Source organism: Halichoerus grypus, chromosome X, assembly GCF_964656455.1.
Source record: "Halichoerus grypus chromosome X, mHalGry1.hap1.1, whole genome shotgun sequence".
In the NCBI taxonomy this organism is placed as follows: Eukaryota; Metazoa; Chordata; class Mammalia; order Carnivora; family Phocidae; genus Halichoerus; species Halichoerus grypus.
In genome coordinates, this window is record NC_135727.1 from 48,651,668 (window position 1) to 48,723,756 (window position 72,089).

Below are 72,089 nucleotides of genomic sequence, written 5' to 3' on the forward strand. Positions count from 1 at the left end.
GATACATCTCCAGGAATGCATCCATTTCTTCCAGATTATCTAATTTGCGGGCCTATAGTTGCTCACAATATGTTCTTATAATTGTTTGTATTTCTTTGGTGTTGGTTGTGATCTCTCCTCTTTCATTCATGATTTTGTTGATTTGGGTCATTTCTCTTTTCTTTTTGATAAGTCTGGCCAAGGGTTTATCAATCTTGTTAATTCATTCAAAGAACCAGCTCCTAGTTTTGTTGATCCGTTCTACTGGTCTTTTGGTTTCTATTTCATTGATTTTTGCTCTGATCTTTATTATTTCTCTTCTCCTGCTGGGTTTACGCTTTATTTGTTGTTCTTTCTCCAGCTGCTTTAGGTGTAGGGTTATGTTGTGTATTTGAGATCTTTCTTGTTTCTTGAGAAAGGCTTTATTGCTATATACTTTCCTCTTAGGACCACCTTTGCTGCATCCTAAAGATTTGAACAGTTTCATTTACATTTGTTTCCATGAATTTTTTTTAATTCTTTTTTAATTTCCTGGTTGACCCATTCATTCTTTAGTAGGATGCTCTTTAGCCTCCATGTTCTTTCCAACTTTCCTCTTGTGATTGAGTTCAAGTTTCAAAGTATTGTGGTCTGAAAATATGCAGGGAATGATCCCAAACTTTTGGTACTGGTTAAGACCTGATTCATGACCCAAGATGTGATCTATTCTGGAGAATGTTCCATGGGCACTAGAGAAGAATGTGTATTCTGTTGCTTTGGGATGGAATGTTCTGAATATATCTGTGAAGTCCATTTTGTCCAGTATGTCATTTAAAGCCTTTATTTCCTTACTGATCTTTTGCTTAGATGATCTGTCCATTTCAGTGAGGGGGGTGTTAAAGTCCCCTACTATTATTGTATTGTTGTCAATGTGTTTCTTTGCTTTTTTTATTAATTGGCTTATGTAATTGGCTGCTCCCATGTTAGGGGCATAGATTTTTACAATTGTTAGATCTTCTTGTTGGATAGATCCTTTAAGTATGATGTAGTGTCCTTCCTCATCTCTTAATATAGTCTTTGGTTTAAAATCTAATTTGTCTGATATAAGGATTGCCACCCCAGCTATCTTTTGATGTCCATTAGCATGGTAAATAGTTTTCCACTCCCTCACTTTCAATCTGGAGGTGTCTTTGGGTCTAAAATGAGTCTCTTGCAGACAGCATATCGATGGGTCTTGTTTTTTATTCAATCTGATACCCTGTGTCTTTTGATTGGGGCATTTAGCCCATTTACATTCAAGGTAACTATTGAAAGATATGAATTTAGTGCCATTGTATTGCCTGTAAGGTGACTGTTACTGTATATTGTCTGTGTTCCTTTCTGGACTATGTTACTTTTAGGCTCTCTCTTTGCTTAGAGGACCCCTTTAAATATTTCTTGTAGGGCTGGTTTCGTGTTTGCAAATTCCTTTAGTTTTTGTTTGTCCTGGAAGCTTTTTATCTCTCCTTCTATTTTCAATGACAGCCTAGCTGGATATAGTATTCTTGACTACATATTTTTCTCGCTTAGTGCTCTGAATATATCATGCCATCCTCTCTGGCCTGCCAGGTCTCTGTGGATATGTCTGCTGCCAATCTAATGTTTCTACCATTGTAAGTTACAGACCTCTTGTCCTGAGCTGCTTTCAGGATTTTCTCTTTGTCTCTGAGACTTGTAAGTTTTATTATTAGATGTTGGGTGTTGACCTATTTTTATTGATTTTGAGGGTTATTCTCTGTGCCTCCTGGATTTTGATGTCTGTTTCCTTCCCCCAATTAAGGAAAGTCTCTGCTATAATTTGTTCCAATATACCTTCTGCCCCTCTCTCTCTTTCTTCTTCTTCTGGGATCCCAATTACTCTAATATTGTTTCATCTTATGCTATCACTTATCTTTTGAATTTTGCCCTCATGATCCAGTAGTTGTTTATCTCTTTTTTTCTTAGCTTCTTTATTCTCCATCATTTGGTCTTCCGTATCACTTATTCTCTCTTCTGCCTCATTTATCCTACCTGTTAGAGCCTCCATTTTTGATTTCACCTCATTAATAGCCTTTTTTATTTCGACTTGGTTAGATTTTAGTTCTTTTATTTCTCCAGAAAGGGAATCTCTAGTATCTCCTATGCTTTTTCAAGCCCAGCTAGTATCTTTATAATTGTCATTCTGAACTCCAGCTCCTACATTTATTAATGTCCGTATTGATTAGTTCCCTGGCAGTCAGTGCTGCCTCTTGTGATTTTTTTTTTTTTTTTTTGAGGTCAGTTTTTCCATCTTGTCATTTTATCCAGAGAAAAATAAATGAATGAGACAACAAAATGCTAAAAGGTAACGACCCCAGAAAAATATACACTAAACAAATCAGAAGGGCCCCCAAACTGGGAATGGGAGAAAAAAAAGAAAAAGAATATGATATGGCTGGTGAATGGAACAGAGCCACACACTAGATTTTGGGTGTATTTTGGTCTGTTAGAAGAAACTGCCACCCAAAATTTTTTAAAAAGTCATATATTTATATATATATATATACATGTATACATGTATACACAAAAATATGGGTAATATGAAGAAGGGATAGAATATGACTGTAAAGATGAAAATTAAAAACAATTTTAAAAAAGGAAGCGATAAGAAGTTGGTTGAAAAAAGAAAGAAGAAAACTTAAAAAAAATGAGAGAATGTGATCAGGTGGGAGACTAGAACAATGCCATACACTAGAGATTTAGGGTATATTTTGGTCTGTTAGAAGAAACTGTATCCCAAAATTTTAAAGAGAGAACAACTTATATATATATACAAAAAATAAGGTTAACTACAATGAAGGGATAAAATATGACTCTAAAAGTAAAAATTAAAAACGATTTTTAAAAAAGGAATTTATAAGATAAGAAAAAGGGAAAAAGAAAAATTCAAAAAAATAGAAAAAGAAAATTTTAAAAATTAACTTTGAAAGACTAAAAAATCATGGGGAAATCAGCCATGAATTCCATATGCTGTATTCCCTGAGTGCTGGAATTCTGCAGTTCTAATTGATTGGTAAACTTGGTCTTGGCTGGCTGTTCTTACTGATCTGGGGGAAGGGCCTGTTGCAGTGATTCTCTAATGTCTTTGCCTAAGGTGGAATTGCACTGCCCTTGCCAGGTGCCAGGCTATGTAATCTGCTCGGGTTTGCTCTTGGTAGCTTTTGTTCCCTGCAAGCTTTCAGTACAGATTTGGAGGATGAGAATGAAAATGGTGGCCTCCCAATCTCCAGCCCTGGAGGACCCAAGAACTCGCAGCCCCACTCCTCAGTGAGGCCCCAGAGAAAAGCAATCAATCACTCCTGTCTCCCCAGTCTCTGGCCACACTCTGTGCTCACCCAGCCTTGACCAAGCATTTCTATCTCTGGCACATGACCCCATTTGCAGTTTCCAAACCCAGTGGATTCCTGCAGTGTGCTCCAACGCTGCTCCTCCTGGGGGAAGAAGGGGAGTCTCCCTGGATCTGCTGCTTGTTGGGTCCCTGCTGGAAGAACAGTGGCCCGCCTGTGCCACAGATCACGGTTTATGGCAACCCTGAGCTGAGAGCCCACTCCTCAGCCCCGTCTTTGCAGCCGGCTTCCCCGCTCTGATACCTGGGAGCTCTGCCACACTCAGGCACCCCCAGTCTTTCTGTGACCCTCAGGCTCCTCAGACCACACTGTCCCAGCCAGGGTTTCACGCTCTGCTTATCCATTGGAGTGAAGTCCTTCAGCAGAGCAGACTTCTAAAAGTTCTGATTTTGTGCTCCGCTGCTCTATCACTTGCCAGTAGCAGTTGATGGAGGCCCCTTCCCTGCAGTCTATCTTCCCGAATATCGCCTCAGATTCACTTCTCTGCATGTCCTACCTTCCAGAAAGTGGTCGCTTTTCTGTTCAGAGAGTTGCTGCTATTCTTTTCTTTGATCTCCTGTTGAGTTCATAGGTGTTCAGAATGGTTTGATCCCTATCTAGTTGAATTCCTGGGACCAGACGAAATTTAGGTCTCCTACTCCTCTGCCATCTTGCTCCTCTACCTTTGTTGTCATTTTAAATACTTAATATATTTTTGTATTAAATGTACTTAATACATTTTGTATTAAATTAAATGCTGAAAAACAGCACTAGACCAAGTTCAATTGTTTTTTACAAGACCACAAGTATTGTAATACTAGATCTAAACTGATTACAAAGAGAGGTAAATTACTGGATATCTTAATTCAAAGAGAGATGATCTATTTATTGGATGTACTTGCTTTTATGTTTTATTTAGTCCCAATTTTTATATTTTTTCCCAAATTTCAATGGAATCTCTTTCCCTAACCATGAGTGGATGAGATTTGGGGTTGGGACAGTTTGTAGAAAAAAAAAATCCAAATAAGGTGCCATTTGGAAGTTGGTCTCTAATGCCAGGTCAAACAAAATGGTGAAAGTCCCTTTCCCTTAGGTTTTCATAACCGTGGAGATGGCCATGGTTACTGGAATGACCCAGGAATTACTGTGGCAGGGTTTCTCTTCTTGTTGTCATTTTTGCTTTCTTTTATTCAGTATGTCCTCCATCTCCTTATAGATGCCCATGGAAGCAGGTAGGATTGGCAGTTCAAGAAGACAACAACAAATGTAAACTCTCTGAAGATTGTAGAGCACACGTGTCACTCTGTTTAATGTTATCATTATAATATTCAAGACAAGCCTACGTCTTTACTTTGTAAAAATTAACTATTTTGCTAGTTTTAGATCTCATGTACATAATTAGTTTTATCATTTTAATAGTAGAAATATGAATGTTGAACCTAAGGTACTTTCCACAAGAAATAGCTGAAGTGTTTCAGAGATACTTTGCATCTGCATGTGTGTTTTGTACTAGTCTGGACATGAGATAGGTTATTAAGACTGAAAGTAATTATGGAGCCAAGATTATGTTGTTTGATAAGCAGAGACAGCACTGTTTATTACAGGTAGGTAGAAATTTGAGGGCAATGTGATTTGTTTAAAGAAAATTAAGTAAGAGATTCAATGGACTTTATATTGGTGAAGTGCTATTTTTTTATAACTGAAAAAATTTGTGTAAAATAAAGAAGAGTAATAAGAAAACCATAAGTAGAAGTTTACCTTTCCAAGATCTAGTGATACTGGGAAGGAGGAGAAAAAAAATGTGTGAAAGACAAGAAAATGCACTGGGTGTGCATGTGGCAGAAACATTCTCAAGGATTTCTGCCAGGGAGTCAAGGGAGACAAAGCTACAAAATAGTAAGATTGCATTTCCTTCAAATCTGCATATTCTGCAGCCCTTAAACCATTACCTGCAGCTGAGGAGCTCCAATAAAAGTGATTTAAAAACTCATTCTGGCTGCCTCCAGATGCCAGCCCCCTGAGGTTGCCACCACACATTAAGAGAACTGAACCATCAAGCTCAAATTAAATAATGTGCCTGATTCAGCTTTTCTTCTATAGGCAGCCCCTTCTGTCTGTTCCTGATGAAGTGTTGCTAATGGCTGGAATTGTTTTAATATTTCTTACTAGTTTTTGACATCTATTTCTTTTTTCATTATCCTTGATTTACTTTGGTTTCTGCTTTAAATTTATATATTTATTTTCCTATATGGTTGTCCTGTTGTTCAACACTTAGAAGTCCTACTGAAATAATACTGAAATCTGGATTCATTGGATTCTATTTTAGCATGCCATCTGATGAACATTCTGTTTAAAAAGAAGAAAAAGAAGAAAGAAGAAAGAAGAAGAAGAAGAAGAAAGAAGAAGAAGAAGAAAGAAGAAGAAGAAGAAGAAGAAGAAGAAGAAGAAGAAGAAGAAGAAGAAGAAGAAAAGAAGAAGAAGAAGAAGAAGAAGAAGAAGAAAAGAAGAAGAAGAAAAGAAGAAGAAGAAAAGAAGAAGAAGGAGGAGGAGAAGGAGGAGGAGAAGGAGGAGGAGGAGGAGGAGGAGGAGGAGGAGGAGGAGGAGGAGGAGGAGGAGGAGGAGGAGGAGGAGAAGGAGAAGGAGAAGGAGAAGGAGAAGGAGAAGGAGAAGGAGAAGACCATGATACCAGTGACCTTTTGCCTTGGAAGAAGGAAATGTGCTTTGCATATTTTTTTTAAAAATTAATTTTATTTTTATTTTTTATTGAGGTATAATTGGCATACAACATTATATTAGTTTCAGGTATACAGTGCAATGATTTGATATTTGTATATACTGTGAATTAATCACCAAAATAAGTCTAGTTGATATCCATCATCATATATACTAACACAATTATTTTTCTTGTGATGAGATTTTAAGATCTATTCTCTTAGCAACTTTCAAATATGCAGCATGGTATTATTAACTATAGTTGCCATGCTGTACATTACATCCCTATGACTTATTTATTATAAAACTAGAAGTTGATAACTTTTGATTCCCTTCACCTGTTTTACCCACCTCATCACCCACCTCTGGCAACCACCAATCTATTCTCTGTATCTGAGAGTTTAGGCTAGTTTGTTTGTTTGTTAGATTCTAAATATGAGATCATATGGTATTTGTCTTTCTCTGTCTGATGTATTTCACTTAGTATAACATCCTCAAAGTTCATCCATATTGTTGCAAATGGTAAGGTTTCATTCTTTTTTAGGTCTGAATAATATTTCATAGTATATATATACCACATTTTCTTTATCAATTCATCCATTGATGGACATTTAGGTTGTTTCCATATTTTGGTTATTGTAAATAATGCTGCAATGAATATGGAGTGAATATAATTTTCTGAGTTAGTGTTTTCATTTTCTTTAGATAAGTACCCAAAAAAGGAACTGTTGAATCATATGGTAGTTCTATTTTTAATTTTTTGAGAAACTTTCATAACATTTTCCATAGTGGTTGCATCAATTTATATTCCCATCAACAGTACACAAGGATTCCCTTTGCTCCACATCCTTGCCAACATTTGTTGTTTCTTTTCTTTTTGATAATAGCCATTCTAACAGGTGTGAGGTGATATCTCATTGTGGTTTCGATTTGCATTTCCCTGATGATTAATAATATTAAGCATTTTTTCATGTACCTGTTTGCCATCTCTTTGCCTTCTTTGGGAGAAAAAAAAGTATCTATTCAAATAACCTGCCCATTTTTAAATCAGATTGAGAGGATTTTTTGTTTGTTTGTTTGTTTGTTTGTTTTTGGAATTAAGTTGCATGAATCTTCATATATTTTGAATATTAACTCCTTATAAGATATATTATTTGCATTTTCCCCACTCAGTAAGTTGCCTTTTCATTTTGTTGATGGTTTCTTCCACTGTGTAGAAGCTCTTCAGTTTGGTGTAGTCCCATTTGTTTATCATGGTGGACTAATGTCAAGGAGCTTACTGCCAATGTTTTCTTCTAGCAGTTTTATGGCTTCAGGTCTTATATTTAAGTCTTTAATCCATTTTTAGTTCATTTTTGTGTGTGGTGAAAGATAGTGGTTCACATTCATTCTTTTGCATGTGGCTGTCCAATTTTCCCAATACCATTTATTGAAGAGACTGTCTTTTTCCATTGTATATTTTTTCCTGCTTTGTTGAAGATTAATTAGCCATATAGTTGTGGGGTTATTTCTAGGTTTTCTACTCTGTTCATTGATCTATGTGTTTTTATTCCACTACCGTACTGTTTCTTTTTTTTTTTTTTTAAAGATTTTTTATTTATTTATTTGAGAGAGAGAGAATGAGAGAGAGCAAGCACACGAGAGGGGGGAGGGTCAGAGGGAGAAGCAGACTCCCTGCTGAGCAGCCAGGGAGCCCGATGCGGGACTCGATCCAGGGACTCCAGGATCATGACCTGAGCCGAAGGCAGTCGCTTAACCAACTGAGCCACCCAGGCGCCCTACCGTACTGTTTCGATTACTATACTTTTATAATGTAGTTTTAAGTCAGGGAGCATGATTCCTCCAGCTTTGTTCTTCTTTCTCAAAATTGCTTCAGTTATTCACTGTCATTTTTGGTTTCATACAAATTTTAGAATTGCTTGTTCTATTTCTGCAAAAAATGCCATTGTAATTTTAATAGGCCTTACATTGAATCTGTAGATGACTTTGGGTAGTATTTCAACCATATTCATTCTTTTAATCCATGAATACAAAATATTTTTTTAAAAAATTCATTTAGTCTTCTTCAATTCCTTTCATCAACGTCTTATAGTTTTTGGAGTGCAGGTTTTTCAACTCCTTAGTTAAATTTATTTTGGGGAATAAAATACCCAGGAATTTATTCTTCTTGATGCAATTGTAAATGGGACTGATTTCTTAAATTCTCTTTCTGCTATTTCATTATTAGTATACAGAAACACAACATATTTCTATATATTTATTTTGTTTCCTGCAACTTCATTGAATTCATTAGTTCTAACAGTTTTTTTTTTTTTTAATCTTTAGGGTTTTCTATATATAATATTATGTTATCTACAAATAGTGACAGTTTTACTTCTTCCTTGCCAATTTGGATGTGTTTTATTTTTTTTCCTTGCCAAATTGTTCTGGATAAGACTTCCAGTACTATGTTGAATAAAAGAAGTGAGAATGGACATCCTTGTCTTGTTCTGATATAAGGAAAAAATTTTCAACTTTTCACTATTGTGGATGGTGGACTTGTTATATGAGGCTTTTATTATGTTGAAGTACATTCTCTCTATACTGACTTTGTTGAGTATTTTTATCATAAGTGGATTTGAATTTTGTCAAATGCTTTTTCTAAATCTATTGAAATGATCATATGATTTTAATCTTGTATTTTGATAGGGTGGTGCATGACATTGATTAATTTACAGATATTGAAGGATCCTGGCACTCATGGTATAAATCACACTTGATCATGCTTTATGATCCTTTTAATATATTGTTGAATTTGTTTTGCTAATATTTTGTTGAGGATTGTTCAACCTATATTCATCAGTGATATTGACCTGTAATTTTCTGTTCTTGTGGGTGTCTTTGTTAGCATATTGAGGGAATGCTGGTCTTGTGAAATGAGTTTGGGAGTGTTTCCTCCTCTTCTATTTTTGAAAGATTTTGAGAAGGATTCATATTAATTCTTTTTTGAATGTTTGGTAGAATTCACCAGTGAAGTCATCTGGTCCTGGACTTTTGTTTGTTGGAAGGCTTATGGATAATTTCTTGACTAGTAAGAATCTAATGCCAGTAAAGGGGGATTAATTCTGGGAGTTGGCATTTATTTTTCTTTTTAAAATATTTAAATGGGTCATTTATATGCATACAGCTACAAATTATACTTGTGTTGCACAACATTTTTCTGGTGTTCTTCACCAATCCATTATCACTAGAGAATTAACTGGGAGTTGTGAGGGGGGAACTTGTCAAGTTGTGTTGCAATTATTTGTTTAAATCTCTGCCCTCACACCTTGAATTCTGGGAGATCAGGGATATCTCTTATTTATTTTCATATTCTCACACTGCCTGTTCTGTCAAAGGTGCTCACTTAATACATGCTGGATGAATAAATAAGTGGTTCTGGTAAAATATTCCTTTTTGTAAACTTGGTTCTATATCACACAGAGTTTCACATTCTGCGTTTGACCATACCTCCTCATACTTCCCATCAGACTAGCCAGGTCTTTGTGTCTTGGCTGATACTAATCTGATATCTATAGAGATGTTTCTGGGTTTGTTTTTTTTTTTTTCTTTTAATCCATAATTGCTTACATTTCAGCTTTTGCAATGTATCACAAACATATCAACTACATTTCTTAAATCTAGATATTTTTGGTTTCTGTTGGCTACTGCACAAATCCATATAATAAGGAAAGCCAGGTTCACAGTTTCCTTCCAATATGAATTTTCTCTGCCAATCCTCTTTAAAAAAAAATGTCTATGTATCTGTGATGGGATTCAAATCTATAATGCCCCATGATTTTAGGCAGAAAAACAAAAACATGATTCTTCTGGTTGAGTAGTACCTAAAAGCCCTATTATTTAAAAGTCCCTTTCTTGGGGCACCTAGGTGTCTCAGTCTGTTAAGCATCTGCTTTCAGATCAGGTCATGATCCCAGGGTCCTGGGATCCAGCCCTGCATAGAGATCCCTGCTCAGCAGGGAGCCTGCTTGTCCCTCTCCCTCTGCCCTTCCCACTCTCTCCCCCACCCTGCTTGTGTGCTCTCTTTCTCAAATAAATAATAAATAAAATCTTTTTTTTTTTTTTTAATGTCCCTTTCTTTTGGGGCACCTGGGTGGCTCAGTCAATTGAGCTCCAACTCTTGGTTTTGGCTCAGGTCATGATCTCAGGGTCGCGAGATCAAGCCCCATGTCTGGCTCTGTGCTCAGCAGGGAGTCTGCTAGATATTCTCTCTCTCTTCCTCTACCCCTACCCACCTCTCTCTCAAATAAATTAATTCATTTTTAAAAAGTCCCTTTCTCAGTGAGTGCTGTCTCTTCCTATCATATATATTCCACAGTTACTTCATATATGCCTTTCACTCCTGCTTTCCTGGTTCTTTTCTGTTTCATTTACCCTTATATGTGGGCTGCAGTAGCATCCTTTATATGTACTGTTTTTGAGAGATTGAGTATACTCCCTTATGAGGTTTGGAACAAGTCAACTTTTATATTGTAAAAGCCAAGAATAAAGAAAACTAAACCAAATGTTATATAGTCCCCATGATACTCTTGGACAATATATAGTCCAGCATTTTAAGAAATAGTGGTCATTCTCTTTCCCAAAATGTTTTTCTTACCAAAACAAAAAAAGTTGCCTTTTATTTTCCTTCATGGTTTTTCCTTCCTTCCGTTAAGCTTCTTTGGTGACAAGATGCTTATGGGTTTAGGGTAGCCATTTTTTTCCTCTAGGTATATGGCTTTTTTTTAAATATCTTTCAAGGATATTGTAAGAACCCAGTTTCCTAAAGCTACTTTTTATGAGTCTAATTGAATACTTCTTAGTGTGTACAGAATGATTAACTTCTATTATACTTAGAAAGTAGAGCTGCATTATTCTGAAAAACTATGCCTTGATAAATTTCATACATCTCTGTTTTCTAATGTATTTCATATTTTGTTTAAAAAAATGATTCAAATAGCAGAGAAACCAATGAACTAGTTCTACATTCAAGTTTATATTGTGCCTCTTAAATGATCCTGGATGCAAATGCCAAGTTGAAATATCTTTGATGATTTGCTTCTTGGTGGTTCTGGACACAAGAGCAAAGGATGGTACAGTGAAGCCAAATCCAAGCCCTTGGGTTGTCTTCCCTCCCCTCAGTATTCCTCTTTGCCAGGTTGGCAGTTCATCTGTGCTAATCAAATTTATCATGGGTTGACAGGTGGCAAGTGGGTAATAGTAATATTTAGTGCAATTTCTATGAAATTGTATGGTATTATTTTAATAAGTGAATTAGCAAAACTTTTGCAGTTCTCACCTTTTATTATTTAAAGCAGCACTCATCTTGATTGTCCATGCTGGTCTCAGGAGATACATCATTTAGAATTCAAGCATATTATTAACATAAGATGTCATACAAAAATTACACAATTTCTTACCTTTCAAATCCAGTAAGGGCTTATTGCAATAGTATTTTATGTTTCTATTCAATGCATAGCAGATACCTAAATCTTTCCTAAATATTGAATTAATATTCTTCTGTGAATGCTACATTGCCTGTCTATATTTCCAGGGTATACTTATATTGTATATTTACAAGTAAATTACTTTAATTCTCTATGAATAGTATTTAGATTTTTCTGAACATTTAACATAACACAGAACGGTGTGTAAGTGAAAAAAATATGTTTCCTCCATTTAAGATAAACTATGATAAAGATGAAAAGGTCCTCATGTGGTTGAGCATTGTCAATAATGAACTTTAAGTGTTCCTACAAACATATAAATAAGGCCAGCTTTTTGAAATACAGGCCAATGGGGCGCCTGGGTGGCTCAGTCATTGGGCGTCTGCCCTCAGCTCAGGTCATGATCCCGGGGTCCTGGGATCGAGTCCCGCATCGGGCTCCCTGCTCGGCAGGAAGCCTGCTTCTCCCTCTCCCACTCCCCCTTTGTGTTCCTGCTCTCGCTGTCTCTCACTCTGTCAAATAAATAAATAAAATCTTTAAAAAAAAAAAAAAAAGAAATACAGGCCAATGAAGGCTGGTAGAATATCATTGTTATTCAAATGATATGAAAAGAAAATATGGGAACACAGAATAAAGGTTTGGGTCATATATGCACTCAAAATGTTATCTTTTAGCTTGTTTTCCAAGAGTGTGTTTAGGCATAAAATTTAATTGATCTATATGCTCTTTGATGAATAATCACTTCCAGGAAACCATTGCAAAAAGCAGTATGTACAATGTGGTGTATCTTCAATTTTTAAATTAAAACTGGGAATTTATGGAGTAACTAACACTTTGATATGAAAGGAACCCAGAAAAATGATTCTGGACCATCCGGATAGATATAGAGGGAATTTTCTGCTTTTTTGGTTATGCATTGCCCAACTCTTCACTGTGTAATGTACTAATTAACACAGTATCTCATTTTCTATTCAGAATCAAAGGCTGGGAATTCCTTTTCTTGCCACATGACAGCCAGGTTCTGGGTATATAATCTAGGCTGAGATAAATGGATGCTAACATCCCAGACTATGAATCCAAAGTGAATAACACAAGATTTAAATGATGATTGTAATTAATTGAGATAAATTCCTACCATGTCTAGCAGTAGTAGTGGTAGTTTTTAGAGGAGATGGAGGCCTACAAGTATTGGTGGCTCTGTCCTGGTCAGATTGTTCTAGCTAAAAGATTATTATTTTTGTTCTTCATTTCTTATCTCTCCAAACCTCATTTGGTTCCTTCTAGTCTTAGAAGTCTGTTTTTCTAGCCAATATAATAGTATCCAATATAAACTTCCAATGAATTTCTTTTTATTTCTTAAGATAGCTAGAGACTATAAGAATAATGACAGACACTATATAATGCTACCCAATGTCCCTGCACTAATGATATTTAAAAGACTCAAGATCACATTTTCTGGAGATTGCAGGAACCCATTGTACTTAATTTAACACTTAAGAGGAGATTGGTACATTTGGCATAAAAAAAGGGATTTGTAAAATTTACCAAACACAATATTATTGTTTACATTTCAAGAATGATTCTTTTTTTTTTTTAAAGATAAACTGTAGAAAGTGTTTAGTAATGTGTAATAGATGTAGTTTGATTTAGAGGGCATGAGCTTTATAAACACGTAGATTTGGGTGTTAATTTTTGCCCTACTATTTGCCACCTGCATGCCCTAGGTAAGTTACTTAAGTTTTCTTACCTGTAAAAGGAAAGCCATGAGAAATGTGAGAATTATGTGATATATTAAGTATTACATAGTAACAAACACAGACCCTAGAACATAATTTCAATTTAATTAATAATTATTATTGTTTGAACTTGGGAAGATGGCAGAGTAGGAGGACCCTAAGTTCACTCTGTACCATGTCTAGAACTAGATATAACTCACATCTGAGTAAGTAGACTGGAGAGCAATCTGAAGACTTGCAGAACAAACTCCACAGTTAAATGTAGAGAAGAAGCCACATGGGAGAGATTAAGAAGGGTGCAAACAGTGGTTGGGAGCTGCTCAGAAGGGAGGGAGCTGCAGGCAAAGACAAGGGGAAGAACCAGGGAGCCAACACAGGGAAGATGAATCCCCATAATGTCTGGCTTTGAAAACCAGAGGGGTTGAATTCTGTGTTTGTATAACCAGGAGGACTTGGAGCCTGAAGCTTTAAAAGTCGGCTGAATCAGCACTGGGCAAGCCAGGAGGGCCAACAATAGCTGGGTCCCACCCTTAAACAGATAGCTCATGGAGAGGAAACATAGAAGCAACAGTTTGCACAATGCCTGGGGTAAACAAGAAAAAGATCTATTTATACTGATTTTGGAGTATGTTGAGGGACTACTCTGGGAATGAAGAAGCTGGCAAGTGCCATTTTCCTCCCCCCCCAACCTTGGCATAAACAGAGATACTTGTTTCCTAACCTGCTAGCAGTGTGCCTCCACCCCCAGGTTCTTCTGAGGACTCACCCACATCAAGCCTGCTGGTCTCAGCCCTGGGCTCAGTGTAAATTTTGGTAGATCCTGCAAACACACTTGTGTACCCTGTGCATTTGCCCTGCACACAGACACTGATCCTCTGTGCACCACACCCCTGGCCACCCCCACCTCCTCCATGTGCTGCACACCCACCAGCCGCAGTGCTTCAGGGGATTCAGCCTAGGACTAGCAGCTCAGCTCAAATTTTGCTAACATCACTGCCCCACCCCCACAGAGCCAGCCTGCCTGGGTCCCACTAACACCACAGGAGGAAAGCATAGCCCACAACAGGCAGAGTCAGTGCAGATGTCTGGACATAAAGAAAAAAGTGACTCAGACACAAAAACAGATTGCAAGCAACACACATAGGAGACTCCCTTGAAGTGCCAGATGGCTTTCCAGGGGAAGTTCTGTAATAGAACTTGAAGTGCCAGATTCTGGTGAAGAGGTAAAGAGAGACACTGCACTGCAGGACATTATAGGACCTCTTGTTCATAAAACTACTTTCAAGTACAGAGGACATATCTGACTTTCATAACACACAGAAACATACATAGAATAGTAGGCAAAATGGAGAGACAGAGGAATATGTCCTAAATGAAAGAACAGTGAAAGATCACAGCAGAAGGTCTAAGCAAAAGAGAAATAAGTAATATGCCTGATAGAGAATTCAAAGTAATGATCCTAAAGATACTCACTGAACTTCAGAAAAGGAAGGAGGACATCAGTTAGACCATTGACAAAGAGATAAAATATAACATATCAGAGATGAGAAACCCAATAAGTGAAATTAAACATACAATACATGGAAAAACAGTAAGCTACAGGAATCAGAAGAACATATCAGTGACCTGGAGGATAGAGTAATGGAAAGCAACAAGCTGAACAGATGAGAGATAAGCAAATGCTGCATAATGAGAAAACACTTAGAGAACTCAGCAACACCCTCAAGCATAATAGTGTTCTTATTGTAGGGATCCCAGAAAAAGAGAGAGAAAGGGATGCAGAATACGTGTTTGAAGAAATAAGAGCTGTAAAGTTCCTGAATATGGGGAGGGAAACAGAGATCCATTTTCAGGAGGCACAGAGATCTCAAACAAATTCAACTGAAGGAAGTCCACACCAAGACACATAGTAATTAAAATGGAAAAAAAAAATCATGATAAGGAAGAATCTTAAAGGTTGCAAGAGAAAAGAAGACAGTTACATACAAAGGAAACTCCATAAAGCAAAGCTGATTTTTCAGCAGAAGATTTTCATGCCAGAAGAAAGTGGCACAATATATTCAAAACGTTGAAAGGGAAAAATCTGCAGCCAAAAATACTCAATCCAGGAAGGCTATCATTCAGAAGAGAAGGAGAGATAAAGAGTTTCCCAGACAAATAAGAGTTAAAAAAAAAAATCATCACCACTAAACCAGCCTCACAAAAAATGTTAAGGGGGACTCTGTGAGTGGAAAGCAAATGCCATAAGTAAGAAAAACAAAAAACAAAAAAACCAGGAAGCACAAAAGTGAAAAAAAACAAAAACAAAAACATATGTATACCTGTAAAAATCAGTCAAGAGAAGCACAATATAAAAAGATATAAGATATGATACCAAATATCTGAAACATAGAGGAGAGAGGACTAAATAATGAGTTTAAAATTAAGTGACTATCAATTTAATATAGACTGCTATATGCCAAAGATGTTATATATAAACCAAATGGTAACTCCAAAAAAAAAACCAAACAGTAATAAGTATGCAAAAAATAAAGAGTAAGGAATCCAAGTATATCACTACAGAAAACCAGCAAACCATAAAAGAGAGAGAAGAAAAGATCAGAAGAAAACTACAAAAACAACCACAAAACAAGTAAAATGACAATAAATACATATCTATCAATAATTAGTTTGAATATAAATGGACTAAATGCTCCAATCAAAAGACATAGGGTGACAGAGTGGATTGGAAAAAAAAAAAAATCCATCTATACGCTGCCTACAAAAGACTCATTTCAGACCTAAAGACACTTACAGACTGAAAGTGAAGGGATGGAACATTTATCATGTAAATTGATGTCAGAAGAAAGCTGGGGTAGCAACATTTATATTGGACAAAATAGACGTTAAAACAAAGTCTGTAAAAGGAGACAAAGAAGGACACTATATAACAATAAAGGGGACAATCCAACAAGAAAATATAACAAATGTAAATATTCATTCACCCAAAATGGAAGCCCACAAATACACAAAACAGTAAATAACAAACATAAAGGAACTAATTAATAGTAGGGGACATAAACACCCAACTTACATTGGTGGACAGATCATCCAAACAGAAAATCAACAAGGAAACACACTGGATGATTTAACAATATATTCAGAACATTCAGAACATTCCATCCTAAAACACATTCTTTTCAAGTGCACATGGAACATTCTACAGAATAGATCACATTTTAGATGTCAAAACAAGTCTCAATAAATTTAAAAAGATCAAAGCCATATTCTGCATCTTTTTTGACCTCAATGTTATGAAACTAGAAATCAACAACAGGAAAAATCTGGAAAGACCACAAATACATGGACATTAAATAACATGCTATTAAACAATGAATGGATCACCCAAGAAATCAAAGAAGAACTAAAAAATTACATATAGAGAGGGGCACCTGAGTGGCTCAATAGGTTAAGTGGCCTACTCTTGATCTCAGGGCCCTGGGATCAAGTCCCGCATCAGGCTCCACACTCAGTAGGGAGTCTTCTTCAGGATGGTCTCTCTCCGTCAGCCCCCAACTCTAAGAGGTAAATAACTCTTTAATAAATTACATATAGAGAAATAAAAATGAAAACACTGTAGTCCAAAATCTGTGGGATGCAGCTTTAAGGGAGCTTGGGAAGGTGGCAGTGAGACCCTTAATAAAGATAAGGAATAGACTGCCTTTTCTCCATTGGACATTCTTTCCTGCTTTGTCAAAGGTTAGTTGACCATAGAGTTGAGGGTCCGTTTCTGGGCTCTCTATTCTGTTCCATTGATCTATGTGTCTGTTTTTGTGCCAGTACCATACTGTCTTGATGATGACAGCTTTGTAATAGAGCTTGAAGTCCGAAATTCTGATGCTGCCAGCTTTGCTTTTCTTTTTCAACATTCCTCTGGCTATTCAGGGTCTTTTCTGGTTCCATACAAATTTTAGGATTATTTGTTCCATTTCTTTGAAAAAAGTGGATGGTATTTTGATGGGGATTGCATTGAATGTGTAGATTGCTCTAGGTAGCATTGACATCTTCACAATATTTGTTCTTCCAATCCATGAGCATGGAACGTTTTTCCATTTCTTTGTGTCTTCCTCAATTTCTCTCATGAGTATTTTATAGTTTTCTGAGTACAGATTCTTTGCCCCTTGGGTTAGATTTATCCCTAGGTATCTTACGGTTTTGGGTGCAATTGTAAATGGGATCGACTCCTTAATTTCTCTTTCTTCTGTCTTGTTGTTGGTGTATAGGAATGCCACTGATTTCTGTGCATTGATTTTATATCCTGCCACTTGACTGAATTCCTGTATGAGTTCTAGCAGTTTTGGGGTGGAGTCTTTTGGGTTTTCCACATAAAGTATCATATCATCTGCAAAGAGTGAGAGTTTGACTTCTTCTTTGCAGATTTGGATGCCTTTGATTTCTTTTTGTTGTCTGATTGCTGTGGCTAGGACTTCTAATACTATGTTGAATAGCAGTGGTGATAGTGGACATCCCTGCCGTGTTCCTGACCTTAGGGGAAAAGCTTTCAGTTTTTCCCCATTGCGAATGATATTTGCTGTGGGTTTTTCATAGATGGCTTTTATGATATTGAGGTATGTACCCTCTGTCCCTATACTTTGAAGAGTTTTGATCAAGAAAGGATGCTGCACTTTGTCAAATGCTTTTTCTGCATCTATTGAGAGGATCATATGGTTCTTGTTCTTTCTTTTATTAATGTATTGTATCACATTGATTGATTTGCAGATGTTGAACCAACCTTGCAGCCCAGGGATAAATCCCACTTGGTCGTGGTGAATAATCCTTTTAATGTACTGTTGGACCCTATTGGTTAGTATTTTGGTGAGAATTTTTGCATCCATGTTCATCAGGGATATTGGTCTGTAATTCTCCTTTTTGATGGGGTCTTTGGTTTGGGGATCAAGGTAATGGTGGCCTCATAAAACGAGTTTGGAAGTTTTCCTTCCATTTCTATTTTTTGGAACAGTTTCAGAAGAACAGGTATTAATTGTTTCCCCTGGAAAGCCATCTGGCCCTGGGCTCTTGTTTGTTGGGAGATTTTTGATTACTGCTTCAATTTCCTTGCTGGTTGTTGGTCTGTTCAGGTTTTCTATTTCTTCCTGGTTCAGTTTTGGCAGTTGATACATCTTTAGGAAAGCATCCATTTCTTCCAGATTATCTAATTTGCTGGCCTATAGTTGCTCATAATATGTTCTTATAATTGTTTGTCTTTCTTTGGTGTTGGTTGTGATCTCTCCTCTTTCATTCATGATTTTGTTGATTTGGGTCATTTCTCTTTTCTTTTTGATAAGTCTGGCCAGGGGTTTATCAATCTTGTTAATTCTTTCAAAGAACCAGCTCCTAGTTTCGTTGATCTGTTCTACTGTTCTCTTGGTTTCTCTTTCATTGATTTCTGCTCTGATCTTTATTATTTCTCTTCTCCTGCTGGGTTTAGGCTTTATTTGCTCTTCTTTCTCCAGCTCCTTTAGGTGTAGGGTTAGGTTGTGTATTTGAGACCTTTCTCGTTTCTTGAGAAAGGCTTGTATTGCTATATACTTTCCCCTTAGGATTGCCTTTGCTGTATCCCAAAGATTTTGAACAGTTGTGTTTTCATTTTCATTGGTTTCCATGATTTTTTAAAATTCTTCTTTAATTTCCTGGTTGACCCATTCATTCTTTAGTAGGATGCTCTTTAGCCTCCATGTATTTGTGTTCTTTCTGACTTTCCTCTTGTGATTGAGTTCTAGTTTCAAAGCATTGTGGTCTGAAAATATGCAGGGAATGATGCAATCTTTTGGTACTGGTTGAGACCGGATTTGTGACCTAGGATGTGATCTATTCTGGAGAATGTTCCATGGGCACTAGAGAAGAATGTGTATTCTGTTGCTTTGGGATGGAATGTTCTGAATATGTCTGTGAAGTGCATTTGGTCCAGTGTGTCATTTAAAGTCTTTATTTCCTTGTTGATCTTTTGCTTAGATGATCTGTCCATTTCAGTGAGGGGGGTGTTAAAGTCCCCCACTATTATTGTATTGTTGTCGATGTGTTTCTTTGCTTTTGTTAATAATTGCCTTATATAATTGGCTGCTCCCATGTTAGGGGCATAGATATTTACAATTGTTAGATCTTCTTGTTGGATAGACACTTTAAGTAGGATATAGTGTCCTTCCTCATCTCTTATTACAGTCTTTGGCTTAAAATCTAATTTGTCTGATATAAAGATTGCCACCCCAGCTTCAACAAATGGTGTTGGGAAAATTGGACAGCCACATGCAGAAGAATGAAACCATTGGACCATTTCCATACACCACACACAAAAATAGATTCAAAATGGTTGAAAGACCTAAATGTGAGACAGGAGTCCATCAAAATCCTAAAGGAGAACACAGGCAGCAACCTCTTCGACCTCAACCTCAGCAACTTCTTCCTAGAAACATCGCCAAAGGCAAGGGAAGCAAGAGCAAAAATGAACTATTGGGACCGCATCAAGATAAAGAGCTTTTGCACAGCAAAAGAAACATTCAACAAAACCAAAAGACAACCGACAGAATGGGAGAAGATATTTGCAAATGACATATCAGATAAAGGGCTAGTATCCAAAATCTATAAAGAACTTCTTAAACTCAACACCCAAAGAACAAATGATCCAATCAAGAAATGGGCAGAAGACATGAACAGACATTTTTCCAAAGAAGACATCCAAATGGCCAACAGACACATGAAAAAGTGCTCAACATTGCTCAGCATCAGGGAAATCCAAATCAAAACCTCAATGAGATACCACCTCACACCAGTCAGAATGGCTAAAATTAACAATTCAGGAAATGACAGATGTTGGTGGGGATGTGGAGAAATGGGAACCCTCCTACACTGTTGTTGGGAATACAAGCTGATGCAGCCACTCTGGGAAACAGTTTGGAGGTTCCTCAAAAAGTTAAAAATAGAGCCACCAGACAATCCAGTAATTGCACTACTGGGTATTTACACCAATGATATAAATGTAGGGATCTGAAGGGGTACATGCACCCTGATATTTATAGCAGCAATGTCCACAATAGCCAAACTGTGGAAAGAGCCAAGATGTGCAACGACAGATGAATGGATGAAGAAGATGTGGTATATATATACAATGGAATATTATGCAGCCATCAAAAGGAATGAAATCTTGCCATTTGCAATGACATGGATGGAACTGGAGGGTGTTATGCTGAGCAAAATATGTCAATCAGAGAAAGATATGTATCATATGACCTCACTGATATGAGGGATTCTTAATCTCAGAAAACAAACTGAGAGTTGCTGGAGTGGTGGGGGGTGGAAGGGATGGGGTGGCTGGGTGATAGACACTGGGGAGGGTATGTGCTATGGTGAGTGCTGTGAATTGTGCAAGACTATTGAATCACAGACCTGTACCTCTGACACAAATAATAGATTATATGTTAAAAAAAAAAAAAAGAAGAAGAAGAAGATAGGAGGAGGGGAAGAATGGGGCGGGAGAATCGGAGGTGGAGATGAGCCATGAGAGACGATGGACTCTGAAAAACAAACTGAGGGTTCTAGAGGGGAGGGGGGTGGGAGGATGGGTTAGCCTGGTGATGGGTATTAAAGAGGGCACGTTCTGCATGGAGCACTGGGTGTTATGCACAAACAATGAATCATGGAACACTACATCAAAAACTAATGATATAATGTATGGTGATTAACATAACATAGTAATAAAAAAAAGATAAGGGATAACATAGCAGAGATAAAAAGCTCAATAAATGAAATGAGAAACATGCTAGATGGAATGAACAGCATGATGGAAGAAGCAGAGGAATGAATTAGTGACCTACAATACAGAGTAATGGAAAATAATCAAGCTGAACAAAAGAGAGAAAAAATAATTAGAATAGGCTTAAGGAAGTCAGTGACTCCATCAATATAATACGATTTGTATTATATGTATCCAAGAAGAAGAAGATTAAAGGGGGAAGAAAATTTATTTGAAGTAAGAATAGCTGAAAACATCCCTAATCTGGGGAAGGCAACAGATATCCAGATATAGTAGGCATAGAAAACTCCAATCAAAATCAAAAAAAGGATTTGTATTTCCATGATGCCAAGTGATGTTGAGCATTTCTTCATGTCTGTTGGCCATTGGTATGTTTTCTTTGGACAAATATCTGTTCATGTCTTCTGCCCATTTCTTGACTGGATTATTTGTTCTTTGGGTGTTGAGTTTGAGAAGTTCCTTATTAATCTTAGATATTAGCCCTTTATCTGATAAGACTTTTGCAAATATCTTCTCCCATTCTGTTGGTTGTCTTTTGATTTTTTTTTTTTTTTTACTGTTTCCTTTGCTGTGCAAAAGCTTTTTATCTTGATGAAGTCCCAAAAGTTCATTTTTGCTTTTGTTTCCCTTGTCTTTGGAGATGTGTCTAGCAAGAAGTTGCTGTGGCCGAGGTCAAAGATGTCACTGCCTGTGTTCTTCTCTAGTATTTTGATAGATTCCTGTTTCATATTGAGATCTTTCATCCATTTTGAGTTTATCTTTGTGTATGGTGTAAGAAAAAGGTCCAGTTTCATTCTTTTACATGTGGCTGTCCAATTTTCCCAACACCATTTGTTGAAGACACTATTTTCTGTTGGACATTCTTTCTTGCTTTGTCGAAGATTAGTTGACCATAGAGTTGAGGGTCCATTTCTGGAGTCTCTGTATTATTCCATTGATGTATGTGTCTGGTTTTTGTGCCAGTACCATACAGTCTTGAAGATTACAGCTTTGTAATAGAGTTTGAAGTCTGGAATTGTGATGCCACCAGCTTTGGATTTCTGGTTCAATATTCCTCTGGCTATTTGGGGTCTTTTCTGGTTCCATACAAATTTTATGATTATTTGTTCCAGCTCTGTGAAAAAAGTTGATATTTTGATAGGGGTTAAGTTGAGTGGGTAGATTTCTTTGGGTAGCATAGACATTTTAACAATATTTTTCTTCCAATCCATAAGCATGGAGTGTTTTTCCATTTCTTTGTATATTCCTAAATTTCTTTCATAAGTGTTCCATAGTTTTTAGAGTACCTACCCTTTAACCTCTTTGGTTAGGTTTATTCCTAGGTATCTTATGGTTTTGATGCAATTGTAAATGTGATCAACTCCTTAATTTTTCTTTCTTCTGTCTCATACACTTATGAAATAGGGTGAAGTAGGTGATGGAGTTGTATAGAAATGCAACTGATTTCTGTGCATTGATTTTATATCTTAACACACTGTTGAATTCCTGTATGACTTCTAGCAATTTTGGGGTGGAATGAGATACCACCTCACACCAGTCAGAATGGCTAAAATTAACAAGTCAGGAGACAACAAATGTTGGTGAGGATGTGGAGAAAGGGGAACCCTTTTACACTATTTGTGGGAATGCAAGCTGGTACAGCCACTCTGGAAAATAGTATGGAGGTTCCTTAAGAAGCTAAAAATAGAGTTACCCTATGATCCAGTAATTGTGCTACTAGGTATTTGCTCCAAAGATAAAAATGTAGTGATCTAAAGGGGCACCTGCACCCCAATGTTTATAACAGCAATGTCCACGATAACCAAACTGTGGAAACTGTCCAGATGTCCATTGACAGATGAATGGATAAAGAAGATGTGATACACACACACACACAAAATGGAATATTAGCCATCAAAAAGGATAAATCTTACCATTTGCCTCAACAGGGTTGGAACTAGAGGGTATTATGCTGAGCAAAATAATCAGAGAAAGACAATTATCATATGATTTTACTCATGTGGAATTTAAGAAACAAAACAGAGGATCATAGGGGAAGGGAGGGAAAACTGAATGGCTGAATGGTAAGAAATCAGAGGGAGACAAAGTACGAGAGACTCTTAACTATAGGAAACAAACTGGGGGTAGCTGGAGGGTAGGTGGGTGGGTGGATGTGGTAAATGGGTGATGGGCATTAAGGCAGGCACTTGATGTGATGAGCACTGGGTTTTATAAGCAACTGATGAATGAACTTTACATCTGAAGCTAATGATGTACTATATGTTGGCTAATTGAATTTTAAAAAAATCAACAAAAAGAGACCACACTAAGACATACTGTAATTAAAATGAAAAAATATAGTGGTAAAGAAAAAAATTTAAAAGCCACAGATTAATTTTGTAAGTCATTAATTACAAGGGAAAACCCATAAGGATTGCAGGAGATTTTTTAACAGAAACTTTGCAAGCCAGAGGGACTGGCATGATATATTCAAAGTTCTGAATGGGAAATAATCTGCTGCCAAGAATACTCTATCCAGCAAGGCTATCATTCATAATAGAAGGAGAGATAAAGAGTTTCCCAGAGAAACAAAAACTTAAAGGAGTTTGTGACCTCTAAACCAGCCCTGCAAGAAACATTAAAGGGGATTCTTGGAATGGAATAGGGAGACCGAATGTGACAGTATAAAAGTAGGAAACACAAAAGCATTAAAAATGAATATTTTTGTAAAAAACAAGTCAAGGAACTAACAAAAAAGAGATATAAAATAGTATAACATACACCTGAAATGGGAAAAGAGGAGAAAATAATGGGTTCAACCTTAAAATCCATCAACTTTACATAGACAGCTATATGCTGAAGAACTTTTACATAGTGGTAACATTTCTTCAAAGAAGACATCCAGATGGCCAACAGACACATAAAAAATGCTCAACATCACTCATCATCAAGGAAATGCAAATCAAAACTACAGTGTGATATCACTTCACACCTGTCAGAATGGCTAAAATCAACAATACAAGAAACAACAGATGTTGTCCAGGATGCAGGGAGAGGAGAACCCTCTTGCACTGTTGGTGGAAATGCAAACTGGTGTGTGCCACTGAGGAAAACAATATAGAGGATCCTCAAAAAGTTAAAAGTAGAACTACCGTATGATCCTGTAGTTGCACTACTGGGTATATAATAAAGAAAAAAAAATACAAAAATACAAAAATACTAACCCAAAGGGATACATGCACCCCTATGTTTATTATCTACAATAGCCAAATTATGGAAGCAGCTGAAGGTCAATCAGTAGGTGAATTGATAAAGACTATGTGGCATTTATTTATTTATTTATTATTTATTTATTTATTTCAACCATAAAAGAGAATGAAATCTTGTCATTTGCAACAAAATGGATAGAGCTAGAGAGTATAATGCTAAGTGAAATAGGTCAGTCAGAGAAAGACAAATACCATATGATTTCACTCATATGTGGAATTTAAGAAATAAAACAAATGAGGAAAGAAAAAAATGAGAGGGACAAACCAATAGAGAACAAACTGATGGCCATCAGAGAAGAAGGGTGTTATGTGAATGGGTGAAATAGGTGGTGGAGATTAAGGAGTGCTCTTGTGATGAGCACTGGGTGATGTATGGAATTTCTGAATCACTATATTGTACACCTGAAACTAATATAACACTGTATGTTAATTATACTGGAATTAAAATTAAAAAAAAATATTATTATTATGGCTCAACATTTACTGAGTGCTTTCTATGAGTCAGGAACTGTGATGATCTATATATGTTATAAATGCAAATAATCTTCAAAACTATGAATCAAGTACTGTTTTTATTCCCATTTTATAGATGAGAAGGAAAGTGAAGCACAGAGAAATTACAAAACATTCTGAAAGTCACACAACAGTTCCATCCCTTCTAATTTTTCAGCTTAAATTTATGTCTTTTTCCTCTTCCATTCATTCTTTTTATTTGATACTTCAAGTTTCAATTCTTGGTTGCTTTATCCTCTGTGAGCTGCAAGGTCATTGGTCAAAAACTTATAAATAATTCCAACATAATTTGTGAGTAGACCCAAGGACAAGTTATTCAGCTCTCACAGTCCTTTTCAAGGACAAGCCAAGACATCCATATAACTCCCCTCACTGGAGAAATCACTCTATAAATCTGAGATATAATTTTTATTTTTGGAACACCCAAATTATCTTTTGATACATCATTTGAATGCCACTTGCAAAATAAATTACCCTCAGGTTATGAGAAAGTAAATTGACCTGAGCTGCAGCAACTTTTTAGTAGTCATGTCTCCAGAGGCAAGGGAAACAAAAGCAAAAATGAACTATTGGGACTTCCTCAAGATAAAAAGCTTCTGCACAGCAGAAGAAACAACAAAACAAAACCTATGCAATGGGAGAAGATATTTGCAAATGACATATCAGATAAAGGGCTAGTATCCAAAATCTATAAAGAACTTATCAAACTCAACACCCAAGAACCAAAAAATCCAGTCAAGAAATGGGCAGAAAACATGAACAGATAGTTCTCCAAAGAAGACATACAAATGGCTAACACACATGAACAAATGCTCAACATCATTCATCATCAGGGAAAAAAACACAAAACCACAATGAGACACCATCTCACACCAGTCAGAATGGCTAAAATTATCAACTCAGGAAACAACAGATGTTGGCAAGGATGCAGAGAAAGGAGAACCCTCTTAGCTACATTGCTGGTAGGAATGCAAACTGGTGCAGCCACCCTGGAAAACAGTATGGAGGTTCCTCAAAATGTTAAAATTAGAACTACCATACAATCCAGCAATTACACTATTAGGCATTTACCCAAAGAATATAAAAATACTAATTCTAAAGGATACATGCACCCCAATGTTTATAGCAGTGTTGTCTACAATAGCCAATATATAGAAAGAGCTTAAATATCCCTCAACTGATGAATGGATAAAGAAGTGCTATTATATATATCATGAATCAGTGTTGCTTCTTGGGTGTAAGCCCATTCTGAAATCCACAGCACCTGTTGTTGCTGCTGTTCTCTATTTTAGCTTCTCCTTTTGTAATGGGTATGGGGAGCTTTGATTGACAAGCATTTCTGTTTATTTATTTTTTAAAAAATGCTGTCAGATAAGGATGAAATGAAGCTCTTCATTTCCAGTGATGCACTGAGATCTCATTAGGCCACACAATCTGATAGGAGGCTGATTATAACTGTACACACAACTGAAGCTAGAAATTGGGTTAGGCAAATATGATCAGCCAGTGACACATTTTCCTAACCCTTCAGTCATTTTATAAGTCCTCTTTGGGAAATATTTTTAAATGTTTCAGACAAATGCATAATGTTTGAATAACAAAATTGTACATTTCTCAATTACATTTTTATTTTTAAATTTATTTGCCATTATCATATTTCCACCACCTACTAAGTGTTTTACATAGTACATGGGGAATCTGTCCAATATTTGGTTTTAAATAGCAAGTCTTTTAAATAAAAGTCCATTTAAGATATATACATCTTATGTGCACAAATCAGCTCCTTCAATTTCAACTCTAATTGGTCATCTTATGAAAAATGGACAAATAAAAAGTAGCTTTTGCTAAGACTTGAAAGTTTGTAAAGATAAATATCTAACTGAAAAGCCACATGCTTAAAATTTTACTATCAATCAAAAGAGTATATTAAACTTTGGATCTCGTGAAATATATTCTTTGTTTTCCCTTTACCAGAAACCCTTTAGGATGAACACATGATGGTACATGTACAAATGGGAAATATTATCCCCACTATAGGAAACAATGACATACTTTCAACATGTTTTTAGGGAAAAGGCACTGTTTTTAATATCCTTATGATTTCCAGGTAGTAATGGTATATATATAAGAGTAAGGGAATAGAAACCACTGTTCTTTTCCTCTTCAATGCTTTTGGAAAGGGAATAAAGGGCCTTTTAATCTTGAAATATTTGTATGTCCCATAATCATAAATTATTACTTTTCATTATCATTTACTCACTTTTCTAGACGTTTGGATCTTTCCTGGTCTATATATACTTGCCATTGTGCAGCTAGATTCTACCAAATGTTATGAGGCTGTTAACTGTTATCTAATCCTTTCAGAGAATTTCTTTTTATGTGCCTCCTCTTTTAGGGAGCTGGTACAGAAAAGGCAAATGATTTTATAAAACTCTCTAGTCTTATATATCACTCACTTATAAATGCTACTATTTATCTTAAAACACAACATACAATGCATATTTACATGTGTGCAAGTCCACACTATATGTTTCAGTATGCTATATATAAAATTTCTCATTGCATACATGTATCAAGAGCAACTTCAGGGGCAACTGGGTTGGCTCAGTTGGTTAAGCGTTGGACTTCAGCTTAGGTCATGATCTCAGGGTCCTGGGATGAAACCCCGTGTCAGGCTCCACACTCAGCAAAGTCTGCTTCTCCCTCTCCCTCTCTCTCTGCCCCTCCCCTGCTCATGCTCTCTCTGTCTCTCTCTTAAATAAATAATCTTTTTAAAAAAAGAGTAACTTCAGTGCTAAAATAATATTACTTCAAAAATTCTCCAAGCTTATCCTTCCATCATCCATCTCTTGTAGTGCTGAAAATTTTCCAGAGTCTCCTCTGTTTTAAACATTCTTAATCCCTCCATTCGCATGTCCATGTCAGAAAAAGCAAGAAGAGAATATTGAGTTACTGGCATAATATGAACCTGCTAATAGGACCAACTAGTGTCACTTTGTAAATTCAAAATCACAGTGCATAGGGCACTAAAAGCTCAATAATGAGGACTCACATTATTAAAAACAAAGTATTTTACCCTAAGAGCTTTTGCTGTGACTTGTTGTGATGGAGTAGACAGCATATCAGCAATAGTTCTGAATTCTAGTACCAACAGACTAAAAATGAAGACATAACAAGAACAGTACAGAGACAGCACAACAGTGAAATCTTAAAGCACAAAACATATTTTCCTTAAATTTCAAAGTGCCTGCCTAAGAACCTACATAGAGGAGTTTTTTCTTTTTTTTTTTTTAATGTTAATCAGTTAACATACAAACCACTGTAAGCAATAAAGACTCTGATTTGTTTATTGCTACTAATTTTCCACTAGGATCATTTGGAAATTTTGTCTCTGACTCCACTAAAGCAATCCTACAAGGGAGAAGCAATTCAAAGCCAGGGAGCTCATTCTATGAAGGATTGCCATCAGATTTTACCAGTCAACATTTCTGGGCTTCAGTTTACTTCTCTGGAAAATGAGACAAGAGGATTGGATGACAAAATCTTTATATCCCTTTTATCTCTAGCAGTCTATGATCTTAAGAGGGCCTCAATGCTACCTTCAAGTTTTACATCCTTTTATTTTTATAATAAATATAAATAATAATTAAATGTAAAAAAAAAAAAAATGTTCCCCTACAGTCCTTAAAATCATTTTGTTGCAAACCTGGCAGGAGAGAGCTTCACACTCTAACCTGAGTTTCTTAAAATTTCATTTATTTTGAGATGATGCTATGTGTCTTACTCCATGTAGATAGAAGCTTCTCTAATAGAAACTTCAGAGCTTCTTTACTTTTATGTTGCTGAAGCACCAACTTACTGAAGGACCTCATCATATTAGCAATGATGAGACTGATGAACATAAGGGAATATGAGAAAAAACTTCTTCCCACTTCATACAACTTGGGTTAAAGGCCAGGAAGGAAAGAGTCTTTGAAATAGTAGGCATTAGCAGTTGAAAGGGAAATCACTTTATTTCTTGAGGTTGTCAGAAATAAATCGTAAGGGAAGGTAAACTCATTTCTATGGTCTGAGAAATGTACATGTGCATGTGTAAGTCTGCACTGTTTTTTGAGAGGCATCTTTCAGCATCATTGGCAGAAATTGGTAGCCTACAAAATATGTTATCTTCAACCTCCATTACTTTTTTTTCTACAATTCAATCTCCTTAGTATGACTTAAAAGATGTTGGATAATCATCCCTCATCTTCTATCTAGCCTTATTTTGTATAATCCTTCTTTCCTTTCACCCTTCTTTCCTTGCTCCTCCCACTTCTTGTAGTCTATGTTGCTGCCAGGCTGAATTTCTTTTTACTTATTCTCACTTGGTGCCGTCTCCAGGCCATTGCACATCCTTAAAACACTTTTCTCAATTTTTCTTCTGGCTGATTCTTCTTTTTGTTCTCAGCATAAGTGTCAACTTTTCTCCTGACTTTCTCAAACTTTCTCTTAAAACCAGCTGCCATTCTGAGGTGGATAACTTTTGTCTACTGCATTTTCATATCTCCCAATTATTTTGCTTTAGCAATTGTCCATCTTCCCTGTCTATTGTGTTAAGCCACATTAACATCCAGTCCCATGGATTTAAATACTATTCATATAACAATGACTCCCAAATGTATATATCCTGTCCTGCCCTCTTAAAATCCCAGACTCTTATATCTAATGCATCATTTGGAGATGCTAATAACTGAAAATTAGCATGTCTAAAATCAAACTTTTGATTTTTCATTCCCCTCAAACTTACTTTTCTCTCATTCTTTCCTGTCTTAATGACAAATGCATTTCTTCTAGTTTCTCAAGACAAAAACCTTGGAGTCATTCATATTGACTCGAAGTCATCTTGACTTCTTTGTCTTAAAGTTGTAACCAATTTATCAGCAAATCTTATTGGCTCTAATTTCATTATATATACAGAAACTGATTGCATCTCACTACCTCCATTGTCACTACATGTCTCAAGCCACCACCTCTGTCACAGGAAATAATGTAACATTTTCCTAACTCATTTTCCTGCTTCCACTCTTTGCCCATTTCAGAAAATCCTCAATGCAGCAACTAGGTGATAATGTTAAAACTTAATTCATATTATGCTACTTTCCTTTCTTCCAATTAGTATTGAGGGGGAAACCTGATGCCCTAAAAATGCTCAAAAAGACCTTCCATCTCTAATTTCATGTTCTCTACATGCCCCCTCCTTTACTGCCATTCCAGAAATACTGACTGATATTCTGACTTGTTACTATTCCTCAGTTTTGCCAGACAGTCTCCCTTCAGGGCCTTTTCATGTACTGTTTCATTTACCTCAAGGTAGTCTTCCTCCAACAGCTACATGGCTCACATATTAACATCTTTTAAGTCTCTGCTCTAATGACTCCTTATGAATGTGAATAGGAAATGTAAAAAATTATATGCCAACAAATTGGGCAATGTTGAAGAAATGAATAAATTCCTAGAAAAGTATAAACTACCCAAAATGAAACAATAAGAAATAGAAAACTTGAAGAGAATTGATAAAGAGCAAAGAAGTTGAATCAGTAACCAAAAATCTCCCAACAAAAAAAAAGTCCATGGCCAGATGGCTTCACAGGGGAATTCTACTAAACATCTAAAAAGAGTTAATACCTCTTCTTCTCAAACTGTTACAAAAAATACAAATTGAAAGAAAACTTCCAAATTCATTCTACAAGGCCAGCATTACCTTGATTCCTAAACCAGAAAAAGACCCCACTAAAAAGAAGAGTTATACACCAAGATCACTGATGAAAATGGATGCAAAAGTTCTCAACAAATTAAATATGAGCAAACTGAACCCAATAGTACATTAAAAGAATCATTCACCAAAATCAAGTAGGATTTATTACTGGGCTGCAAAGGTGGCTTAATATTCACAAATCAATCAAAGTGAATCACTGCATTAATAAAAGAAAATATAAGAACCATATGATCCTCTCATTGGATGCAGAAAAAGCATTTGACAAAGTACAGCATTTATTCTCAACAAAGTAGGAATAGAGGGGACATATCTCAACATCATCAACACCATATACAAAAGACCCACAGCTAATATCATCATCAATTGGGAAAAACTGAGAGCTTTTCCTCTATGGTCAGGAACAAGACAGGGATGTCCACTCACTACTGTTATTTTACATAGTACTAGAAGACCTAGCCTCAGCAATCAGACAACAAAAATAAATAAAAGACATTCAAACCAGCAAGAAAGAAGACAAACTTTCACTATTCACAGATGACATGATACTCTATGTAGAAAACCCAAAGGAGTCCACCAAAAAATTGCTAGAACTGATAAATTAATTCAGTAAAGTTGAAGGATACAAAAGGAACATAGAGAAATCTGTTGCATTTCTATACACCAATAATGAAGCAGCAGGAAGAGAAATCAAGGAATCAAGCTCATTTATAGTTACACCAAAAACCAGAAGATACCTAGGAAAAACCTAACCAAAGAGGTAAAAGATCTGTACCCTGAAAAATATAGAATAGTTATGAAAGAAATTGATGATGGCACAAAGAAATGAAAAGACATTTAATGCTCATGGATTGAAAGAACAAATATTGTTAAAATATCTATTTTGTCTACATTGTCTAAAATGTACAAAGCAATCTGCACATTTAATGCAATCCCAATCAAAATACTACCAGGATTTTTCACAGAGCTAGTACAAACAATCCTAAAATCTGTATGGAACCACAAAAAACCCCAAATAGCCAAAACAACTTTGAAAAAGAAAAGCAAAGCTGGGGGCATCACAATTTCCAACTTCAAGTTATATTACAAAGCTGTAGTCATCAAGATGTTATGGTACTGGCACAAAGAGAGAAACATAGATCAATGGAACAGAATAGAATACTCAGAAATGGACCCACAACTCTATGGTCAACTGATCTTTAACAAATCAGGGAAGACTGTTCAATGGAAAAAAGACAGTCTCTTCAACAAATGGTATTGGAAAAACTGGACAAAAACATGCAGAATATGAAACCAGACCACTTCCTTACACCATACACAAAAATAAATTCAAAATGGAAGAAAGACCTAAATGTGAGACAGGAAACCATCAAAATCCTAGGGGAGAACAGAGGCAGCAACCTCTTTGACTTTGGTCATAGCAACTTCTTAGTAGACATGTCTCTGGAGTCAAGGGAACCAAATGCAAAAATGAACTATTTGGACTACATGAAGAGAAAAAGCTTCTGAACGGTGAGGGAAACAACAAACAAAACTGAAAGGCAACATATGGAATGGGAGAAGATATTTGAAAATGACATATCTGATAAAGGGTTAGTATCCAAAATCTATAAAGAAATTACCAAACTCAACACCCAAAAACAAATAATCCAGTTAAGAAATGGGCAAAAGACATGAATGGACATGTTTCCAAAAAAGACATACACAGGGCCAACAAATACATGAAAAGATGCTCAAACTCACTCATCATCAGGGAAATACAAATCAAAACTATGACGAGATATCACCTGATACCTATCAGAATGGCTAAAATTAACAATACAGGAAACAACAGATGTTGAAAAGGATGCAGAGAAAGGGGAACCTTCTTACACTGTTGGTGGGAATGTGAACTGTGCAACCACTCTGGAAAACAGCATGAAGATTCCTTAAAAAGTTAAAAATAGATCTACCCTATGATCCAGCACTTGCACTACTAGGTATTTACTTAAAGGATGCAAAAATACTGTTTCAAAGTGATACATGCATCCTGATGTTTATAACAGCATTATCAACAATAGCAAAATTATGGAAAGACCCCAAATGTCCATGGACTAATGAATGTATAAAGTTGTATATATGTATATGCCATGGAATATTCTCAGTCATCAAAAAGAATGAAATCTTGCCATTTGCAGTAATGTGGATGGAGCTACAGTATATTATACTAAGCGGAATAAGTCGATAACAGAAAGTGAAATACCAATTTAAAAAATTAAACAGAGGAACATAGGGGGAGAAATAAGAGGTAAACCACAAAACAGACTCTTAGCTATAGAGGACAAACTGAGGGTTGCTGGAGGGGAGATGTGCAAGGGGATGGGTTAAATTGCTGATGGGTATTAAGGAGGACATTTGATGAGCACTGGGTGTTACATTTAAGTGGTGAATCACTAAAGTCTATTTCTGAAACTGATATTACACTATATGTTAACTAACTGGAATTTAAATAAAACATCTGATCAGAAAAAAAGAGAGAGAGAGAGAGTAGGAAATTCATCTTTTTTTTTTTTTTTATCACAATTGTATATCCAAGACAGAGAACATATCAGTCACTATGTTGTTGAATGACTGAATAAACAACCTTAATGTTTCCTAGGACCTGTTTTATTTTTTTCCTATTTTTTTTTATTAAGTTCAGTTAGCAACCATATAGTACATCATCAGTTTTTCATGTACTGATCAACTAATCATTAATTGCTTATAACACCCAGTGCTTATTATAACACGTGCCCTCCTTAATACCCATCACATGGCTACCCCATCCCCCAACACCTCCCCTCTGAAACCCACATATTGTTTCCTTGACTCCATAGTCTCTCATGGATTGTCTTCCCCTCTGATTCCCCCTCTTCAGTTTTCCCTCTATTCCCCGATGGTCTTCCATGCTATTCCTTCTCTTCCACATATGAGTGAAACCATATAAGAATTCTCTTTCTCTGTTTGACTTAAATCACTTAGCATAATCCCCTCCAGTTCCATCCATGTCGATACAAATGGTGGGTATTCATCCTTTCTGATGGCTGAGTAATATTCCATCATATATATGAACCACATATTCTTTATCGATTCATCTGTTGAAGGATATCTCAGCTCATTCCACAGTTTGTCTACTGTGGACATTGCTGCTATGAACATTGGGGTGTATGTGCCCCTTCTTTTCACTACATCTGTATCTTTGGGATAAATACTGGGTAGTGCAATTCCTGGGACATAGAGTAGCTCTATTTTTAACATCTTGAAGAACCTCCATACTGTTTTCCAAAGTGGCTGTACCAGCTTCCATTCCCACCAACAGTATAAGAGGGTTCCCCTTTCCCCACATCTTCACCACCATTTGCTGCTTCCTGCCCTGTTAAATTTTGCCATTCTAACTGGTGTAAGGTGGTATCTCATTGTGGTTTTGATTTGAATTTCCCTGAGGGCTAGTGATGTTAAACATTTTTTCATGTGTCTGTTAGCCATTTGTATGTCTTCTTTGGAGAAGTGTCTGTTCGTGTCTTCTGCCCATTCTTTGACTGGATTATTTGTTTTTTGGGTGTTGAGTTTGAGAAGTTCTTTATAGATTTTGGATACCAGCCCTTTACCTGGAATGTCATTTGCAAATATCTTCTCCCATTCTGTGGATTGCTTCTCAGTTTTGTTGACTGTTTCCTTTGCTGTGCAGAAGCTTTCTATCTTGATGAAGTCCCAAAAGTTCATTTTCACTTTTGTTTCCCTTGCCTCTGGAGAAGTGTCTTGAAAGAAGTTGCTGTGGCTGATGTCGAAGAGGGTACTGCCTATGTTCTCCTCTAGGATTTTGATGGATTCTTGTCTCATATTGAGGTCTTTCATCCATTTTGAGTTTATCTTTGTGTATGGTGTAAGAGAATGGTCGAGTTTCATTCTTCTGCATGTGGCTGTCCAATTTTCCCAGCACCATTTATTGAAGAGACTGTCTTTTTTCCATTGGATATTTTTTCCTGCTTTGTCAAAGATTATTTGACCATAAAGTTGAGGGTCCACTTCTGGGATCTCTATTCTGCTCCCTTGATCTGTGTGTCTGTTTTTGTGCCAATATTATGCTGTCTTGATGATCACAGCCTTGCAATATTGCTTGAATCAGGCATCATGATGCCCCAGCTTTGGTTTTCATTTTCAAATTTCCCCTGGTGCTTTGGGGTCTTTTCTGGTTCCATACAAATTTTAGGATTCTTTGTACCAGCTCTGTGAAAAATGCCAATGGTATTTTAATAGGGATGACATTGAAATTGTAGATTGCTCTGGGCAGCATAGACATTTTAACAATGTTTATTCTTCCAACCCATGAGCATGTAATGTTCTTCCATCTCTTTGTGTCTTCCTACATTTATTTCATAAGTGTTCTGTTGTTTCTAGAGTGTGCAGATCCTTTACCCCTTTGGTTAGGTTTATTCCTAGGTATCTTATGGTTTTTGGTGCTATTGTAAATGGAATCATATCCTTAATTTATCTTTCTTAAATTACATTGTTAGTGTGTAGAAATGCAACTGTTTTTTGTGCATTGATTTTTGTATCCTGCCACATTGCTGAATTGCTGTAATGAGTTCTAGTAATTTGTGGGTGTAGTCTTTTGTGTTTTCCACATAAAGTATCATGCCATCTGCAAAGAGAGAGTTTGACTTCTTCTTTGCCAATTTGAATGCCTTTTATTTCCTCTTGCTGTCTGATTGCTGAGGCGAGGACTTCTAATACTATGTTGAACAATAATGGTGAAAGTGGGTGTCCCTGTCATGTTCCTGACCTTAAGGGAAAAGCTCTCAGTTTTTCCCCATTGAGAATGATATTTGCTGTGGGCTTTTCATAGATGGCTTTTATGATATTGAGGTATGTTCCCCCTATCCCCACATGTTGAAGAGTTTTAATCAGGAAAGGATGCTGTATTTTGTCAAATGCTTTTTCTGCATCAATTGAGAGGATTATGATTCTTGTCTTTTATTAATGTGCTCTATCACGTTGATTGATTTGCAAATGTTGAACCACCCTTGCATGCCAGGAATAAGTCTCACCTTGTCTCGATGGATAATCCTTTTAATGTACTGTTGGACCCTATTGGCTAGGATCTTGTTGAGTATTTTGCATCCATGTTCATCAGAGATATTGGTCTGTAATTCTCCTTTTTGATGGGGTCTTTGCCTAGTTTTGGGATCAGGGTAATGCTGGCCTTATAGAACCAGTTTGGAAGCTTTCATCCTATTTCTATTTTTTGAAACAGCTTCGGTAGAATAGGGATTATTTCTTCTTTAAATGTTTGGTAGAATTCCTCAGGGAAGCCATGTGGCCCTGGACTTGTGGTTTTGGGAAGTTCTTGATTATTCCTTCACTTTTGTTACTGGTTATTGGTCTATTCAGATTGTCTATTTCTTCCTGTTTCAGTCTTGGTAGTTTGTAAGTGTTCAAAACGGCATCCATTTCTTCCAGATTGCTTAATTTGTTGGCATATAGTTGCAGGTAGTAATTTTTAATAATTGTTTCTATTTCCTTGGTGATAATCCTGATCTCTCCCCTTTCATGCATGATTTTCTTGATTTGGGTCATTTCCCTTTTCTTTTGATTAAGTCTGGCCAGAGGTTTATTGATCTTATTAATTCTTTCAAAGAACCAGCTTCTAGTTTTGTTGATCTGTTCTACAGTTTTCCTGGTTTCTATTTCATTGATCTCTGCTCTAATCTTTATTATTTTTCTTCTCCTGGTTCCTTTAGGTTTTATTTGCTGTTCTTTCTCCAGCTCCTTTAGGTGTAAGGTTAGCTTGCGCATTTGGGATTTTTCTAATTTGTGTGAGAGAGGCTTGGATGGCTATGTATTTCCCCCTTAGGACCACCTTTGCAGTATCCCATAGGTTTTGGACCGATGTGCTTTCATTCTCATTAGTTTCCATTAATTGTTTAAGTTCTTCTTTAATCTCCTGGCTGACCCAATCATTCTTTAGCAGGATGCTCTTTAACTTCCAAGTGTTTGAATTCTTTCCAAATTTTTTCTTGTGATTGAGTTCTAGTTTCAAAGCATTGTGGTCTGATAACATGCAGGGAATAATCTCAGTCTTTTGGTATTGGTTGAGACCTGATTTGTGACCCAGTATATGGTCTATTCTGGAGAACTTTCCATGTGCACTCAAGAAGAATGAGTATTCTGTTGTTTTAGTATGGAATGTTCTGTATGTATCTATGAATTCCATCTGGTCCAATGCGTCATTCAAAGCTCTTGTTTCTTTGTTGATCTTCTGCTTAGAAGATCTGTCCATTGCTGAGAGTAGAGTTTTGAGGTCTCCTACTATTACTGTATTATTATCAATATGACTCTTTATTTTGGCTAACAGTCGGTTTATGTAATTGGTTGCTCCCATGTTGTGGGCATAGATATTTACAATTGTTAGATTTTCTTGTTGCATAGACCCTTTAAGTATGATATAGTGTTCCTCTACATCTCTTCCCACAGTTTTTGGTTTAAAATCTAATTTGTCTGATATGTGAATTGCTACCCCAGCTTTCTTTTGAGATCCCTTGGCATGATAAATGGTTCTCCATCCCCTCACTTTCAATCTGGAGGTGTCTTTAGGTTCAAAATGAGTCTCTTGTAGACAGCATATGGATGGGCCCTGTGTTTTTATCCAATCTGAAACCCTGTGCCATTTCATGGGAACATTTAGGCCATTCACATTGAGAGGTAACTACTGAAAGATATGAATTTAATGCCATCATATTACCTGTAAAGTCCCTGTTTCTATAGATTGTCTGTAAATTTCTGGTCTATATTACTCTTGGAGTCTCTCTTCACTTGCAGAATCCCCCTTAATAGTTCTTGCAGGGCTGGCTTGGTGGTCGCATATTTTTTCAGTTTCTGCTTGTCCTGAAAGCTCTTTATCTCTCCATCCATTCTGAATGACAGCCTTGCTGGATAAAGTATTCTTGGCTGCATGTTCTCTTCATTTAGTACCCTGAATATGTCTTGCCCACCTTTTCAGGCTTGCCAAGTTTCTGTAGACAGGTCGGATGTTATTTTGATGATCCTCCCTGCCTATGTAAGGAACCTCCTCTCCCTGGCTATTCTCAGGATTGTTTCCTTGGCTGTAAAATTTGCAAACTTCACTATTATATGTTGAGGTGCTGATCTATTTTTATTGATTTTGGGAGGGGTCCTCTTTGCCTCTTGGACTCAAATGTTTGTTTCCTTCCCCAGATTTGGGAAGTTCTCAGCTATGATTTGCTCAAATATACCTTCTAGCCCTCTCTCTCCACCCCCTCAGGGATCCCAATAATTCTGACATTGGAACGTTTCATGGCATCATTAATCTCTGCAATCCTTTTCTCATGTGCTACTAACAGCCTATCTCTGTTTTCCTCCACTTCCTTGTTTTCCATCAGCTGGTCTTCTAGATCACTAATTCTCTCTCTTGCCTCATTTATCCTGGCAGAGTATCCAATTTAGACTGCATCTCATTCATAGCATTTTTTTTTTTTTTAAAGTTTGGCCTGATTAGATCTCATTTCTCCTCTTAGAGATTCTATATCATCACTAATACTTTTTCCAAGCCTAGCTATTGACTTCATGATTGCTATCCTGAATTCTATCTCTGATATTTTGCTTCTATCCATATCCATTAGTTCTGTGGCAGATGACATCGTCTCTGGTTCTTTTCTTTGTTGAGAGTTCTTCCTTCTAGTCATTCTGTCGAGGGATGGTTTAGTGAATGAGCAGAGTCCAAAATATCAAGCATGACCCAAGCAAGATGCATCCTAGCAAAATCTGGAGTGGTCAGAAGCCACCACCAAAAAAACAAAGCCAAAATGAAACACAAGAATCAAATTTATAAAATTGAAAAAGTTTTTAAAAGGGGGGGGTGAGGGGAAGTGGGGGCTATAATCTCTCAGTGTGGACAAAGCAGGAAGTTTCAGGTGTTCCTGCGTGTATTTTGGTCTCTGTGTTAGAGGACACCACTTCCCAAAATTACAAGGAATGTAAAACTTGTATATGTATATATATTTAAATATATATATTTAAAGGTAAAATTGAATTATGAAAAAAGGACTACAATAAAGCATATATCTATAAAAATATAGGTGTGAAAAAGTACAAGTTAAAAAGCTACTATGAAATATAAGTTGATATAATAAACATCTTGTTGAAATGAGAAAAAGGTAAAAAGAAAAAACAGAGAAAAAGCATAAGAGAAAGAAAAAAAAGAAAAAGAGGGTTTTATCTGGAAAATAAACAAGCTGTGATGCAACACCTGGAGCTCAATATACTATTTTCCCCTGGTGTTGGGATTTACAGTCTTATGGGGGTCCATAGGGTTGTCGTCCTCTTGTTCTTCCAGCCTGTCTTCTGGGGGAGGGGTCTGCCACACTGTTTCCCAGATAACTCTGCTTGGGTGGAGTTGCCCTGCCCCTGTCAGCGGGATGGGCTCAGTGGAAACTGGTCTTCGGTGCTTTTGTTCCCTGGTGGCTTTCTGCACCCCTTCCGAGGGTCAGAGCAAAAATGGCCACACCCAAACCTCTGGCCTAGAGCAGAGAAATCACAGTCTGCTCTCTTCACTAAACCCTCCCGGAAAAATAGTCTCCATTTCTGTATGCCAGGCCAAAATCTGTGTGCGCCCATAGTGACTCTCTCAGAGGTCATCCCAGGGGCCCAGGAGTGTCCCTGCCCTTTATGCTTCTAAAACCGCCGGTGGCCCTGGGTGTGTGCATGCACCCGCAGCTCCTGGATCCTGTCTGGGTGCTGTTCTAAAGCCCTTTTCTGGCCACTACCACTCTGCGAGTTTTTGCCTGGTCAGGGGCACAGGCTCCTGATTTTCTCAGGCTGCTCAAGAGAAGAGCGATTCTCAACTGGCCTGGCTTGCAGTTTATGGTGATCGGAGCTGAGAGACCCTTCCTGGGCTCACTGACGGTGACCTGCTTCCTGGCTCCATTGCCTGGGTACTCTGCTAGTCCAGGAAGCCCCTTTGGCTCTGAGGCTTTTTGTATCCCAAGACCACAACGCTCTACCTAGAGTTCTGCCTTTTCATTTCCAGAGCCCCTTTCAGACAGGGATATTCCTCCCTAGGTCAGATTTCTAAGGGTTCCAATTTTGCACTCTGGTGTTATACACTTTCCAGGAGCCATCTTATGGAGGATCCCCTCCCCCTTCTGTTTATCTTCCGATATCTACCTGCAGATTCATGACTCTGCATGTCCTACCTTGCAATAAGCAGTGCTTTTCTGCTTGTAGACATCCAGATATATATTCTTACATCTCAGGCTGATTTCTTGGATGTTCAAAATGGTTTGGTAGATATCCAGTTGAATTCAGGGGACCAGTTGACAGGAGTAGGCATCCCCTACTCCTCCGCCATCTTGCCTCTTCCATGTACTGTGTATCTCTTAATAGATTATTGTAACTATAGGTATTTTTTCTATAAGTATTTCCATCATTTTTCCTTTATGTTAGAGTTAAGTGATTAACTTAGCACCATATTACTGTATCAGAGTATTCCAAATTTGACTATATGCTTACCTTTGCAAATTTGTTGTGTATTTTCACATGTTTTTGTATTACTAATTAGTGTCCTTTCATTTCAGTTTGTAGAGCTCCTTTCAGCATTTCCTGTAAGGCAAGTCTGGTGGTAATGAACTCTTTCAACTTTTCTTTGTCTGGGGAATTCTTTATCTCTCCTTCATTTCTGAAGGACAACGTTTGGCATTTTCTTTCAACAGTTGAAATATATCACCATTTTTCTTGACCCCATAAGGTATCTTCTGAGAAATTCACTGATAACCTTGTGGGAGATCCCTTGTAAGTGAAAAGATTCTTTTCTCTTAATGATTTCAATATTCTATCTTTGTCTTTTATTTTTGGCAGTTTTATTATAATGTGTCTTGGAGAAGATCTCTTTGAGTTTGTTTGGGGACTTTTCATCTTAACAAGCTTGGATATATAAATCTTTACCTACTTTTAGGAAGTGTCTAACCATTATTTCTTTAAATAAGCTTTTTGCCCCTTTCTCCATCCCTTTTCCTCTGGGAATCTGGTATGCTTTTTTCATTCTTTTATTAAATTATTTTTTTTTTCTTTTTGCACCTCTGATTGGATAATTTCAAATAATCTGTCTTCTATTTCACTGATTTTCTATTTTGATTGGTCTGGTCTGTTTTTGAAGCTCTCTATTTAATCTTTCTAAGCACTTATTACATTCTTCAGCTCCAAAATTTCTGTTCCAAAATATGTGTTCCATCTCTTTGTTGAACTTCACATTTTGTTCTTGTGTTGTTTTCCTGATTTCGTTAAGGTGTTTATCTCTTTTCTTTGTAGCTCTCTGAATGCCTTTGTAACGATTATTTTGAATTATATTTTAGGCAATTCATGTATCTCTATTTCTTTAGACTCAGTTACTGTAAGTTTACTGTGTTCCTTTGGTAATGTCCCATTTCCTTGATTCTTTGTGCAGGCCACTGATAGGAGATAGAACCAGATCTGAGTAAACAGTCAGTTACAGGAGCTCTCATTGTCATTGTGCATTCTTGTGGCTTCAGGGTGTTGCCAGGGAATATGCATGGCAGGCTGGTGCTAAGACTTGGGCCAGTGCATGCAGGTGTGTAGCTGGAGAGGCTAACCTCAAGTGCACACACAGAAGTGGGAGTCAGCCACAGAGGGTCTATGCTGATGTCTTGTACTCATGCAACTTTAGAATCTGGGGCTAGCTACTAAAGCAGATCCTAGGCAGGAGGAAAGGGAACAGAGAGAGACTCAGGTGGCTGGTATCCACAAATGTGAAAACCTGTGGAGGGAAACTTCAGCAGTAAAATCTTTAGGGGGTCTCTATTGGACGTGCTGGCCATTGATTTCTACCGTGGTGAAAGCTGCTGTCATCCTCTGTAGAACAGGCCACTAGGAATTGCACTTTCTCCCACAGTGGGGCTGGTAACTTGTAGCTCCCACCCTTCTTCCCTGTTCTAAACCATCTTTATTTGTCTCAACTTTAATAGTGTCTGAGTGGAATGAAAATTAAGTGGGTCTTTTGGGCATTGCCCAAAATGTCTGGGGAAGCTTGTTGCTCACTCTTCTCTCCTTTGCCCATTGAGGAGAACTCTTTCAAGCTGAGGAGGTCCCTCTTGTTAGGGACTAGTGCTAGCCTGGGGGATGGGATAATTCAGGCAAAATTAAAATTATCCTTCTTTTCCTTTTTCTGTGGTTCTTCTAGGTTTTTTGTTTCATTGTGTGATGAAGTTTCTTAAGTGAACTCCTGAGCTATTTTTGTTCATAAATAGCTGTCTAGCTATTAATTTATATGGTATACAGAAGCTAGGAACTCTTATTCCAATATTGCAGTGATGAATATAATCGTTTTCCCGCTTTTCTTTTTTTCCAATTACATTTATTTTTATTTATTTTTTAAATTTCAAATACGCATATTTTCATTTTTATTATTCAAAGAAAGATGGGCAGTTTCACTCTAAAAAATAAAGCATAAGAATTTTATCTCCATTTTTTCCACATGATAAATATTTGGGAAAATAAGATGAAGTCAGTAAGGAGAAATGCAAGGTATCATTTAGCTCTCAGAATAGGATTCTGATTTTATTTTATTTTGTTAATTTAAATTCAATTAATTAACAAATAATGTATTATTGGTTTCAGAGGTAGAGGTCAGTGATTCATTAGTCTTATAAAATAACCAGTTCTCATTACATCACATGCCCTCCTTAATGTCCATCTCCCAATTATACCATCCCCCCATGCCTTCCCCTCCGGCAGCACTGTTTGTTCCTATGATTAAAAGTCTCTTATACTTTGTCTCCCTCTCTGATTTCATCTTGTCTTATTATTTCCTCCCTTCCCCTATGATCCTCTGATTTGTTTCTTAGATTCCACATACGAGTGCAATCCTATGATAATTGTCTTTCTCTGATTGACTTATTTCACTTAGCATAACATCCTCTAGTTCCACCCATGTCATTGTGAATGGCAAGATTTCATTCTTTTTGATGGCTGAGTAATATTCCATTATATATATACATCTTCTTTACCCATTCATCAGTTGATGGACATCTTGGCTTTTTCCACAGTTTTGTTATTGTGGACATTGCTGCTATAAACACTGGGTTGCAGGTGCCCCTTCAGATCACTACCTTTGTATCTTTGGGGTAAATACCCAGTAGTGCAATTACTGGGTTGTAGAGTAGCTCTATATTGAACTTTTTGAGGAACCTCCATACTGTTTTCCAGAGTGGCTGTACCAGCTTCCATTCCCACCAATAGTGTAAGAGGGTACCCCTTTCTCCACATCCTCACCAAAATCAGTCATTTCCTGTATTGTTAATTTTAGCCATTCTGACTGCTGTGAGGTGGTATCTCATTTTGGTTTTGATTTCTATTTCCCTGATTTCCACAAGTGATGTTGAGCATTTGTTCATGTCTTAGCCATGTCTTCCTTGGAGAAATGTCTGTTTATGTCTTCTGCTCATTTCTTGACTGAATTATCTGTTCTTTGGCTGTGGGGTTTGATAAGTTCTGTATATATTTTGGATACTAGCCCTTGATCTGATAACACATTTGCAAATATCTTCTCCCATTATGTCAGTTGTCTTCTGATTTTGTTGACTGTTCCTTTGCTATGCAAAAGCTTTTAATCTTGATGAAGTCCCAAAAGTTCATTTTTGCCTTTGTTTCCATTGCCCTTGGAGACGTGTCTAGGTAGAAGTTGCTGTGGCCAAGGTCACAGAGGTTGCTTCCTGTGTTCTTCTCTAGGATTTTGATAGATTCCTGTTTCATATTGAGGTCTTTCATCCATTTTGAGTCTATTTTTGTGCATGGTGTAAGGAAATGGTCCAGTTTCATTCTTCTGCATATGGCTGTCCAATTTTCCCAACACCATTTGTTGAAGAGACTGTCTTTTGTCCATTGGACATTCTTCCATGCTTTGTCTAAGATTAGTTGACCATGGAGTTGAGGGTCCATTTCTGGAGTCTCTACTCTGGTCCATTGACCTATGCATCTGTTTTTGTTCTAGTACCATACAGTCTTGAACAGTACAGCTTTATAATAGAGCTTTAAGTCCAGGATTGTGATGCCACCAGCTTTGGTTTCCTTTTCAACATCTCATTGTGTATTTGGGGTCTTTTTTGGTTCCATACAAATTTTAGGATTATTTGTTCCAGCTCTGTGAAAAAAGTTGATGGTATTTTTATAGGGATTGTACCGAATGTTTAGATTGTTCTAGGTAGCATAGACATTTTACCAGTATTTGTTCTTCCAATCCATGATCATGGAATGTTTTTCCATTTCTTTTTGTCTTCTTTAATTTCTTTCATGAGGGTTCTATAGTTTTCTGAGAACAAATTCTTTGCCTAAGGTTTATTTCTAAGTATCTTATGGTTTTTGGTGCAATTTTAAATGGGATCGACTCCTTAATTTTTCTTTTTTCTGTCCCATTGTTAGTGTATAGAGATGCAACTGATTTCTGTGCACTAATTTTATATCTTGTCATGTTGCTGAATTGCTGTATGAATTCTAGCAATTTTGGGGTGGAGTCTTTTGGGTTTTCCACGGACAGTATCATGTCATTGGCAAAGAGTGAGAGTTTGACTTCTTCTTTGCCCATCCAGTTGCCTTTTATTTCTTTCTTTATTTCTTTTTCTTTCTTTTTTTCTTTTTTTCTGATTGCTGCCTCTACGACTTCTAGTACTATGTTGAACAGCAGTGGTGATAGTGGACATCCCTGCCATGCCCCTGACCTTAGCGGGAAAGCTCTCAGTTTTTCCCCATTGAGTATGATATTTGCTGGGGGCTTTTCATAGATGGCTTTTATGATATTGAGGTATGTTCCCTCTATACCTACACTGTGAAGAAATTTAATCAAGAAAGGAGGCTGTGAGGGGCGCCTGGGTGGCTCAGTTGGTTAAGTGACTGCCTTCGGCTCAGGTCATGATCCTGGAGTCCCGGGATCGAGTCCCACTTCGGGCTCCTTGCTCGGCAGGGAGTCTGCTTCTCCCTCTGACCCTCCTCCCTCTCATGCTCTCTGTCTCTCATTCTCTCTCTCACAAACAAATAAAATCTTTAAAAAAAAAAAAAGAAAGGAGGCTGTGTTTGGTCAAATGCTTTTTCTGAATCTATTGAGAGGATCATAGAGCTCTTGTTCTTTCTTTTTTTTTATGTAGTGTAACACATTGCTTCCTGGATGTTGAACCACACTTGAAGCCCAGGAATAAATCCTACTTTGTTTTGGTGAATAATCCTTTTAATGCACTATTGGATCCTATCAGCTGGTATCTTGGTGGGAATTTTTGCATCCATGTTCATCAGGGATATTGGTCTGTAATTCTCCTTTTTGATGGGGTCTTTTTCTGGTATTGGGATCAAGGTAATTCCGGCTTCATAGAAAGAGTTTGGAAGTTTTATTTCCATTTGTATTTTATGAAACAGCTTCAGTAGAATAAGTATTAATTCTTCTTTAAATGTTTGGTAGAAATCCCCTGGGAAGCCATCCAGCCCTAGACTCTTGTATTTTGGGAGATTTTTGATTACTCTTTCAATTGGTTATGGGTCTGTTCAGATTTTCTATTTCTTCCTGTTTCAGTTTTGGTAGTTTATACATCTCAAGGAATGCATCCATTTCTTCCAGATTGCCTAATTTGTTGGCATATAGTTGCTCATAATATGTTCTTATATTTGTTTGTATTTCTTTGGTGTTTGTTGTGATCTCTCCTCTTTCATTCATGATCTTATTTATTTGAGTCATTTCTCTTTTCTTTTTGATAAGTCTGGCCAGGGTTTATCAATCTTGTTAATTCTTTCAAAGAACCAGCTCCTAGTTTCTTTGATCTGTTCTACTGTTCTCTTGGTTTCTATTTCATTGATTTTTGCTTTAATCTTTATTATTTCTCTTCTCCTGCTGGGTTTAAGCTTTATTTGCTGTTCTTTCTCCAGGTCCTTTAGGTGTCCAGTTAGCTTGTGTATTTGTGACTTTTCTTGTTTCTTGAGAAAGGCTTGTCTTGCTATATGCTTCCCTCTTAGGTCTGACTTTGCTGCATCCCAAAGGTTTTGAATAGTTGTGTTTTCATTTTCATTTGTTTCTATGAATTTTTAAAAATTCTTTAATTTCCTTGTTGACCCATTCATTCTTTAGTTGTGTGCTCTTCAGCCTCCATGTATTTGAGTTCTTTCTAAATTTCTTCATCATTGAGTTCAAGTTTCAAAGCACTGTGGTCTGAAAATATGCAGGGAATGATACCAATCTTTTGGTACCAGTTGAGACCTGATTTGTGACCCAGTATGTGATCTATTCTGGAGAATGTTCTGTGTGCACTCTTGAGAAGAATGTGTATTCTGTTGCTTTAGGATGGAATGCTCTCAAGATATCTGAGAATTCCATCTGCCCCATTGTGTCATTCAAAGCCCTTGTTTCCTTGTTGATCTGCTTAGATGATCTGTCCATTGCAGTGAGTGGGGTGTTAAAGTCCCCTATTATTATTGTATTAATTTTGATGTGTTTCTTTAATGTTGTAATTAATTGGCTTATATAATTGGATGATCCCACGTTAGGGGCATAAATATTTACAATTGTGAAATCATCTTGTTGGGTTGACCCTTTAATTATGATATAGTGTCCTTCCTCATGTCTTTTTAAAGTCTTTGTTTTAAAATCTAATTTGCCTGACATAAGGATTGTCGCCCTAATTTTTTTGATGTCCATTAACATGATAAATGGATTTCCACCCCCTCACTTTAAATCTGGAGGTGTCTTTGGGTCTAAAATGAGTCTCTTGCAGACAACATATTGATGGGTTTTGCTTTTTTATCCAATCTGATACCCTGTGTCTTTTGATTGGGGCATTTAGCCCATTTATATTCAGAGTAAGTATTGAAAGATGAATTTAGTACCATTGCATGACCTATAAAGTCACTCTTTCTGTATATTGTCTCTATTCCTTTCTGTTCTGTTACTTTTTGGCTCTCTTTTCACTCAAAGTATCCCTTTTAATATTTCTTGTAGGGCTGGTTTAGCGATAACAAATTCTTTTAGTTTTGTTTGTCCTGGAAGTTTTTTTTTCTCTTTTTCTATTTTGAATGACAATCTAGCTGGATAAGGTATTCTTGGCTGCATATTTTTCTCATTTAGCACCCTGTATAATTATGTCAGTCCTTTCTGGCCTCCCAGATCTCTGTGGATAGGTCTGCTGGCAGTGTAATGCTTCTACCCTTGTCATTTATGGACCTCTTGTCCTGAGATCCTTTCAAGATTTTCTTTTTGTCTGTGAGATTGTCATGTTTCACTCCTATATGTTGGGGTGTTGACCTATTTTTATTGCTTTTGAGGGGGTTTCCTGTGCCTCCTGGACTTGGATGCCTGTTTCCCTCCTCAGGTTAGGGAAGTTCTCAGCTATAATTTCCTCCAATACACCTTCTGCCTCTCTCTCTTTTTCCTCTTCTTCAGGGATCCCAATTATTCTAATATTATTTCACCTTATGGTATTATTTATCTCTCAAATTCTTCCCTTGTGATCCAGGAGTTGTTTATCAATATTTTTCTCAATTCTTTATTCTCCATCATTTTGTCTGTATATCACTAATTCTCTCTTCTGCTTCATTTATCCTAGCAGTCAGAGCCTCCATTTTTTATTGTATCTCATTAATAGCCTTTTTTATTTTGACTTGATTAGATTTTTGTTCTATTATATCTCCAGAAAGGGACTCTCTAGTGTCTTCTATGTTTTTTTTCATCTATGTTTTGATAGACTTGTTACAGCTTTTAATATGCTGGGGGGCCCAAAAGAGTGTTCTAAGTCACTGCATCTCAAGTCTGTATGTAGGCTAGGGACACCTCTTGTTATAGCACATTAGGGAACAGCACAGATAACTTGTGACTTCTCAGCCAGATGGCATAATGCCTGGCTGACAGGGAAGATCTCTGTAGAGAGGTTTCCATTATATTGTGAGATTTGAAGAGAGCCCTTCAGACTCAGTCTTCTGGGGATATTCCATCCTGGAATGGATGAGATGAGAAAAGATGAAAAAATTGTTGTTTTTATCATCCCCCCCCAGCTGCCCCCCCAAAATGTTCTATCAGCCAAAAAACATACGCAGTGAATGGAGATCTTTAGTTAAAATCCAAAGGTGTGCCAGACATAGCCATTTTCAAATTCAAGTGTTACATCTGCTATAAAATAAGGCAATTTGTCACTGAATTGAGGTGAACCACTTCTGACCTTTTGAGGAGATAAGACACACAAGTACAATCTTACCCCCCCCCCCTTACTTTCAAAATACTGTGATCCATGTCTAGAATATTGTTTTGGAAAAATGGCATTCAGACTTTTTAAACAGAGCACAGAGCAGATCTCAATAGTAACAAAAATGACCTAACCAAAACACAAACCAAGCCATTTCATTGTTCTAATTTTGGTAATGCTAACAAGATATGAACTCTGAACTGCAGGTAGCTGACTTATAGTGCTAGGTAACTTTGCTTTTTATATATGAAATTGGCTTTTTAGGGTTAATTCTGCATTTTGCTTAAATCCTTCATTTTGAGCAAGTAGAAGGTTAGGTATGCTTAATCTGAAATTGATAGGTGTGTGAGACAGTTACAGGTGTACATGTTGTTTGGTATTCATTTGTACCAATCCACATAGTTATACAACTACATTGTTACAACTAAAAAATGACAACATGAAATATAGCAGCCATTTTTCTCTCAAGAAGAGGAGCTTATAAATTTACTTGGTCCCAGGTATCTTCTACTTCAACAATACATCAAACTGTGCAGTAGCATCAGTCTGAATCAATTAGAAATTACTCAAAAAGTAACTTATGTTGAAAAGCTTTGATTTGTTACCAGAGTTTGTTACATTTCTCGTCAATCTTATAAGACTGAAAGCAAAAAAGCAATAATGTGACAGTGATAGTGAAATGTAACTTTTATTGAGATTGATGAGAACCTATTTGCTACAATATTTGCTTTTAATAATTTAATTTTTCAAACACTGCAGAGAAAGCCATAAATATTTGATTATAAAGCTTCTACAATTTATATAACTTTGGTTTTAGCTGGTTCCTGATCTTTCAAATATACTTATATTATTTTTTATAATAATCCCATTGAAAATACAGCTTTAGCTCTTAAATTAAGTTCCTTAATTATACCCCTGCATTTGATTAGCACATGCCTTATTAGTAAACAAGCATATATCAAGCACTTGTGGAAATAAAATGAGGAATGACAGCTCCCTTTTGCAAAATCTAAGTGAACGATTGAGGGCTGGATTCTAATGTTTAACTTCACAGAAGTTTTTGGAAAGTTTCCTTTCACTAGCAGCATTCAGGTACAGCTGTGACCATTTGAAAAATATCTGAGTTATTTATAAGAAGTAAGAGCTGAAAGTGGAAATGAAAAAATTCCCATATTTAGTGAATTATATCATGAATGGCACTAAATTAATCTGTTTAGGCTTAATTGCATTTCTTAAATATATAAAGAACACAGATTCATCTAAAAGTGAATAGGATGTTGGTACTTAAACTCACAATATTAAGAACTATTTTTTAAATATATAAAACAGTGGCTGTACATTTTATTTTATCTTTATTTTTAGAAGTTTTAAAAGATTTTATTTATTTATTTGAGAGAGAGATAGCAAGAGAGAGAGCATGGGCAGGAGGGAGAGGGAGAAGCAGTCTCCCCACTGAGCAGGGAGCCTAATGTGGGGCTCAATTCCAGGACCCTGGGATCATGACCTGAACCAAAGGCAGATGTTTAACTGACTGAACCACCCAGGTGCCCCTATTTTATCTTTAAAGACTTATTTATTTCAGAGAGAGAGAGAACATGAGTGGGAGGGGCAGAGGAGGAAGGAGAGAGAATCTCAAGCAGACTCCACACAGAATGGGGAGCCTGAAACAGGGCTCCATCTCACAACCTTGAGATCACGACCTGAGCTGAAACCAAGAGTCAAAAGTGGAACTGACTGTGCCACCCAGGTGCCCTGTGGCTGTACATTTTATTTTATTTATTTTATTTTTAAAAGATTTATGTATTTATTTTAGAGAGAGAGAGAGGGAAAACACGCTAATGGGGGAAGAGCAGAGGGAGAGAATCACCAAGAAGACTCCCTGCTGAGTGCAGAGCCCCACCAGGTTCTCTAGCCCACCACCCATGAGATCACAACCCAAGCCGAAACCAAGAATCTGACACTCAACACACTGAGCCACCCAAGTGCCCCAATGGCTGTACATTTTAAATCATACTTCTCTTATAATAACAAATAGTATTTGGTTGCATTTGTAATTGATTCTGAAAATGTTAATATCAAAATCTTATGTGTTCACAAAATATGCCTCCAATGAGGGAATAAACAAATAAACTTACTGGTCATTTTTGCCTCATTAAGATCTTCTATAAATCCCTCTGTAGGAATTCTTCAGAGTGCTTTCTTTGCTTTGGTGTGGAAGCCTGGAGAATGAAGAGCTGCCCATGATATTTTGCAGGTCACAGCTACTACAGATGATTCTCATTTCCAGTTGGCAGTTTTTATCTGGGCACTGAATTGGACAATCCGTTTGGAAGTTAACTTAGTATTTAGCCATAATTACTTCTGCTGGAGGTTACTACCATCCATAGACAAATAGACTCTACTATTTTCACTGTGTTTCTTACTTTTTACTATGAAATTCAAACATTCAAGTTATTATTGGCAAACTTCTTAGCAAAACAGAGTTGTGTACAGCAAGCCCTGTGTATGCCTTGACTGTTTTTAATATACTTAAAATAGTTTAAAGTTCCAAATGCAGCTAAAGTATATCTGTACCATGTGTTTTCTTCCAGTAAAAGGGTAATATCTTTGAGAGTTCATGGCATATAGAAATATCAGCAATGTGGTGATGGATAAAATGTGTCTTAATTTTCAAAAGGAAGCAAGCAGATTTCATGTTCATTACCAAATTTTAGGATTAATTTATTAAACAGCAGTGATTACTAGAGCCAACATGGATTGACTTAGCAACTATATGCCCAACTTACACAATTTCCTTTTTTTAAAAAAATTATTTGATTGTAGTAATAAGAATATTTAACATGAGATCTATCCTCTTAAATTTTTAAGTGCACAAAGCAATCTTGTTGGCTATAGGTAAAATATTGGACTGCAGATCTCTAAAACTTACTCATCTTGCCTAACTGATATTATATTTCCATTGATTAATAACTCCCCATGTCCCCCTCCTTATAGCCCCTGACAGCCACCAACACATCTAGATTCTATGAATTTGACTACATTAGATAACTCTTATAAGTTGAATCATGAAGTATATGTCTTTCTGTGACTAGTTTATTTTACTTAGCATAATGACCTCAAGCTTCATCCATGTTGTTGCATATTGAATAATTTCCTTCTTTATTAGGCCAAATAATATTCCATTGTACATATATACATTTTCTTTATCCATTCATCTGTTGGTGTACATTTAAGTTGTTTCTACCTCTTGGCTATTGTGAATAGTGCTGCAATAAACATGTCAGTGATAAATCCTGATTTCAATTATTTTTGAAAAATGCTCAGAAGTGGGATTGATGAATTATATTGTAGTTCTAGTTGTAATTTTCTGAGGAAACTCTATGCCAGTTTTCATAGTAGCTATACCACTTTACATTCCCAACAACAGTGTATCGGAATTCCAATTTCTCCACATCTTACCAACACTTATTGTCTTTTGTTTATTTTGATAAATAGCTATCCTGACAGGCATGAAGTTTTACTGATGATTACTGATGTTCAGCATTATTTCACATACTCACTGGCCATTTATATGTCTTCTTTGGAGAAATGTCTATTCAACTTCTTAGTTCATTTTTTTTATTTAATTTTTTTTTCCTTAGGTCATTTTTAAAAACTCTATTATTAGTTTTGTTTGTTTGCTGTTGTGTTATATGAGTTCCTTACATATTTTGCTATTACTATCTTATTAGATATATGGTTTGCAAATATTTTCTCCCATTCTGTAGGTTACCTTTTTTTCTGTTGATTGTTTCCCTTGCTGTTCAAAAGCTTTTTAGTTTGATGTAGTTCCTTTTGTCTATTTTTCCCTGTGTTTTTGGTGTCATATTCATGAAATCATTGTCAAGATCAATGTCATAAAACTTTTCTCATGTTTTATTATAGGAGTTTTACAGCTTCAGGTCTTGTGTTTAAGTCTTTAATCCATTTTGATTCAATTTTTTAATTTATGGTGTAAGATAAGATTCCAATTTCATTTTTATATGTGAATATCCAGTTTCCCTAACATCATTTGTTGAAGATACTATCCTTTTCCTATGATGTATTCTTGGGGCAGAGATCACTTGACCAAAGATATGTGGATTTATTTTTGGTCTGTTTCATTGGTCTATGTGTCTGTCTTTATGCCAGTACCATACTGTTTTGTTTATTGTAGCCTTGTAATATATTTTGAAATCAGGAAGTGATATGCCTTCAGCATCAGCTCCAGGTTGATTTGGCTATTCATGGTCTTTTGTGGTTTCATATGACCTTTAGAATTAATTTTTCCATTTATATAAAAAATACCATTGTGGTTTTGATAAGGATTGCATTGAAAAGTATGAATGATATCATGTCTTCTAGTTCATGAACACATTTTTTGTGTATTTAATTTATTTCATCACTGTGTTCTAGTTTTTAGTACACAGGGCTTTCACTTCCTTAGTTAAGTTTATTCTTAAGTATTTTATTATTTTTAATGCTATTGTAAATGGCATTTTCTTAATTTCCTTTTCTGATAGCTTGTTGTTAGTGTATAAAATACAACTAATTTTTGTATGTTGATTTTGTGTCCTGAAACTTAACTGGATTTATTTGTTCTAACAATTTTTAATGGAGTTTTCAGGGTTTTCTTTATATGAGATTATGTCACCTGCAAACAGGGATAATTTTACCCCTTCCTTTCTGATTTAGATGCCTCTTTTTATTTTTCTTTCCTAATTGCTCTGGATAGATCTTTCAGTATTATTTTGAATACATGTGGCAAGAGTGAGCATCCTTGTCTTTTTTTCTAATCTTATACAAAATATTTGTCTTAATTTGGCATCAGGGTGATTTTTATTTCATAAAATGAGTTTAGGGATGTTCCCTCCCCTCCAGTGTTTGGAAGAGTTTGAAGAGGATCGACATGAATTCCTTTTCAAATGTTTGGGAGAATTTACCAGCTAAGCCATTGGGTCTGGTCTTTTCTTTGTTTGGGGGCATTTGATTACTGACTCAATCTCCATGCTAGTTATAGGTCTGTTCAAACTTTCTATTTCTTCATGATTCAGACTTAGTAGGTTGTATGGTTCTGTGAATTTATTCATTTCTTCTAGATTATCCAACTTGTTTGCATATAATTGTTCATAGTAGTCTCTTATGATTCTTTTATTTCCATGGAATCAGTTGTAATATTTGTTCTTTAATATCTGATTTTATTTAAATCTCTCTTATTGGGGTGCCTGGGTGGCTCAGCCAGTTAAGTGTCTGCCTTTGGTTCAGGTCATGATCTTGGGGTCCTGGGATTGAGCCCCATGTTTGGCTCCCTGCTCAGCAGAGTCTGTTTCTCCCTCTCCCTCTGCCCGGTCCCACCACCCTGCTCATGCTCTCTCTCTCTCCCAAATAAATAAATAAATAAAATCTTTAAAAGCAAACAAATAAACAAACAAATAAATAAATCTTACTTACTTAGTTTAGCTAAAGTTTTTCCATTTTATCTTTTCCAAAAAACCAACTTTTAGTCTTGTTGATTTTTTTCTATTATGTTTCCATCCTCTAGTTCATTAATTTCTGCTTTCATTTTTCTAATTTCCTTTCTGTGCTAAATTTGGGCTTAATTTATTCTTATTTTTCAAGCTCTTTGTAGTATAATGTTGATAGTCTATTTAAGATCTTTTTTATTTTTCAATGTAGATGTTTATTGTTATAAACCTTCCTCTTAACACTGCTTTTGCTTCATTCTATAAGCTTTAGTATGTTCTGTTTCACTTAATTTGTCTTGAAATTATACTCTTTTTAATTTCTTCTTTGACCCATTGGTTGTTGTTTACTTTCCATATATTTGTGAATTTTTCAGTTTTCCTCCCATTATTGATTTCTAGTTTCATATTATTGTGGTCAAAAAAAGATACTAGACATTATTTTCATTTTCTTGAATTTGTTAAGCTTTGTTTTGTGGCCCTAACATGTGATTCATCCTGAATATATTCTGTGTGTGTTTCAGAAGAATGTGTAGTCTGCTGCTATTGGATGGAATTCTCTGTATATGTCTGTTAGCTCCATTTGTTCTATAATGTTATTTAAGTCCTCTATCTCCTTATTGAGTTTCTGTCTAGATGTTCTTTCCGCTATTGAAAGTAGGGTATTGAATTCTCCTACTGGTTGTATTGTTGTCTACTTTTCCCTTCAGTTGTGTCAATGTTTGCTTTACATATTTAGGTGTTCAGATATATATTTCTAATTGTGATACTTTCCTAGTGGATTGACACTTTCATCATAATATAGAGTTCTTCTTTGTCTCTTGTGGCACTTTTTAGACACTTAAAGTATATTTAGTCTGGCATAATTTTAATCATTCTTGCTTTATTTGGGTTACCATTTGCATGGAATATCTTTTCCATCCCTTAACTTTCAGCCTATGTGTGTCCTTAAACCTAAAATGAGTTTCTTGTGGACAGCATATAGTTGGGTCTTATTTTTTAATCTAATCAGTCATTCCATGCCTTTTGTTTGAAGAATTTAATCCGTTTACATTGAAAGTAAACATTAATGGAAGGATTTAATTGTCTTTTGTTAGTCTTGTAGTTCTTTTGTCTTTCTTTATCTGTCTTGCTGTCTTCCTTTGCATTTTGCTGTCGTTTTTTGTATTGATATGCCTTTTTCTCTGATTCTTTCATGTAATTTCTATATATATTTTGTTTTGTGAACCTTAAGAATTACATAAAATGTCTTATAGTTGTCACAGTTTATTTTAATCTGATAACAACTTAACTTCAATCACATAGAAAATCTCTACTCTTTAACTTATCTCCCACAACACACTTTGTTTTCATTGTCAAAATTTACATCTATTTATATTATGTATCTTTTAATATATTTTCAGTTATAGTCATAGCTTGTCTTTTAACTTTTATAGTAGAATTAACAGTGATTTACCTACTACCTTTACATTAATGCAGTGTTCTGTATTTGCCTATATACTTAACCTTAACCAATGAGTTTTATACTTTCTTCTGTTATCAAGTTGTTGTTTTGCTTCCTTTTGTTCAACTTGAAGAACTCCCTAACATTTCTTATGAGACAGGTCTAGTTGTAAAACTGCCTCAGCTTTTGTTTTCCTTATCTCTGCTTCATTTTTGAAGGACAGTTTTTCCAGATATAATGTTCTTGGGTAGAATTTTTTTTTTTCTTTCAGCACTTTTTAATATATCATCCCACTCCCTTTTATTCTGCATGGTTTCTGCTGAAAAATTCACTAATAGTCTTATGAGGACTTCCTTGAACATGACAAGTCACTTTTGCTGTTTTCAATCTTCTCTCTTTTTTGTCTGACAATATCTGAGTGAAAATTTTTTTCAATTCATCTTATTTGGTGTCTTTGGGCTTCTTGAAACTAGATGCCCATTTTGTTCCCTAGATTTGGGACGTTTTCAGTCATTGTTTTCTTTTATTAAAAATCTCTTCCACTTTTATTGAGAAATAATTGACATACATCGCTAAGTTTAAAGCATACATCATGATGTTTGATTTACATATGTTGTGAAATGAATACCACAACAGGTTCAGCAAACATACATCTTCTCATATAAATAAAATAAAAAGTAAAGAATAAAGGAAAAAATAATTCTCCTTGTGATGAGATTTTTAGAATTTATTTCCAGGGTGCCTGAGTGGCTGTGTCAGTTAAGTGTCTGCCTTCAGCTCAGGTTATGATCCCAGGGTTTTGGGATCGAGCCCCACATCAGGCTCCCTGCTTTGCAGGGAGCTTGCTTCTCCCTCTCCCTCTGCCTGCTGCTCTCCTTGCTTGTGCTCTCTCTCTCTCTCTGTGTGTCAAATAAATAAATAAAATCTTAAAAAAAGAATTTATTCCCAACTTTTCTATATATCATACAGTAGTGTTAGCTATAGGCATCATGGTGCACATTAAATTCCTAGTACTTATTTGTAACTGGAAGTTTGTACCTTTTGACCACCTTCTTCCAATTTCCCCTCCCCAAAACCTTTGCCTCTGTAACCACAAGTCTAATCTTTTTTTCTATGAGTTTGTTTAGATTCCACATAAAAGAGACCATACAGTATTAGCCTGTCTCTGTCTGATATATTTCACTTAGCATAATGTCTCCAAGGTCCATCCATATTGTCACAAATGCTAAGATTTCTTCATTTTTTATAACTAAATTATATACATATATATTATGTATATATCTCACAACTTCCTTATCCATTCATCCAGGACATTTGACAATGGAGAAAAGAATACTCAATGGAGAAAAGATAGTCTCTTCAATAAATGGTACTGGAATAATTGGATATTTACATGTAAAATAATGAAACTGGACCCATATCTTATATCACTCACAAAAATTAACTCAAAATGAAAAAAAAAAAAAAAACTTAAATGTAAGACCTGAAACCAGGGCCTATCCAGCTCGTTGTTTGGGGAACTGAATAAGACCTGAGTGTGCACTGAATTCCCTGGGCAGGTGAGTCCACCAGTTTTGCTTTGCAGACAAAGGAAGCCATGGACTGTGCTTTCTGTTTAAGTATCACTGTCTGTAGAGGTGTTGAAAGGGCTATGCCACTTCCTGTGTTCTCTGGTTAGGTTCCCTGCTTGGATAGGTTGAAGGGTGTATTCAGTGCTTGTAGGGTCAAGAATTAGATTTCTTGTCTGGGCATAACAAGAAAATAAAATTCTCTTAACTCAAGCCAACCTGCAAGTTCCCTGGCTGAACAGGGCCACTGGCTTTGCCTTGACAACTGAGTTCTGTCTGCCCTTCTCTCAGCTTGAGTATGACTGGACCACACAGCTTTCAGTTGTTTTCATTAGCCTTTCTGGTCAGAATGGGCCAGAAGACACTCTCCACAGAGGGTAGGGTTATTTCTCAGCCTTCTTTCCTGGACAGAAGGGAGATGGGTCACTCTAGCCTACTCTCAGTTTTTCAAATAAGATCTTGTGTTAGAAAGGGCCAGGAGCAACCCTCAACCTTTCTATGAATGAATCCCCCTGCCTGTGCATAGCACAGGAAGCTTCCACTCCCAGTACTGGCTTTGCTCTGGAAGCAATCAATGCTGCCCACTTGACTCTTGGCTCCAGTGCCACTGGGTTATACAGCTTCTAGGAGTTATTACCAGCACTTCTGATAGGTAAGACTGGAAGGCACTCTTCATAGTGGGTGGGGCTATGACTCAGCAACTTGCCTAAGCATGGGCAAACCAAGTTCTAGGGCAAGGGAAACTCCTCATTTGAGGATATCAATCAAGCAGATCAGCACCCCACTGATCTTTGATTAGAGTGTGCCCTTGACTTGGTTCTGCAGATGAATAAAACTTCTGGCTGGGATTACTATTTAAGCACTGCAGGTATGAACTCGATGTGCCAAAATCTATGTGTGGATTGTTTCAAACCCCTCCTTGATTCTTCATCACAGGCTTCCAGTGGCTGGGCCCTACATATTCCCCTGAGATCCTTATGGTGCAAGGTCAGAGTAAGGGCTTCCACAGAGTGAGTCACAATGATGGGGGAAACTGGTTTCACAACACCCTTGGGTTTTCTTTTCTCACTGGAAGAGCTGGAGACTCAAGACAGACCTCTCTGTGTGATATTGCACTGTCCTGGGGGAAAGGCAATGTGATCAAGGTGTAGCTGCTTCTCTTACACTTCTAATGCAGTGTAATTCTACCTTCTGAGGTAGAATGGGAAGCTTCAGACTCAGACCCATGTTCTAGTATTATCTCAATGGTGTCTTGTTTTGAGTAGATGTTAGTTGTTCTTGTGAGGGGGAACAAATTCATAAACAACATATGTTGCCATTTTTGGGACATTACTCTCAGTCATTATTTTTTTGAATAAGCTTTCTGGTCTTTTCTCTCTCTTCCCCATCTGTGTGACTCCATAATACTTGATGTCCTTATGTCCCTCAAACTTTTTTCCCTCTCTTCATTTTTTTTCTGCCTCTGACAGAATTATTTCCAATAACCTGTCTTCAACTTTCCTGACTCTATCTTCTGCTTGATCTAGTCTGTTGTCCAACTCCTCTAGTGAATTTTTCAGTTTAATTATTGTGTTCTTCAGCTGCATAATTTATGTTTGGTACTTTTTAAAATATTTTCTATCTCTGTTGAAATTTTCATTTTGTTTGTGCATTGTTTCTTGACCTCAGTGAGCATCTTTATGAATTATTTTGAATTCTCTGCTAAGTAATGCATATATTTCTATTTCAATAAGGTTGATTTCTGGAGATTTATCTTATTCTTTTGTTTGGAACATTTTTGCCCAATTCTTCATTTTCCCATTGAATCTCTGTGTTGGTGCCTGCACATTAGGCAAATAAATCACCTTTTCAGACCTCACACAGGAAAAAAAAATCCCATCAGTCATCTTAGCTAGAGATTCTGGGATCCTTTCAAAACTTTGTGCTAGTTTAAAATATTTTCTTTGTTCTTTGCAGTCCTTGTATGCTAGGTCCCATTGGTCCCACCAGGACAAGAGAGAACAAAACCAGTTCTTTGGGCAGTATCCAGAAAAGTTGGATCACTGGGCACTCCATCCAACTCTTCCTTCCTGGGAGAATTTGGGAGCTGGGTTTTTTATCTGTTCACTCTGTGCTAAACTGGGTAGTGGTGGCAGGGGTTTATGTCGACTGCCATTCCAAATATCTATTTACGTTCTTACTTGCCCCCAGGGGGATAGGTTTTTCAGATTCCATCAGCACTCTGAGAAAGGAAAGTTAGAAGTTAGTCCTTTGAACAACACTCAGAAGAGTTGGGCTTTGGATGCTTGGCACAACTCTTTTCCTCTCCAGGGAGAAGCTGTGGGTTTTTGTGTGCTCCCTTTGTGATGAACCAGGGAGAACAACCATGGCTTTTAACAGCCCAGGCTACAATTTTTATTCTCCTCTAGGTGGCTAGATTGTGCTAGACCCATCAGAGTTCCAAGACTGGTAAGAAAAATGCCAGTTTTTTTTTTTTTTTTTTTTTTTGGACAGCCTTGGAGACGTTGGAGTGTTGGATGCATGGATCAACTTTTTCTCTCCCCAAAGGGAGGTTGACAGCTGGGATTTTTCATCTGCTTGCTCTGTGCTGAGCAGTGGGAAGGGGTATAGCTTCTATCAGCTGGATCTGTCAGAGTTCCTAGACTGACATATTAGAATCCAGTCCTCTGGGGAGCCTTTTTGGAAGTTTGGGCACCTCACATATGAACTAACTCTTTCCTTCCCCTGGGAGAAGCTTGGTACTAGCAGATCTCTTCCTGATCATATGCCACAGTGCTGAGAATAGGGATTTTGGTGAGAGAGTATCCTGAGTCTACTTACTGGCTTCAGTGTGTCTAATTTCATGTTTGCTTGGAGATACAGGAGCCTTTCAATTAGTTTCTGGATTTCTCACAAAAGGAATTGGTCCATGAATTGTTGCTGAATAGGTGTGTTTTTTGGGGGAAAGGAGGGTCCAAGGCTTCCTCTTCACCATCTTGCTGATGTCACACCACACATTATTTCCTTTTATGGTAGGGTTGCTAGACTTATATTTATCCTTGATTTTAGGAATACTTTGGACAAAATTTCTTGTTATAACCTAGTGGAAGAAAATTGAGGTACATGGGCTGAATAATGCTGACTGGATTACTCTACTCAAAAATAATAAACATATTATTTCCAATCTGAAGGCAAAGTTTTATTTTTTTAAAGATTTTACTTATTTATTTGTGAGAGAGAGAGAAAGAGAGAGAGAACATGCACAAGCAGGGGGGAATGGCAGGCTGAGAGAGAAGCAAACTCTCTGTTGAGCAAGGAACCAGATGTGGGACTTGATTTCAGGACCCTGGATCATGATCTGAGCTAAAGACAGACAACCGACTGAGCCACCCAGGCATCCCTCAGGCCAAATTTTAAAGATATGTCTCAAAGTTTTGTTTTGACCTTTTCAATTTGAACCTAAAAAAATTAAAGATCTTAATGCAAACATGTAAATTATGCTTATATGGATAGTTAGTATGGTGGATATTGGAAGTCAGCATTTGGGTGCCATACTTTAGGAAAAACTTGAGCTCAGTGGAAGATGAGAAACCTGCTGGTGAAAAAGGAATGTTACCTGAGGAACTTAAAGGACTAGAAGAAAGTTAGCCTAGAGAATAGAAATTTTGAGAAGAGAGTATGAGATCTATTTCCTACAGTTCAAATCATACTACTATATGCTATATTTAGACTGAATCTGTATTGTTTAAAGAAAAGTAGGACATAGAAAATTGATGGAAATTACAGAAAACCAGATTTGAATAAAAGAACAATTTTCTAATAATGGAATATTCTGCTTCTCATAGCTTGTCAAATTCCTCATCGCTAGAAATGATTTAGCTCAGGTTGGATGACCCTTTGCATACCATGCTATAGAAAGGATTAGGACATTGGATGGGTAGCTATTTACTCTAGATTAATTCTGAAATCACTTTGTCTCTTAGATTCTACTAAGAGGAGGCTATGGTTACTTTCAAATGTGTCCTGCCATTCCTCCTGACTCATAGTCTTAATTGATGAAAACAAATATTTTAACAGGATATGATATCAGTGACTGCAAATGTATAAAATGTTTTTAACAAAGATATATATCTTAAGTAAATGTCAAGTTTAAAGGTGTGGCTATAAGAGAAAAAAAAGAAGAGGAAATGAAGGACAACAGGCAAGGAAATTAATGAGGTTAAGGTCTTAAAGGTGGGAAAGTAGGTGACAAATACAGTTTCAAAGGATCATATGAATAAAGAGTTGTGAGTGACTTAAGGGCATTAAATTGGTACAATTCGATGGAAAATATATCAGAATTCATTTGAAGTCCCATTTGAAACTAGGAGATTACATTTAACTCTTGAATATCTCATTTTGTTTTAAGAACATTATTGTGACTAACACACACTGCCAAATACAGCCCACACTTTTGAAGCATGTGTCCAGTTGTGTTTTTCCAATTAGTACAGAATTTAACCAGAGTTTTACCTATTTGTCATTTTGTATCTATAAAGGGGAAAAAAAGCTAAAATTCCAATTGAAGAATAAGCTAAGGTCTAAGAGAAAGGTCAGAGCTAGATCATATTTGTTTGAAATGGCCTATTCACCACAACTCATGAATTTAATTATATATTTAATACAATTTTACTATATTATTATTTTTCTTTCCTTATCACTTCTATACTTCTTAAACTGATACATTACCACTATAGTATCACTGGTAAACAACTTAGCAAAGTTTTAGGGTGGGACTGTTACATGATATTGTGATTTATTTTTATTGTTGAAAAAGAAGAAGTATACTTCTCAAAATGTTATTGTATATTAAAGTTACAAAAGGAGAGACTGAAAAGAATGCCTAATGCTAAAATCTCAGAGAAATTAGAAATTGAAACTTGGGATCAACAAAGTAAAAAAGAAAAAAACATGACCTATGTACTTTGATTACTTTATTTTCATCAAACCAGTGTTTCATTTCCTTTTAGTCATTCTCAGGGTAAGAAGGACACTAACCATGAATTCACTTTGCCAGAATACATGGACAGACAAAATCCAAGTGGTATTTTATAAATGACATTATGTAAATAAATGAAACACTGCCTAAATTACTAAATGCTGATTGCAATATTCTGCTTTGTTTCTTGTAAATATTTTATAGAAAAATTTAATCAAAGCTACTTGGAGACAGGAAATTAGAGGGTTTATGCTACTTTAATCATTTATAGTATAATGGTTAAAAAATATGCTCTTGATACTAACACTCAGGGCTTGAATTTACACTTGAGCACGTTATTAAATTTTTTTTTTTTTAAGATTTATTTATTTGAGAGAGCGAGAATGAGAGAGAGAGAGAGAGTACATGAGAGGGGGAGGGTTAGAGGGAGAAGCAGGCTCCTCGCCGAGCAGGGAGCCTGATGCAGGACTCGATCCAGGGACTCCAGGATCATGACGTGAGCCAAAGGCAGTCGCTTAACCAACTGAGCCACCCAGGCGCCCCACTTGAGCACGTTATTAAATAAATCACTCTGTGCCTGTCTCCTAATCTGTAAAGTGGGCAAAATAGTACTACCTAATTCTTAGACTTTCATGAAATTTAAAAAGGATAATCCATGAAAAGCATTTAGCAGTGCGTGGTACAAAGTAAGCACTCAATAATGGTTATTGTTATCATTAATAATCATATCTGTCTACCCTAACAGTGGAGTTCTGTCTTCACAGACCATTCAGCCAATCTACCTTGCTGACAGAAGCAGTTAAAATTCAAATTCTGAAAACCAATGTTTAAAGTTTTCCACAGTTGGGTTTTCCTTCCCACTTCAGATTTAGGGGGAAAAAAGTAGTCTACAGAATAGAGATTGAAAAGTCTTTCTCTATTAAATGGAAAGATGTCTACAATTAAAATTTTTTGAATTATAATAAGAAAAGGTAAAATTTTATAATCATCTAGAAAAAAACACACACATATCCCTTGCTAATTAAGAGGACTAAAAATCATGCCATATTCAAATAGTCTTGGACTCCATTACTTACTTTCATATAGAGCTTAATATTAAAAATGTACATGAAGGTTTTTCCTATCATATAAATTTTATTTCTAGATATATGAATATTTGTATTCTACTCCTAAACTCTCAATTTTCTTCTAGTGCTCAAGGCAATTGTTACAGAACTATACCCTATAATTGGGCCTATCAAAATTGACTTGGATTCATTCTCTCAGAATCTTGGTTACTACTGATAATCTTGCTAAGTCTTGCTAATTGGTTAATGGATAACAGATTGTTAATGTGTTACATTTTCCTGGCAACATACTTCATTTTACTAGAGGTCTTTTTTTTTTTTTTTAAGATTTTTTTTTTTTATTTATTTGCGAGAGAGAGAATGAGAGACAGAGAGCATGAGAGGGAGGAGGGTCAGAGGGAGAAGCAGACTCCCTGCCGAGCAGGGAGCCCGATGTGGGACTCGATCCCGGGACTCCAGGATCATGACCTGAGCCGAAGGCAGTCGCTTAACCAACTGAGCCACCCAGGCGCCCTATTTTACTAGAGGTCTTTAAGACACCACCAGAACCATTACCTCTGAGCCATAATTTCTACATCTGTAAAAGCATAACAAATAAAATTTATGCTCTTATCTCATAAAATTGCTAAAGAATAAGTGAAGTACTTATAAGGCTTTGAAAATTATGAAGTTCTATACAAATATAAAGATCATTCACTCACTAACTCACTCACTTAACAATTATTTATTATGCCCCTGAAATATGCCAGGTACCATTCTAGGACTTTGGGATAGATCAGTGAACAAAGATCTCTGCCCTTGTGAAGGTTCCTGTCTTATAGTTGAAGACTCACAAACAGTATATAGAATAAATTAATCATATACTCCATTAGAAAGTTATAAATGATATAGAAAAAAAGTAGAACAGTATAAAGAGAGTTGTGATTTTGGTGGGAGAGTTTGCAATTTTAATTTCAGTATACCTCATTGAGAAGGTAATGAGAAACAAAAAAGACTTCAAGGACTTGAAGAAGTGAGCCATGTGGATATTTGGAGAAAAAGTATTCCAGGTGGCAGAACAAATAGGGTGAAGATTTTAAGGATAATGTATGTATGGCAATTAAAAAAAATTAAGAGGCCAGTGTGATTAGAATAGAGTAAGTATGGAGGAGAGAAGTAGAGAGTATAGACAGTACTAAAGAGGTAATGTGAGGGGTTAAGAGTAAGAGAGAATTGATCATATAGGGTCTTCGATGATTTTGATTTTGCTTGGAGTAAAATGGGTAGCCACTGAAAGTCCCTGAGCAGAGGAGTGACGAGACCTAACTACTCTTATAACTATGCTGTTAGTACACTATAGAGGGCAAAGAAGGGCAGCAGCATAGAAATAAAGGTAGAAAGCCAATGCAGTAATCCAGATGAGAGATAATGGTGGTGATAGGGTGAAAGTAATTAAAAGTGGTCAGATTCTGGATATAATTTTGAAGATGGTGCCAAGACAGGCTCTTCTGACTAATTGGATGTGGGGTGTGAGAGAAAAGGAAGAACAAAAGTTGACTCTAAAGTTTTTGGCCTAACTGGAAGGATGGAATTGTCATTTACTGAGTGATGGAAGATTGAGGATCGAGAAAATGAAAGTGAGAAGATCAGGAATTCAGTTTATCTGTTAGACACTCAGGTGAAAATGTTGATTCGGTAGTTGGATATATGAGTCTTGACTTTGAGAGAGATATCTGAGCTGGAGATATAAATGTAGGCATTATTGGCATATAGATGTTATTTAAAAGAGTGGAGGGATCTCTAAGCTGACCTCAGTCCTAGGGAATTCCAATACTAAGCAGTTTGGGAAAGGAAAATAAGCTAGCAAAGGAGACTAAGAAGGAATAAATGAGTAGCTACAAGTTAAATCATGAGAATGTGGTATCTTGGAAGGTAAGTGAAGAAAAAGTATCAAGGAAAAGGGAGTGATTGACTATATCAAATACTGCTGGTAGATGAAGTTAGATGAGAGGTGATCACTGAAGTTTCAACAAGCAATTTTGGTGGAGTAGTGAGGGGTAAAGTCTGGTTGGAGTGTGTTTAAGAGAATGGGAAGGAAAGAATTCAGTAACAAATATAGACAACTTTTTTTTTTTCAGGGAGTTTTGATGCTAAGGGGTAGAGAGAATTTGAACTATAACTGGCAATAAAAGTATGACCAAAAGAGGATTTTAAGATATGTATTTTCAGAAAGGTATTAATAATAGTATGAGAGAATAATAAAAGCATGCTGGTGGGAATTATACATTAAGGAGGAAAAATCGTCTATAGAAAATAGAGATGATTAATTGATGGAGTGGGTGAGAGAGGGTGAAATCTAGTGCACAAGTGGAGAAAATTGACTTTTGATAAAAGTGTGGATAATTCATCCATGATAACTTTTGGGACAGCAGAATATAATAATTCAGATGAAAGATTCTGACCTTTGGAATTTCAAGTCTTTGTGAAGGCTGTGTAGGATATATTTTGGAACACCGGGCCTTGCAACACCTCTCAAATCTTACTATGTAAAAAAAAAAAATGTAGGCCAACAAATCCACTAACTAGTTGGATAAATTTGAATTTTTGTATTTAATTCATGGAGCCTCAGTTTCATCCAGAAAATGAAGAGATGGGTCCCTAAGACACTTTTTATCTCTAACAGTTTGTGATGCTATAGTGTGCACTTGTCTAGATTTAATAGCTGAAAAACACTCTATTCTCTCTGGAGCCTTTTTTCATATGTTGACTTGGTGTGTGGCTTTAAGCAAGGCACAGCTAAACTGACCAGTTACTTTTAGAATGAGGCCTGCGTTATGGACGGATACATACACATTTTCCTTCAGTCCTATCTTATGTGAAAAGAACAATAACTCTCTTCCCCACAGTAATATGGGGTAGATATATAAGAAAGAATTTTAAGAGATGAATGGAATGTATTCAGAGATATTTTATGGCACTTTCTAAAAACTGGAAATGGTTAACTACATGAAAAATTTGCAGACTATCTGGTCTTTTATTCCTGCACGCAGAAGTTTTTTACTTAATTCAGGATTGCTTCTTTCTTCTACTATTTCTTTGTCATTTTTATTTTCCTCATGAAATTGGCCTACTTATATTCATGCTTGACTGTTGTCCTAGGAATATATTCCAAACTTTGTTATCCTTCACATGAAGTAGTTCAGCTTTTCTTTGTTTACTCCTAGATTTCTAATTTAAATGTGATCCCTAGAGACAACGAATACTCAAATCTCTGGACAGAGTAGCTCCAAATAACTTTTATCATCTTTTTCATAAGTTTTAACTCTCTACTAGAGGTTCTTGGGAGCATCTTCTTTTCTGTTGAAAACAAATTTATTGGTCCAAATTCTCATCCTAAATTTATGGGAAAATTGTTAGAATGTAATCTTGTATATTTTCTTTTAACCTTTCATTTGAACCCAAGTTTGATACGTTGTCATCAAAGGCTATTACTTTTCTGGAACTGGAATTGTTTGCTTCATATATACTACTAAAGACAAGGGAAAAAAGAAAGGAAATCTTAGTCAATTGCTGGCAGAGCAAAGGTAGATGCTGGAGTCACTTGAAGGGCTTCTCAGATCTATTGATGGGTACTTCTCAAAGTAAATACTGCTGCCCTTGAGATTTCTCACCATTATTATTCTCTCATTATTATTCATTGTTCCCATTAAAATATGACCACTGTGCCTATTGTCATTGTTATTGTCATGGCACTGAGATTCAGAGTTCTGCTCTCTGAGACAAAGAGCAGGTATCAAATCTTCTGAAGTAACATAAAAATTTGAGTCAATCTAGTGGCCTGACAAAATGAAGTAGAACTGACACGGATTGAAAGGAATTTTACATGTATTAATTTTGGAAAGAGATATAGTGTTGTGTTTATTCCCTGATCTTTGGAAACCAGTAATAATTTAGCTAGTTTCTAACAGAAGAATTTTATATCCTAAGCCAGAATAAAAAATAATTCTGGAATTCTATTATCCTATAAGAAAGAATAGTCATATCCATTTACTTACAGTCTTACTAATTTCTAAGATAATATAACAAGATATTAGGTAAATTACTAATTGAGTAGTTCTTTCACAAATTCAAATGTATTTATTGAATACTATTAACTGTTAAAATGAGTGAGGTAGATTTATATAAACTAACTTGAGAAAATATTCATTTTTATTTTATTTTTTTTAATAATTTTTTTTTTATGTTATGTTAGTCACCATAAAATACATCATTAGTTTTTGATGCAGTGATTATTTTGGTGAAATTTTATTTATTTCAATTTATACCACACAAAATAATAAATCCTATTTAAAAAAAAAAATAGATGAGATAGGGGTGCCTGTGTTGCTCAGTTGGTTAAGCACCTGCCTTTGGCTCAGGTGATCTCAGGGTCCTGGGACCTAGCCCCACACTGGGCCCCCTGCTCAGCCAGTGGGGGTGGGTCTACTTCTCCCTCTGCCTCTCACACATGCTCTCTCTCATTCAAATAAATAAATAAAATCTTTTAAAAAAATAAAAAAACCCGATGAGGTGTGTGTATGCATACATATATGTTTATTTGCATATATAAATATGAAAAAATAGGAAAATATACTATAAAATATTATATATTTTATATAATATATAACTACATAATTTTATTTATATGTTTACATAAATATTTGTAAATTTACATAAATACATACAAAATTTATTTTATATAAAATTTATATAAATAAAATATATATTATATATAATATCTAAAATACTTTCATATAGTATGTATAGTATATGAAATATATATAATACTGTGTATCTATTATGTAATACTATGGATATACTAAATATGAAATTTATTATATAAAATATACAAAAAAATAAAATATACATAAATACTATATTTTATATACACACACACCCACATACATATTAGTAATATTATATAAATACTACAAAGGTATTTGGATTGTTGAGAATAGCCATCTCTTGGGAATGATATTGAAATTATGATAGGGGAAGATTTATTTTTAAAATACATTTCCAAGCAATAACCCCAAGAGAAAATGTAAGAAACTGCAGTTTATTATTTTACCATTTTCTATATTTTGTACATTTTCTATGATATACATGTACTATCTTTGAAATTAAAAAAATGTTATATGCAACTGATGAATCATTGAACACTACATCAAAAACTAATGTATTATATGTTGGCTAACTGAACATAATAAAAAAATAAGCTTCCCCTCTCCAAAACAAAAAACAAGAAACAAAAAAACTTCATGATTAGTTACTTTAGAAGAATCATATGTGACACAATATTTAAAAAAAAAAGTTTTATTTATCTAAAAAATAATAAGCTAGGCCAAATAAATTTATTGAGAAACTATTTTTATCTTAGGCACCCAGGTTGCAGGGGAAAGAAAGAGCAGAACGTAAAAATGAATAGATATGGTACTGCCATGAAGAAATTTACTGTAGACCAACATTGACAGTGGGGGGAGTGATTCTAAGCCTCCAGAGCAGGAATAAGAAGCTAGAAACATCAATATTTTGATGGACTCTGGGCATGTATGGAGTTGAAGGCATCTTTCTTTGGGGCAAAGTACACAAACATTTTATACAATCAATTCTATATCAATAAGATATCAAAGCTGAGGATAATTACATTAAATTATAAATCTGAACATTTTCTAAAGAAAACCAGAATATTTATAAATTAAGTATGCATTCTGCTTTGATATAAATCTAGACCTTAAACTTCTGGGCTTGGATAGAACTGCAGGGTCCAGGAGACTGAAATTGTATGCAAAATATTGTTTTAAATGGTGAGAAGGTAACCAGTTTTCATCATATTCTCAGAGATCCCTAGAGCAGTGTTTATCACTATGTAGACTACTGACCACCTGCAACTGTATCTCTTGTATTCACAGACTTTCTCCAACTGAATGAGAATTTCTGGAGATGAGACTTGGGGTTATGCATTACCAATAAGCTGAAATATCACTGATTCAGAAGAATTAAGGGTTCCACTTTCTCTAGGCCTTCCTTTGAATGTTCTGTGGTTTTAAGTAGGCCTCAAACCAGGATTGGAAAGGAAATGATACAAAAATTAGATCCCTGGTAAATACTATTTTAACATGGGTCAAGTACTTATGTAGAATTTTGGCACAAATTCTAATCCCATGTTACAATTAACCAAAGCAGATTGATAAAATGAGTGGGAAGTTGACTCTTCTTGGGAATAAAACTATGGAAACACCCCAAGAAATAAATTTAACAAACATAGGGTACAAAAAGCATAGGCATTTTATACGTTGTAAACTTGGAAAATGTGTTGTATGATTAATTTCACCTTTTCAGTAGTTTAGGAATATTTCCTACAGTAACTTGCTCCTTCCTATATTCCACCCATCTGTGATGTTATTTTAACCTAAATTTTTTATATGTTACCAGCTCTGGACCAAACCAAGTACTAGACTGTCTATGCATTTTCTCTTTTTGTCTCCCTTTTGAAATTAGAGCCATGCCTGATACTTGTCACATGCAACAAAATTATATTAAGGACATTTGTACTTCAGTTGTGTTAATGATTCCCATATTAGGGGTCTCTGCTCTTGAAGCTACTTGATTTTGTTATTAAGATGGGGATGAAAGAGGGGCAGCTGGGTGGCTCAGTAGGTTAAGCAGCTACTTTCCCCTCAGGTCATGATCCCAGGCTCCTGGGATCGAGCCCTACATCGGGGCTCCCTGCTCAGCGAGGAGCCTGCTTCTCCCTCTGCCCCTCCCCCTGCTTGTTCTTTCTTTCTTTCTCTCTCCCTCTCTCTCTCTCTCAAATACATAAATAAACAAAATCTTAAAAAAGGGGGATGGGGATGAAAGACAAGAAAGAGAGAAATAACAACTTCGAGATGCAGGAAATGATTCCTTTTTCAAGTTATTTCATGGCAGTAAAATACCTATCTTTGAATGGTATACTTTGAATGCTATAAGGTTAGCATATGATTCAAATTGATGAGGTAGGTCAGGATTTTGAAGTCTAACTCCTTGCTTCGAGTGTAAGTTACTTTCAGTAGATGATATATTTAACCTTGTCTTGCAATCAATCTTGTAGGGAATATCTAAGTGGTCTGAGCCTTAACTTGGCAATGCCCAAGTTCTTAAAACAACATGTTTAATTCCTGGCAATGCTGAATCTCCCTTTTCTTTTCTTTTTTTTTCTTTTCTTTCTTTCTTTCTTTCTTTCTTTCTTTCTTTCTTTCTTTCTTTCTTCTTTCTTTCTTTCTTCTTCTTTCTTCTTTCTTCTTTCTTTTTCTTTCTTTCTTTCTTTCTTTTTTGGTATGCTTAAGTGTTTATCATGGTGTCATAGTGCTGAGGTGAAGAAAATGTTATGCTTGGTTATACTAGAACCATAAGTATCTCTGATGAATTTATTGGTTTTTTTTTTTTTCATTGTCCTACAGTTGGCCAAGAGATGCGGATACTGATCCAACTTGTTAAACAGTTGATGACTCCTTTGAGAGGTTTTTCCAGTCCATTTGCCTTTTTATTAAACAAGCTCCTATTTACATCTTTGTTACTTTACTTGGAAATGTAACAGTTTGGATCATGCTTTTTCTACTTATCTTTCTTCCTATCTTAGATCATTTTCCAAAACCAAAAATCTAGTACCAGGTGCTGGGAATGGGAGATGCATGTACTCCTGCTGAAGATTATAGAGAAAAAGGAGGATCCAATAGGTGCTAAAGTGCTTCTTAGTCTAGTCTTGTGACTCTATTTCATTTAGTTTTCTTCGTTTTTGGAGCTTTAAGCTGCTATGTCAAACAAAAGCAACACTGTTTACCTTGCATTTTGCAAGTGAGTTTAAGTATTAACACACATTCTTTTAAATCTGCATCTATCCTCTGTTGGATGATATTTTAGGATATTTTAATTCTGAAGCTGGGAGAAATTAATACAGTTTAATATCACCAAAGGTAAAACAATGTGCCAAGATTTAGGGAGACAAGTTAACAGTAGAAGTCATCTAGTATTAAAGATGGGTAAATTCAGTTAATATGTCCTGAAAGTGAGCTGAGAATGTAACTTATTTTCATTAAGCTGATTTAGCATTTGATAATCCACTGTAGCTGTTCTCTGCATGCTTGCTTTTGAAGCTAATTATAGACAGAGCAAAAAGTTACTTTAGTAAAGAGAAAATAAAATCTTCTAAAATAAAAAAAAAAAGTTGAGTAAATTCACACTCTTTTATGTCCTACTTTCCCTCTCTACCCTCCCCATTTTGGTTAGTTAAAAAATTAATATTATAATCTCAAAGCTGTTGAACTTATATTTTATTTTATAACCATGATTAATATGTGAGCATTGTATGTAATAAATATTGTGTCTCATAAAAGATGAACACATTCCTTTATATGTATCATTTTCAAGTACTGTTGCATCCTCAAACATTACAGAAACAAATGTGTAATTTTACAGTGACAGTCACTAGAAAAATAGGATTTGATGTACAGAAATTCACCTTACTGGCAACTTTTTAGTGTTATCACATTTGTGAAGAAAACATTCATCCAATTTGTTAAACACAATATCTGGATACCCAAAACCCTTGTATTTGTGTTTGGAATTTTATTTAATATTTTGATTATATATTTTTAATAGGAAAGTCGGAACATGGGCTTTTTTAGTGTTATCACATTTGTGAAGAAAACATTCATACAATTTGTTAAACGCAATATCTGGATACTCAAAAACCCTGTATTTGTGTTTGGAATTTTCTCTAGTATTTTGATTATATATATGTATATATATATTATAATTTGCTTTATTATGTTATGTTAGTCACCATACAGTACATCATTAGTTTTTTTTTTAAGATTTTATTTATTTATTTCACAGAGAGAGACACAGCGAGAGAGGGAACACAAGCAGGGGGAGTGGGAGAGGGAGAAGCAGGCTTCCCGTGGAGCAGGGAGTCCAATGCGGGGCTCGATCCCAGGACCCTGGGATCATGACCTGAGCCGAAGGCAGACATTTAATGATGGAGCCACGCAGGTGCCCCACATCATTAGTTTTTGATGTAGTGTTCTATGATTCATTGTTTGCATATAACACCCAGTGCTCCATGCAATACATGCTCTCCTTAATACCCATCACCAGGCTCACCTATCCCCCCACCCCCTCCCCTCTAAAACTCTCAGTTTGATTCTGGGAGTCCATAGTCTTTCATGGTTCATCTCCCCCTCTGATTCCCCCCCTTCCTTTTTCCTTTCCTTCTCCTAATATCCTCCATGCTATTCCTTATGTTCCACAAATAAGTGAGACCATATAATAATTGTCTTTCTCTGTTTGACTTATTTCACTTAGCATAATCCCCTCCAGTTCCATCCATGTTGATGCAAATGTTGGGTGGTCATCCTTTCTGATGGCTGAGTAATATTCCATTGTGTATATATATGGACCACATCTTCTTTATCCATTCGTCTGTTGAAGGGCATCTGGCCTCCTTCCACAGTTTGGCTATTGTGGACATTGCTGCTATGAACATTGGGGTGCATATGGTCCTTCTTTTCACTATATCTGTATCTTTGGGGTAAATACTTAGCAGTGCAATTGCTGGGTCATAGGGTAGCTCTATTTTTAACTTTTTGAGGAACCTCCACACTGTTTTCCAAAGTGGCTGTACCAACTTGCATTCCCACCAACAGCATAAGAGTCCCCTTTCTCCACAACTTCTCCAACATTTGTTGTTTCTTGTCTTGTCAA